This window comes from Nicotiana sylvestris, chromosome 2 (assembly GCF_000393655.2).
Source record: "Nicotiana sylvestris chromosome 2, ASM39365v2, whole genome shotgun sequence".
Taxonomy (NCBI): Eukaryota; Viridiplantae; Streptophyta; class Magnoliopsida; order Solanales; family Solanaceae; genus Nicotiana; species Nicotiana sylvestris.
The window spans coordinates 182,240,384-182,312,472 of record NC_091058.1 but is presented as its reverse complement, the minus strand read 5'-3'; positions in this window follow the sequence as shown (position 1 = coordinate 182,312,472).

Genomic DNA, 72,089 nt, shown 5'->3' with positions numbered 1-72,089 from the left:
AAAAAAAATTACAAAACTTTTCACCTTTTCTTTGAATCAATGTTTGGTCCATAAGATTTTCAATTCACACTTAGAAGATGAATTTTGAAATTTATTGAAAATTTGAAAAACTCCAAAAATTATTCTTTAAAATTTTATTTCAGATCACTTACAAAAATTTAAAAACAACCCAAAAATATATTCATGTGCAAATACAACTCTAATTTTCAAATAGCTTTTTCACTTGAAAAAAATTATTTTTTTCGAAATTTTACAATTCTTATGTCCAAACGTCCACTTAAGAAGTTGGGATCAATATAAGTGGAGAGAGAGAGAAAGAGGTCGTGATGGAACTAATAACTAGGAGTGGCAAACGGGCGGGTCAAAACGGGTAATTTAAAAAAAGAACAAATTATCCGACCCGACGAATAAAAACGGGTTTATCCGGCGGATAATATGGATATCCATATTATCCATGGCTTTTTAAATATGATCACTTGTAAGAGAATTCCTAGTGTTCAAAACTTGAGGAACTCCAATTTGATGTTTTACAAATGTAAAAGTTAAACACATAAGTTATCCATTGGTTATACATTTGATTAACTTTTTTCTAAGTGGTCCATATTCGACCCGTTTTTAAATAGTTCATTATCCAACCCATTTTTTTATGAATAATATGGGTGGATAACTGTTTTCTTTTAACCATTTTGCCACATCTACTGATAACAAATGCACAAGTACATACTTTATGAATGATGAGATTATAAGTTTGGAACATAATTTTAAGACAACACAAATTAGTTGGTGAGTGCACAAGGGTTAGCTTCCGTCTTTAGACAAAATATTTATCTAATAAAAAGAAGAACATAATTTCTAGGACTAAAACATTTTTTAATGCGTATTGAACACATCTTGTATCATAAAAATAGAGAGAAATTTAAAATAGACGTGGAATTTGATGTGGTCAGCATTTCTTTTTCGTTATAAGAGTGATTTGAGATAATTATTAAGTAAAATTAATACTACTTATTAAGTAAAATTAATACTACTTCATTAGTTTATTTTATGCGAAGATGTTACTTTTGACGCATTATAAGCTAAAGATATACATTTCAAAAAGTACCAACATCGGCCTTACTATCAATTATTAAATGAGTTCCGTTGATAGTTTTACATATATTTTTTTCGTTTATTTTGATAAAAGAATGATAATTTTATTTAATTGGTTCAAACAAAGCATGTTATTAAGAGTAAAATTAAAATATTATTTAATCAATTTCTTTCGTAGGAATATAGTTGGATGATCCACATATTTCAACTTATCCCTGCAAGTGTAAGCAATTATTCTTTTCTCTTTATGTTATAAAGTTTGGGAATTTTAGACAAATCATCGGTAGGGTTTGTTGTTTATTTTTGTAATCAATCTATATAGGTTATACGCTGATTATACACGTCTATATTTAAACCTGAAATATACATATATTTTACATTCACTGATTATATTTTTTATTTAAGCGATGAAGTGAACGACTATTAAGTTAATTTTTTTAAAGTTTTGTACAAACTTACACACAATTAAAGTATACAACATAAATCTCAATTTTATTAGATAGTCCTTGTCAATTTGAAGGAAAATCTTAGAGCGACGGTAAGATTTGCCATGGCGTAATCAGGACGTCACAAATTCAAATTCAAATTACCGAAGCAGCGTATGAAAGGTGAGGCAACATACACTAACCTAATGCAGTTTTTCTCTTTCAGTGTGTAACACGAGTTTAATACACTGGACTACTCTTTTTATTCCTTGTCTCTATTTGTTTCATACCTTTTCCTTTTGTTTGTTCGAAATAGATTCTTGACTTCTATATTTCGAAATAGTTAAGTTTTACCTTTTCTCAATTGTTGAGCTAACTTATTTTCGGCTCCTCTCGGTACAAAAGTAAATATTTTTAAATAAACTTCATCCATTTCAAATACTTTTAATTTATGGGTCAAATAAATTAAGAAAAAAAATTGAGGGGGAAATTCGGCCCGGGAAGGGAAAGGAGGAGTATTTTTTGTTGGTGGAGTAAAGTGAATCAATAGAAGAGAAGGATTGCGATTGGAGAAGAGGCAGGAATTATTAGCCAATACTCTCTGTTTTGATTTGGATGACACATTTTACTTATTAGTCCATTTAAAAAAGAATGACATATTTCTACAATTGAAAATAATTTAACTTTAAACTTTTCATTTTATCTATTTATCCTGAATGAGAAGTTTTTATAATCACACAAATATCATGGCCCCACAAAATTTTTACCTCTTAAAATTACAAGACCATAAATTTAAAAAAAAATTCTGAATTTCGTATCCAAGTCAAACTACATAATCTAAATTAAAATGCACGGAGTAACAATTTAGAATTATAAGAGTCGGGGCATAGACAACTCCTGATATCAGTAGATGAACTGACTCTTCTGACTTTTGAGTGACCACTTTTATTTTATTGTTTTTTGCTTATGTTGTTGTGTTTTTGTCCCTTCCGTCCATTCCGCTCTCACGTAGCTGTTTTCAACACTCGTTCAACCATAAAATCTTCGGAAAAAGGGTCATATTTATCCCTGTACTCTTTAAAAATGGTTATAGTTGTCTTTCGTTATACTTTTTTGATATTATCATTATACTTTAGGATCATATTTGTCCCTGTACTCTTCAAAGAGGGTTATATTTGTCTTTCATCATACTTTTTGACATATTTATAATTACACTTATATTTTAGGATCATATTTGCCCCTCATCCATTAAATCCTCATGTCCCACTTTTCTTTTCCTACATGGTGCCTATGTGGATTTCTTTTTCCTCCAATTTAAATATGGTCACCTATTTAAGATAATTTAATCCGCCCACCCAATTTAAATATGGTCACCTATTTTAGCTAATGTTCTTTTTTAGCTCCATATTTTTCGGACAGCAGCGGCAACATATTGGCAAACAAGAACTTTGAACTCAAAATCACTAATCTGATACAGCTTACAATTATTGCAGTAACCAAATTAAATTACGAGAAGTTGCACAACAATGGAATTAATGACAAAGGTCCGTGCTTAAAATAGAGCACTGCCAGAAGCCTAATATTGTCTAGGATGGTTTCCTCAAACATATTTTTTCTCGAAAAGAAAATATTGCTCCCTCCTCTCATTTTATATGAAAGAATTCGATTACAAGGGTCAAAACATCTATTTTTTTTGTGATTTGGGTATATAATTTTCATGTTTTTCAAAAATAAAATAAAACTACATATTTAAAAAAGTATATCTAAATAATTCAACTTTTTGGATGGCAGAGTCATGATTTAAAGTTTATGGGTTCTGATCTTACTCATAGCTCATTTTAGTTATTAAGTTCGTAATTAAATATTTATGCATATTTAATGTATTTCCTAATAGAACACAAATCTAAACAAAAGTTATAGAGTTCATTCAAACCATACCTAATACTCTAGCTCCACCCCTTATCTTCGACCTGGTTTAACATAAATCTACAATGATGAATAATATTAGAGTAATGTGAATTATCAGAATGAAGCCACTATATTTTATATATTGGCTGCCCAAAGACACAAATAAGTGCAGACAACCAAATTATGGTTTATGGTTTATGGTTAAATTGGGTGGACGGATTAAATTATCTTAAATAGTTCACCATATTTAAATTGGAGGAAAAAGAAATCCATATAGGCACCATGTAGGAAAAGAAAGGTGGGACATGGGGATTTAATGGATGAGGGGCAAATATGATCCTAAAGTATAAGTGTAAGGATAAATATGTCAAAAAGTATGACAAAGGACAAATGTAACCCTCTTTGAAGAGTACAGAGACAAGTATGATCCTAAAGTATAATGGTAAGGATAAATATATCAAAAAAGTATAACGAAGGACAAATATAACTATTTTTAAAGAGTACAGGGATAAATATGACCCTTTTCCGTAAAATCTTCGCTCATTTGTTGCCCCATACGCCTCTTCTCCTCTCCCTTTTCCCTTGATATCGATAGAGGAAAACCTTTTTGATAGCCTAAAAGACAATTATAAATAACAATTCATAAAATTTTGATACAAATATAATTAGGAAAAATTATTCATTTCAAAAGTATTTTCATTTCACAAATAGGAATTGTGAGCACGTGATTTTTGCCTCATACGAATTACTCCAAAAGAATTCCCAAAATTAGGTCTTTTTTTTAATTATGTGTTATTTTTAGGAATTATTACGCTATTTTTCTGATTATTTGCGTATGTTTAGGTACATGTTTAATTTTATTAACACATTAAAAAATACAAAAAAATATAGTATCTGCATTTAGGATTTGATTTTTTATTTTTTGGATTAATTAATAATTAGGAGTTTTACAAAAATGAAAAAAAAATAATAACATATTTTTAGTCAAATTGTGTGCTTTTCTTTTAATTTAGTGTCTAATTATTCGTGTTAATTATAATTTAGAGTGAATTAATATTTTTAAAATTAATTTTGGTTTTATAACTTAATTTAGGATTTTAATTTTTGAAAAAATAAAACAAGAAAAGAAAGAATTAATTTGAAAAGTAAAGAAATGAAAAATCAAAGTTTGGGCTGTTCTTTAAACCCAAATCTGCAGGCCCAAAAAATACGCCCATACCCGGTCCAAACTTTCAGGTCTCTGAGACCAATGAAACGACGTAGTATAGGGACAGAACTACGTCATTTCGATTTCAACAGATCTCAACCGTCCATTCATCTACATCTAATGACCAGAACTTCACCCCATCATCCATATTCGACCCTGACCCGCCCCTGAACCGGTCTTGCCCCATGAAACCAAAACGACCCTGTTTCCCATTTACGATTTAATCAGAGCCGTTGGATTCTAATCATCCAACGGCCCTAATTAAATCAAACATTTAATATATCAAACCCCCCAAACCCGACCCTTCCCATTTCATCCCGCCATCTCTTATCAAAGACCAAACATAACGCCACCATGAACCGCCGCCTTCCGGCCACCGGAAATCGCCTCACGGCGGTTCCGGTGGCCCAAATCACCCCATCTTTAAACCATAGAATCCCCTCACTCCCCTCTTCCCGAATCCACAAACTTTATTCCTCAAATATCCCTGGAATCCCTCGAATTTCAGATCAAAGGGATGAACCCTAGCGCTGCCCTAACTTTCTCCTGTGGCGGCGCCACCTCCAATCGACCCCAAACTAACACCCCTTGATCACCACAACTCCCTCTTCCCTAATCCATAACCAGTTTCCTTCGAATGGGGCTCAATCTACTTGAATCTTAAATCCAAGAGCCAAACCTGAACTCAAGGCTGATGATAATTTTAGAGCAGAGTTCGTCACAAAATAGTGTTACTCACTTGTTTTGACGAAGAACAAGTGACTAACACTATTTGGCGATGGAATCGAAAAGTCAGGGTACCAAGCTTTTCCAGTTTAATCGGTAAGTTCTTTCATGTTTCTGTGTTTGTTTGATTAATTTTATTCCAATGGTCATTTCCCTCTTCTCATTTTCCTTGGTCAATTTCAATTGAAATTTGATCAGTACTCTGGTATAAATTATTTTTGTTCACTGTTTGTTTCTTTAGATTGGTTTTGTGGATTTGTTTCGTATAATTGGGATATCAATAAACTTTGAAATCGTATTTCGTTTAATCACTTAGTCAGAATAATTAGGATTAGTTCAATAGTTTGGTTTAACTTCTTGTTTAATTATGTTGATAAGAACTGATTAATATAAGTATAATTCAAGTGTTTACCTACTTAAGAAGCTTCTAATAATGGTAGGGTTGGGATTGCAATAGCTGTTTAAATTAAGAAAGCACTAAGCTAGTGGGTAGTTAAAAATGAAAAGGTGAATTGATAATGGAGGATACACTAAAATGAATGCCTATAAAAAGGCTGAACTTGAGAGGTGTTAAGGGACACGGACACAGAGAGGAGAAGAACATTCTGATATTCTGAAATTATTGAAAAATACAGATTTTTAAAAAATAAGAATCCAATAAATCGGCTGAAAGCTCTCTACTGTACCATTGAGCCTCAGTTTTGATCAAATTGTGTTAAAGACTACTGTTCCATTGGATTGTAAATCAATTTTTTGGTTTCATTTGCTGAATTTGGGCTGTGTTGTTGCTGTTGTCGATTTCTGCTGTTCAAAAATTCCTGATCCTTCTTTACTTCTTTGTCCCCTCAATCTCAGATACCTTCTTAGCCCATGAATAATGAGTGATTGTTGAACATGTAAATCAGGTGGAATATTGATTGAATACAGGCTGCATTTGAACTTAGTTTCCCCTGTTTCTCATACTGCTTTAATATTCTGTAATAGATATGTAGTTTTAGATGTTATCTAAGCTATCATTTACACATTTAATGCTGTGTATGTTCAGTAGTTATATGTATGGGTTATTGGACATGTATGTATGATTCTGCTGTGTATGTTCAATAGTTGTATGTATATGTAATTGGACATGTACGTATGATTCTTATTGGAGATCAGTATGGTTCGAAGTATTTTGCAAGCATGTTCTGCGTCTACATTTGCTTCTGAATGAGTTTAAAATGTCCAAGGATTATATTGAAAGCTTTAGTATGATTTTCTGGAATTCATGGGAGAACCAGATTCTAATGTACTGGTTTGGTGACTATCAGTGTTAGGGGAAATTCAAGTTAGTTTAGTTATGTTGAAAATGATTCACTGGTTGTCTACTGTTGCTTGCATGTCAATCGAGCAGATTTGGTTGTTTTAAGATCATGGTTTTAAATTCTACAAATTTTGTCAACGTGAGGTTTAACAGACCAGAGGGTTAAGGCTCTCACCTTCTTTTCAAATCAAAGAAAGAAGAGCCTTCAATTCAATAATTAAGAAAAAAGGTTAAAAAGGCTGAAGAAGCACCATTGGTGATTAAATCTAAGTATATGCCTTGGAGGCATTACGGGCGAGCAAGAAAACCCTATGGCTAAGAGGACTGCGACCGTGAAGGGAGGGATGAGCCTGAATGCCCACTTTGGGATATCCTCTGGGTCTTAGTCATTAAGGTTTAAATATCAACATTTCAAGTTAATTTAGGGCCTTGAAAATTTAGAATCATATGCTGTATAGTTTCTCAAGAATTGGATCCTTAATTGTTTTCTATTTCAAAAACTTGTCATTGTTTGTATGTTGTAACTAGCTATTTAGGTTCATTCTGAACTTTTGCTGGTCAGCCATCACTTGAGCACGATACAGACTCGATGTCGAGTCTAATTGGTGTTGGTTCTGAGGCTTTAAAGAATTTGGGCCTTCTGCTTGGGCTCAATTTGGGCCCAGAATTTTAAAATTAATAAGAAATGAAAGTAATAGGCCCTGCTGCATGAGTTTTTTTATATTTTCTTCAAAACAAGGTTCTTCACTGTTAGTCGGGTTTGGTATAATTTCGTTTTAAGACTAGCCTAGTTCCCCAATGTTACAAATCAATTGTGTTTAGTTTCTTTAAAATGGATTACTATAACAATTGGGTGAATAATTATGGCCCTTTAATTTGATGGTTGCTAATTAGTAAGATTGCGATTTTGTTTATGTAAGTAGAAGTCTTGCAAACTTTCTTTAGTTAATTAATTGGGTTTTAAGAATAGATTAGAGGCGAACCGTATTAGATAACACAAATAGTTTATGACCCTCCAAATGTAGTTTGAATTCCCTTTTAAAAATTGAAATTGAGTGCGTCGTGCCAAATAAAATCTCAAATGCATGAGCCCTCATTTAATTATTTCTTTTTTTTTTAAAAATCCTTAGAATTCAAGGCGTGCCATTTAACAAATTTCCATGGCCCTCGCAACCTTATAAACGCGTGGTTGCTTTAGGCGCGTTATTTTAATAATATTACCTTCCTAAACTCGGGTGTGCATTTATGTGACCCAAATCTAAATCTCAACGTTAGATAAAATGTGTTGGGACCTTTCAAATAGTGCTTGCGGTAGCTTTGTCTTATTCCTCAAAATCAACTTGTAGTTAATAGTACACATGAATTAACTTTAGTAGGAAGAAAATATATTTTTGACTCTTGCTCATATCTAAAGTACTACATATTGATGCAAAAATCTTGAGCTTTAGTAATCAGGCTAATGATTTCGTGCGCTTAACGATACGGACTTCTCTTGGTCTCAAATCTCAATATGTTGTTAATTTCTCCTAGTCGGTTTCAAAGTAATTTGATCACAAAGAGCTTCTAAATTCAATATCTCTTGATGTGCTTGTTGGAATGATTATTTGGTTTGTTTTGTGAGCTAATCTGGTAGATATTGGAATAAAGAGAGGTCTATTGGGCTAAACTCTAAGAATGAATAGGTTGAGAAAGAACTTGATAGGCGTAAAACCTTTTTAATAATTTTTTCTGTTGCGTGTGGCATGATTACGGGTTCCAGAATTAAGACCAACGTATGCGTTCGCGCAACGTTGGGCGAAACAATCTTAATCTTAATAAAAATACTATTGTGGTTGTATACACGTTCGCGTGACATAAGTACGATTCTAAAAGCAAAATCGGAGTATGCGCAACTTCGGCCCAATTTTCTCAACATTAATAAAGCGTTATTAATTGTGGACACATTCACGTGACATAATTTTTGATGCGCCAAACAAATGGGTATACGTGTGCGTAACCCGTTTCAAGATAATTTTCTTGATTAAAAAGCGGTGAAAGGTAAATGCACATAGGTTCTAAAATCAGTAATTAAACAATTTTAATAAGCCAAGTATGGTCAAAGCGACCATGCTAGAACCACAGAACTCGGGAATGCCTAACACCTTCTCCCGGGTTAACAGAATTCCTTACCCAAATTTTTGTATTCACGGAATGTAATACAGAGTTAATCTTTTCCTCGATTCGGGATTTAAACCGGTGACTTGGGACACCATAAATTATCCCAAGTGGCGACTCTGAATTTAATAAATAAAAACAATCCCATTTCGATTGTCCTTTAATTGGAAAAACTCCCTTATACCCCTCGCGGGGTGTAGGTAAAAGGAGGTGTGACAGTTCTAGCGACTCTGCTGGGGACAAGAACCCAGAATCTCTGGTTCAGGGTTCAAGAATTTGAGCTTAGAATAATTATATTTGGCTTTATTTTTTATATAGTTTTATTCACATGTTTGTGCTCAATGTGCGAAATGTTGCTTTTTACCGCTTTGATATTATCTGAACTGTATATATAAACTGTTACGAAACCCTTCTTCTTTCCGAGTCTTCTAAATTTATGGTGCACACGTGCACGTGGCCCACCTTTCTGTTAGAAGTCATACCAAATAGAACGAAGTTGGGCCAAGTAATTAGGCCGGGTAGACTTTCGTGCTCCCGGTACGTTGCCCCCACTTCGGCTCAAGCTGTCCGCTTGGGTAAGCCAGGTCTAGAACAGTATACCCCAGGTTTTACACTTAGAATAACTCAGCTTCATGCCGGATCCCTAGTAGGAACGCTTGTTTGCATCATGTGCATTTGACTTCGGCGACTCAACATAGGGGTTGGGTTTGTCTAGGACAGGTGTACCCGAAATGAAAAGATCATCCTGATGTATCTTACTTGATACTTGTGCATTCATTTGTTTCGGATTTGCCTGTTGTCCAGCTTATAGGAAAAAGTTAGAAAAGGAAAATCAATGTGAGAACCGAGAAAGAAAATTGGCTGTTTTTCGAAAAAAAAAATTCCAAAATATTTTGAAATTTTGTCGAAATTATGAAAAAAGAGAGAAGGAAATGTTGTGTTTCTTTTAAAAATAGTTTTATTATTGCGAACTACGTAAGTTTGATTCTCGCCGGATGTGAGATACGTAGGCAACCCACATCGGGCCCAACTATTTAAAAAAAATAGATAATAAATAAATAAAAATGTGGGTACATAAATGTCATTGTGTTGTCATATGTAAGGCGATTCCATTCTTGTCCAAAATATGCCGAATGTCCCAAAAGGGCGCCGGAAGGCTGTTTTTGCAAGAACAGCCGCCTTTGGTCGCTTTTTTTTTTCAAAAAAAAAAAAAAATTTGCTGGTTAGCAAACACAGCCTTTAAATCTTCTTCATTGAAGTGTTTTTTTTATATGAATTGTTTTTTAGAAATATTGATGATTTTTTCAAAATGAGTCTTGATTTTGGTTTTTAAAATTAAAATCACTCACAGGTACAAAATGAGCACCATCCAAAACTCACCGTTCACAGACGTAGATGAGTTTCTATTTCGGCTTCAGATGTGGTGGTATGAATTAGGAGGAGATGGTCAGAAATGGGTCATTAAGTATTTGGGAGCTCTCACAGATATTATGAAAGTTAAACCACGCGATGATTTGATCACGGCACTAGTGACTTTTTGGGACCCTGTTCACAATGTCTTTCGCTTCTCTGATTTCGAGCTTACTCCCATATTAGTAGAAATAGCTGGATATTCTGGTTTTGACGAAGATTTGAGAAACCAGAATCTTATATTCCTAAAGGCTCCCTCTGTACACCGATTATTTCGTCTTCTGAATATCAGTAATCAAATCAGAAAAAGCAACGTTGTCAAAGGGTGTTGTTCTTTCAACTTCCTATATTCAAGGTTCGGAAAGACGGATGGATTTGATATTCATGAAAAGGGCCTTACTAACAAACAAAATAAGGACACTTGGCAGATTCATCGTCGCTTCGCTTTCATGGTGGCTATTCTGGGAGTCATGGTCTTCCCAAACAAAGAGCGGACGATTGATATTCGCATAGACAGAGTCGTACAAGTCCTCACTACCAAAGAACATCACACTCTTGCCCCAATAATTCTCTCAGACATTTATCGAGCGTTGACTTTGTGTAAGTCCGGGGCAAAATTCTTCGAAGGGTGCAATATTTTATTGCAAATGTGGTTGACTGAACATCTCTGACATCACCTCAAGTTCATGCAGTATGGTCCGAGCAAGGACAATTTCATTGAGAGTTATGAAGAAAGAATAAAAGATTACAAATCTCCAGAAGGGGTGGAAGCCTGGATATCCCATTTAAGATCTTTAAATGGCAAGTCAAATTCAGTGGACTTTGGGATGGCTCCCGGTAAGAGAGGTGATACACATGTCAACCTTAAAGAGTTATTTGCTGTTGTTGGGTTTAAGAAGTGTCTAGCCGTATGCTCCACAGAGAGTTCTAAGACAGCTAGTGAGATACCAAGTGGTGCCTGATGATGAAGATTTGAGTATGCAAGTGATTGAGCTACACCCCGAAGCCACACTCCCTAAGGCTTTAATCCAATGGATTTGGAATGGTTGTCGATACTTGAAAGATGACACCCAAATTCTAGATCCTACAAAAGGTGAGATAAATCTGGGTTATGCTAGGTGGTTTGAGAAAAGATCCCGTATGGATGATGCACCAAAACCCGATCCCAGAAGGCCCATAAAAAGACCGCATGTTCAAGCCTTTGATGACAAAATCCAAGAACGGTTGGCTTGGGGTGAAAAGGAAATGGGGTATAAAGCAACTATTCATGCCTTAGAAGAAAGCCTGAGGAACCTCAATTTGGAGAAAAACATACAAGCACAAGAAGCAGAAGGTGAAAAGAAGAGTCTGATTTGCGAGAATAAAGCTCTCCGCACTCAGTTTCAACAGATGAAGAAAGCCTCTGAAGCGCCAGTAAGAAGTTGGAAAGATCAGAAAATCATTTCCAATCTGATGGAAAGGATGCAAGATTATGACTCCATTTTGGCAAGAACCAAAAAGGCCTTAGATAAAGCTAAGGAAAAAATCATACAGTTGAATAAGGAGGCCAAATCTAGTAAAAAACACCAAGTAATGAGATTTGAAGAAGAAATGGCTCAATTCGAGAAAGAGAAGGATCATTGGATACGTTCAAAGGCTCAGCTCCATGCACAATTGGAAGAAATGAGAAGGTACAACAGAGAACATCAGCATGCAGATATTGATAGGGAGATAGCACATGCAAGACTCGAGCAGGCCAGACTTCGGGCTAATTGGAGTCGGCTTTAGATCGCGAGGGCCACATAAGAGATATAGCCACCACTCGCCAACAGTAATTACAAAACCAAGACCAAAATCTCCAAGATTTCAGAGCACAAATCCATGATTTGGCCGTTTATACTTCTCAAAGTCATGTGAACTGCCAGGGGATGGATTATGAAAGGTTCTTGAAGCATGCGCCTACTTTTGCCCGTCATCTTGCAGTATAGTTAGAGAGGATGTACCGTACATTAGGGGGTCAGCTAGGTCAAGCTCCGCCGTGAGCAGATGTTCCAGTGATTGAAAGCAAAAGATTGTGGAGTGAAACATAGTCATAGTTGTTGAAGCTTTTCATATAATAGTCATGTTTTAGTTTGAGTACATGTCGAGTCTTTTAAACCATTTTCTTAAATTGTTGTCCAAATGTAATGTCATTTCTGTCTTTGTACTGTTTCGTTTGTTAAAATAAATAAAAATAATAATAATTGTTTCTACCAGAACTACGCTCGGTCTGATTCATGCAGGGTCATGATACGTAGGCAATCTTCATAAGATTCAACCACAACCAAAAGAAAAGAATAAAATGAAAAAAAGGGAGGGGAATAAAAGATAGGCGTGAGGGAAAGGTCAGGAAAAACTGGGATGACACAAGCAACCGAGCAAATACATGGTAGAAATGACTAATTGCCTAGGTGCATTGCATCCCTATGTGTGGTTGTTTATTTGTTAAAACTCTAATCACTAACAAGTTTGGTTGTTGTTTCAGAATTCAAGAAGTTAGTACACCTAAGCATACTGGCAACCCACCCATACCAAACCAGATCCAAAGGAGAAATAATCATGTCTATCCCAGATGTAGACACCAGTGTCATTGAAGGAGAAGAGTTGGACGTTAACGCCATAAAAGAAGAGATGTACAAATTAAAACAACAAATGGCTGAAATGTATCAGGACTAGGCTAAAGGACAACCTCCATCCACCTACCCAGCTAACCCTACCTTCACTCCACCACCGGCTCAAACTCAAGATCATCCTGCCACCGATCTATCCCCGAGATTTCCCATTTACCAACACTACCGGGGCACCACTTCTCATACACCACAATCTCCACCCCCTAAACCAATTCCATACCCTCCTCCACCAGTAACTCCTGTCTTCATAGCACCTCCACTAGCTACACTCCACAAATCTCCTAGCGAGCCTATGTTCCAGGCTTAGGAAAACCAATACTACCCCTCAGATCCCTCTTTCAAAGCTCCAAAAACCCATTCCTATACTCCTCGCTTTGACCTCCCGATAGAAGCTGATAAACCAATCAAAAATACCAAACATGAGGAGATGTTCAGGAAAGTTAAAAGCTTAGAACAATCATTCAGAGACATGCGGGGGTTGGGAGAGCAAGTCAGCGTGGCCTATAAGGACCTATGTATGTTCCCGAATGTGCAATTACCGGCAGGTTTCAAGATGCCCAAGTTCGATCTATACAACGGGCACGGTGATCCAGTAGCCCACTTGAGGGGTTTTTGCAGCAAGATGAGGGGAGCTGGAGGAAAAGATGAATTGTTAATGGCTTGCTTCAGTCAGAGTTTGAGTGGATCAGCATTGGAATGGTATACCCGCCAAGACCATGGACGACGGTACATATGGGATAATCTGGCGTAAACATTTGCTTGTCACTTCCAATACAATCTTGAGATCATTCCAGATCGACTGTCCTTGACTAAACTGGAGAAGAATCACAATGAAAGCTTTAGATAATATGGTTTCTGATGGAGGGAGCAAGTAGCAAGAGTAGATCCCCCAATGAAGAAAAGTGAGATGGTAGATTACTTCCTACAGGCTTTGGAACCTACTAACTATGGCCATTTGGTCTCAGCTGTGGGAAAGTCATTCAACGAAGTGGTAAAGATGGGGGGCATGGTAGAAGAGGGCCTCAAGTCAAATAATATCATGAGTTATTCGGCTATCAAAGTGACTACTCAGGCTATTCATGGCGGCATAGGAGGGATTGGGAAAAAGAAGAGAGAGGAAGCAGCAATGTTTGATTCAGGAACTTGGTCCGGATCCAGAGGTTCACCTTACCACTACAATCAACCTCGACCCCACCAACAAACTTATCACTACAATCCACCCCAACACTACTATCCCCCACCAGAACCTCATTTTTCTGTCCACCATGCACAAGCATACAACCAACCTCCTGCCCACACTCAATGGCGTGCTCCCGTCCTACAAAATACTTATCCACATCCACGAGCCTACAAAAACACTCCCGGACCAAGTTTTCGGCCTAGTCAAGCATTCAAGGGTGAAAGGTTGCAGAAAAAGAAAACCTTTACTCCGTCAGGAGAATCCTACACTAGTTTGTTCCACAGGCTAAAACAGCTAGATATGCTAAGGCCGATACAGTCCAAACTGCCAAATCCTCCTCCAAAAAATCTTGACTATACTGTCAGCTATGAGTATTGTTCTGGTACTCCGGGTCATGATACAGAAAAGTGCTGGCACTTGAAAAGTGCGATACAGAAGCTTATTGATACCAATAGAATTGAAGTTCAAGCTCCCGAGGCGCCCAATATTAACAGGAATCCAATGCCAGCCCACCAGGAGGCAAATATGATCGAAATAGTGCATGCGGAGGGAGAGCCCAAGAAGCCATCACAGACCGTCATGATGATTCGGTCTAGTAGAGTCAAGACAGATGAACAATTAGCAGGTGAGAAGTCGGTGCTTAAGTCGAGCAAAAAGAGTGTTGGGCCATCTGTGGCAGTTGAGAAGGGGTCTTTAAGTAAAGTTGCAACGAAACAGGAAGTTGAGAAGGTGATTGTACCAGGAGCAGCCAGCAAACCCGTCATAATTGTGGAAGGTGTCCGCGTAGATCGGGTTATTATCAAGCCGGTAACCCAGTTACTAATAATCAACAGCAAGGCTATTCCATGGAATTACGAACGGGTAATAGTGATGTACAAAGGGAAGGAAGTCAAAGAAGAAATCTGTGAAATACAGGGTTTGACTCGCTCGGGAAGGTGTTTTACTCCCGAGGAGTTAAGAATAGCTAAAGATAATACATTGCTAGTAAATAAAGCCGTAACTGAAGAAGAAGAAGAAGAAGAATTCTTGAGGAAGATGAAGCTAGAGGACTACTATATCGTGGAACAATTAAGAAAGACGCCTACTCAAATTTCCCTGTTGTCATTATTGATCCATTCGGATGAGCACCGCCAAGCTTTAATGAAGATCTTGAATGAGGTGCACGTTCCCGATAAGATCTCCGTGAATCACTTGGAAAAAATAGCCAGCAAAAACTTCGAAGCAAACAGAGTCACATTTTTCGATGATGAATTGCCTGTAGAAGGTACTGAGCACAACAGAGCTCTTTACCTCACAGTAAAATGTGAGAACTCTGTGGTGACCCGGGTATTGTTTGACAACGGGTCAAGCGCAAACATCTGTCCTCTCTCCACTCTAAGCAAGTTGAAAATAGAAGATGAGAGGATCTATAAGAATAGTATTTGAATGCGGGGATTTGACGGCGGAGGTAAAGATTCAGTTGGAGACATAGTGCTGGAGCTGACGATAGGGCCAGTTGAGTTCACAATGGAGTTTCAGGTGCTGGATATAGCTATTTTCTATAATTTGCTGTTGGGTCGACCATGGATCCACGCCGCTAAAGCAGTCCCATCAACACTACACCAGGTAGTCAAATTTGAATGGGATAGACAAGAAATAGTTGTGCATGGGGAAGACAGTTTATGTGCTCGCAGCAATGCCATTGTACCGGTCATTGAAATGGAAGATGACCAGGGACCATGGGTCTACCAGGTTTCTGACACGATATTGGTAGAGAAAGTTCCAGAGGGGAATACATTCCAAATCCAAAGATAACTGCCGCATCAGTCATGGTAGCCTATGAGATGTTGAAGAATGGTTTTGTACTTAGTAAAGGTTTGGGCTCATCTTTGCAAGGCATCATACAGTCGGTGTCCCTTCTTGAAAACTTGGGAATATTTGGTTTGGGATTCAATCCCACTGCCACAGACATAAGAAAGGCCAGAAAGCTAAAACAGAAGGCATGGGTCCTTTCAAAGCCAGTCCCACGTCTTTCCAAATCATTTGTCAAGTCCGGTACCAGAAGTCGCCCAGTAACAACAATTCCCAGTTCTGTGATTGATCCTGACAAGGAGTTAATTGAAATATTTGAGAAGTTGTTCGACAGTGTGAACATGGTGGAAATTGGAGAGGGTTCTAGAAACGCGGAAGTGCAATTTGTCGGGCCAAAAACAAAGCTTAACAATTGGAAGGCTACTCCTCTCCCCACTCGAAAGGAGTCTTGGTAGTTTATTTTGAGTTTCCTTCAGTTTTTTTGGGTTATTCCAGGGTTGTAATCTAGATTTTTTATCTTTCAATCTGTTTGAAGTGTGCAAACCTTGTTATCTTTCATCATTCAATGAAATGCAGTTTCCCTTTCTTTATCATTCCTGATAGTTTTTCTTTTGTTTTTCTTTTCTTTTTTGTACAGTTCTTTTTACGCTGGTTCTAATGACATGGCATGCATGAGGAATCCTCAACCCAGTCTTAAAAATCAATCTGATTCTGAAATAATAGTTCAAGAAGTAGATTGTGACTACGAATCAGAATACGATGAAGATGAATCCTTCGAAGAGGTTAGTAAGGAGTTAATTCACTTCGAAGAAAAACCCAAACCCAACCTGAATGAAACAAAAACCGTCAATTTAGGGGACACAGATAATATCAGAGAGACTAAAATAAGTGTCCATCTCGAGCCAAAGATCCGGGAAGAGTTAATCAAAGCACTCATCAAATACAAATATGTTTTTGCATGGTCATACGACGACATGCTGGGTTTGAGCACTGATTTAGTGGTCCACAAATTGCCCACTGATCCAGCGTTTCCTCCCGTCAAACAAAAGTTGAGGAAATTCAAAGCTGATATGAGTGTGAAGATTAAAGAAGAAATCACCAAGCAATTGGATGCAAAGGTTATTCAGGTCAATCGATATCCTATTTGGTTGGCTAATGTCGTGCCTGTGTCGAAGAAGGATGGCTAGATCAGAGTATGCGTCGATTACCGCAATCTCAACAAAGCAAGTCCGAAGGATAACTTCCCACTGCCCAATATCCACATTTTGATCGATAATTGTGCCAAGCTTGAGATTGGATCTTTTGTGGATTGCTATGCAGGGTATTATCAGATTCTAATGGATGAAGAAGATGCAGAAAAGACGGCATTCATCACACCATGGGGGACTTACTGCTACCGGGTAATGCCATTTGGTTTGAAGAACGCCGGGGCAACTTACATGAGAGCAATGACTATTGTGTTTCATGATATGATACACAAGGAGATTGAGGTATACGTGGATGATGTGATCATAAAATCAAAACATCAGGTCGACCACGTTGTGGATTTGAGGAAATTCTTCTTGAGACTTCGCAGGTACAACCTCAAGCTTAACCCTGCCAAGTGCGCATTTGGTGTTCCATCCGGAAATCTGTTGGGATTCATAGTCAGCCGGCGAGGCATCGAGTTGGACCCATCAAAGATCAAAGCCATCCAATAATTGCCACCTCCGAGGAACAAGACTGAAGTGATGAGTCTGTTAGGGAGGTTGAACTACATCAACAGGTTTATTGCTCAGCTCACAACAACTTGTGAGCCTATTTTCAAATTGCTGAAGAAGGATACTGCGGTCAAATGGAATGATGAGTGTCAAGAAGCATTTGATAAGATAAAAGGATACTTGTCAAACCCACTTGTGCTGGTTCCGCCAGAACCAGTGAGACCTTTGATTCTTTACTTAGCAGTCTTGGAAAATTCATTTGGTTGTGTACTGGGGCAGCATGACATCACCGTTAGAAAGGAACAGGCCATCTACTATCTTAGTAAGAAGTTCACGGCTTATGAGGTTAAGTACACTCATCTGGAAAGGACATGTTGCGCCCTAACTTGGGTGGCTCAGAAATTGAAACATTATTTGTCATCCTACACTACTTACCTCATTTCGCGCTTGGATCCGTTGAAGTATATCTTTCAAAAGCCTATGTCGACAGGGAGACTTGCGAAGTGGTAGATCTTGCTCACAGAGTTTGACATCATCTATGTGACTCGGACTGTGATGAAAGCCCTAGTATTGGCCGATCATTTGGCCGAAAACCTGGTCGATGAAGATTATGAGTCATTGAGAACTTATTTTCCTGATGAAGAAGTGATGCATATCGATGAACTGGAGCAAATTGAAAAACCAGGCTAGAAACTTTTCTTTGATGGGGCTGCCAACATGAAAGGAGTCGGAATAGGAGCTGTGCTTATTTCTGAAATAGGGCATTACTATCGTGCTACAGCTCAGCTTCGATTTTATTGTACCAACAATATGGTTGAGTATAAAGCCTGTATTTTGGGTCTAATGCTAGCTGCAGACATGGATATCCAGGAAGTCTTGGTCTTGGGAGACTCAGATCTTCTGGTACATCAAATTCAAGGAAAATGGGAAACACGAGATTTGAAGCTCATACCGTACCGACAATGTTTGCATGATCTTTGTAAACGGTTTCGATCGGTGGAGTTCAGGCATATTCCCAGGGTCCATAATGAGGTCGCCGATGCTTTGGATACCTTGGCGTCAATGTTGCACCATCCGGACAAAGCTTATGCCGATCCTCTGCATATTCAAGTCCGAGATCAACATGCTTATTATAACATGATTGAAGAAGAACTTGATGGCGAACCATGGTTCCATGATATCAAGGAATACATCAGAATGGGGATATATCCAATGCAAGCCATGGGGGATCAAAAGAGAACAATTCGACAGTTGGCAAGTGGATTCTTCTTGAGTAGAGGAGTTTTGTATAAAAGAACACCAGACCTTGGATTATTAAGATGCATAGATGCTAGACAAGCTACGATTGTCATGTCCGAAGTACATTCGGGAGTTTGCGGACCACATATGAGCGGATATGTGCTGGCAAAGAAAATTCTCCGAGCAAGTTATTATTGGCTTACCATGGAGCGAGATTGTATCAATTTTGCGCGCAAATGTCATCAGTGTCAGATACATGGAGATTTGATTCATTCTCCACCATCGGAATTACACATAATGTCGGCACCATGGCCCTTCGTTGTTTGGGGCATGGATGTCATTGGACCAATTGAGCTAGCAGCATCCAACTGGCACAGGTTCATTCTGGTAGCCATTGATTATTTCACCAAGTGGGTTGAGGCCAAAACATTCAAATTGGTGACCAAGAAAGCAGTGGTCGATTTTGTTCACTTAAATATCATCTGTCGGTTCGGAATCCCAAAGGTAATCATCACAAATAATAGTGCTAATCTTAACAGTAACCTGATGGAAGAGGTATGTCAATAGTTTAAGATTACACATCACAATTCTACCCCATATCGTCCCAAGGCGAATGGAGTAGTCGAGGCAGCCAACAAAAACATAAAGAAGATACTTCGGAAAATAGTAGAAGGTTCGAGGCAATGGCACGAAAAATTACCATTTGCGTTGTTGGGATATCCCGCTACTGTCCGTACTTCGGTAGGTGCAACTCCTTATTTGTTGGCATATGGCACTGAAGTAGTAATACCTGCAGAAATTGAAATCCCTTCCCTTTGGATTGTCGCTGAGGCTGAGATTGATGATGATGAGTGGGTCAAAACCCGTTTGGAGCAGTTGAACTTGATTGATGAAAAATGATTGGCAGCAGTATGTCATGGCCAGTTATATCAAAAGATAATGGCAAGAGCATACAACAAAACGGTACGTCCCCGAAAGTTTGAAGTGGGTCAGCAAGTGCTGAAACGTATCCTTCCACATCAGGTTGAAGCAAAAGGCAAGTTCGCCCCGAATTGGCAAGGGCCATTTATTGTAACCAGAGTATTGTCCAATGGTGCTCTATGTTAAATAGATATCAAAGGAAAATGCATAGACATGGCCATCAATTCCGATGCAGTCAAGAGATATTATGTATGATTTCTTTGTTATAATTGTTGATTGTTTGTACTTGGCATTGTTTCAAAGATTGAAATGACGAAGGCAATTTGTTTTGCTATCTAAACACTTTACCCTTTGTTCCCCCTTTTGATCTTTATTTATTTCTTTCATACTCCTCTTTTGGAATCAATAACGAAAAAGAGAGATAAGAAAGAAAAAAGAGAAAAGAGAAAAGAAAAGAAGTGAAAAGAGAAAGTATAACAACAAGGAAATTCAGGTGTGAACTACGTTTGACCTGATTCCTGTTAAGGATACGTAGGCAGTCTCACAGCTCGGTCATAGTAAAATAAAAGTCAAAAGATCCCCAAGCAAGAAATTGGGGCAGAAGTTGTGATTGTAATAAGAAATGTGATTCCAAAGGTTGTAATTCTTGTCACACCTCCTTTTTCCGCCCCCGCGAGGGGCACAAGGAGTTTTTCCAATTAAAGGACAATCGAAACGGGATTTGTTTATTTATTTCAGAGTCGCCACTTGGGAGATTTTAGGGTGTCCCAAGTCACCAATTTAATCCCGAATCGAGGAAAAGAATGACTCCGTATTACAGTCCGCGAACCAGAAATCCGGATAAGGAATTCTGTTAACCCGGGAGAAGGTGTTAGGTATTCCCGAGTTCCGTGGTTCTAGCACGGTCGCTCAACTGTCATATTTGGCTTAAATATCTGATTTTTATACAATTATGAGCTCATGTGCAAATTTAGCATTAAACCGCTTTTATCATTATTCTTATTATTATTTTATACAAGAATTGCAACGTCGTGAAAAAGCATCTCGGACCACGTCAAAACCAGTGTACATGTGATTTGTTGATGCATTTTGACTTCGTCAAGATCGAAATTTGGGTTACATAAATGCACACCCGTATTTAAGAAAATAACTATATTAAATACGCGCCCAAAATACTACAAATTATTAAATTGTTAGGTAGGACTGTGAAATTTACTAAATGGCTCATCCCGTAATCTAATGTTTTTTAAAAAAAAAAAAATAAATAAGATTGGAGGACCCTGCAAATTTTTGTATTGTTTTTATTTATTTATTTTTGGCGAAATCCTCCCTTATTTTATGAATATCTTTTAATGACTGCTTTTATTATTACTAATATAAAATCAATCTCTACATACTTACAAATAACATATTAAATACTAGTTTAAAACAAATATTAACGGAAAGTAATATTACTAAAAATATTAATTATAAATACAACATGGAATTGTCAAAATATATTATTTTATTTTATTTTTTTTAAAAAAAATAAAAAAACTAATTATCCCGTAGTCAATTAAATCACATTGCTAGATGATTTGAGCTATTGAAATTAATTATTTACAAATACTGAAAATTAGAAATAATCTTGATTACTAAACCGTATTTCTAAAAATTAAATAATTTAACCTTAACTAACCTTGTTTTAATTCACATCATGTCCTAATACTTGATTCACAAACTAATTCATGTTTTAACTGAAATTAACTACATGATTCCGATTAACTTAACGTTGACAATAAACCTTATGAATAAGGAACTTAGTCAATTTATTTCCAAACTGATTCAATAACGCCATTTTTTACGTTATTTCTTCTATTTTGATTATTAAATAGTTTTAATTAGTAATCAGGCTTAAATATACTTCCTAATAATCCGGTTAAGGCGTTATTTAATAAATCGCTATAACATGCCTAGTTATGCCAAATGACAGTGATTTACAGAATAATAATACATGAATAATCTAAATGCAATTAATAAAAAAAAACTAAATTAAAAATTTAAACTTCCATTCTTCACTTTCAGCTTACAAAATGCCAAAATTACAGTTGTGTACCTGGTATTGCCAATATAAGAAGAAAGTCAGCCACGCAGTACGTAACACAGCAACAACAATAATAACCAGCAATCCAGTCAACAGAAATCCCAGTGACAGATTTGAAAATCAAAATAAAATCCAGAAACACTGTCAACAAACAACGGACAGAAACCATGGGAATTTTCAGATTTGAAAAGCCTAATTAATGTTTAACCCTTAGTTTCTAAACCCGTATATCAGAATATTTATCAGGTGTGTACTACTCTCTCTTCCAATTTCCAGAATGTTTTTCTTTTTATTTTCTGAAGTCTTAGTATTTTTCGGAATTTCCTCTCTATTAAAATTTTCTTATGTATTCTCTTCTTCTCTCCTCTTAAGATTCGTTTTTCTCTGTATTTTTTCTGTGTGTATCCTTGTTTTGTGTTCAAGACTTCCTATATATAATCCCAACCCTTTAATCAATTAAAATCAATCCTTTTCCCCTACCAAACCCATTATCTTCCCACTCATCCCCATTACATTAAATAAATATATCATCACCACCCCATTATATTTTGTCCCCCATGCTTCACTAAACAAATACAAGATTCTTCCCCACTAAATTTTGTCTTGTCCCCCCTTTATATTAAACAACTATATCACAACCCACCCCATTACATTTTGTCCCCCATGCTTCATATAAAAAATTACAAACATGTACAATTCCTAAACTACCCCTCCGACCTTATTACAATTACTATCTTACCCCCGAACGTACTACAAATTACCAAACTACCCCATCAGCTATAACAATCAATTAATCAAACTTAACCAAAATATAGACAATATGATCAATTTCTAACAATGTTTAAACAACAAATCACATGAACATGATTTCTTCAATATTTCAACAACAAATCACATGAACATGATTTCTTCAACATTTCAACAACAAATCACATGAACACAAATTGAACAACAAAGAACAACTAAAATTTGATTGAACAATATTTTAGCAACAAACAAACCTATTTTCAGATTCAACAACAACAACAACAAACAAGTATATTCAGATTTCTAAATTCAATAATATTGAACTTAAAATCAACTCTAACAACATTACAACCAAAACTTCTTATATTAAACTTTAAACAAGATTATGAGACAAATTCAAGAAATAATCATAAATGATAAACAAGAAATCAAGTTATACAAATTTCGGATTCAAGATCAACCAAACAAAGTATGAACATGAATGAGTCTATTTTAAAAACGACGGATTCAAATGATTAAACCAACATACTTCCCTATTACAAATAAATTATTTTAGGCAAATAACAAAACAAACTTAAGAAGAAATAATTATGAATTTAAACTTCAACTTAACAATATTAACAATTTCTGAAAAAAATACATAGAACACATGAAACAAATTAATTAAACTTCAATTTGTATCTAACCAACATTAAACTAACAACTTTTAACTAAACAATAAACAAGAACGATAAAACAAACATGAAACAAATTGAAAAATTAATTAATCAAAGTTCCATTTGAATCTGAAAATTTAATCAACAAAACATATGAACAAACTAGAAAATTATTTCAACGATGAACAATGAACAAAACAAGAATAAAATATTTAACGATTTTGGATCCGAAAATAACGAACAAGATATGGACGAAATTTGAAACATAAACCAACTAACCGATTCAAAACAACGACGAAGAAACGAAGAAGACGAAGCTTGCATTGAAGATGAACTTTGAAGCAGTAGCAGCGGCGTTATCACGACGGAGAAACTGCAGTGAAACAGCAGCGCCGGGGAGCTGGACGCGGCGAGAAGCAGCTGAAGCAGCTGGCCATGGCGAGCTGTAGCATCGCGGCACAGCGGCAGCAGCAGCGGCATCGATGGAGCAGCAGCGAAGCTGGTCGAGGGTTTTCCGGCGTGACTGAAGTGAGCTAGGACAAAGAAGAAACTGGCAGCAACCATGGCGACGTGAAGCTGACAGCAGCGACGCAACCATGGTAGTAACAACAGTGGACAAGAAGACTAAGAAGCGGGCGACGTAGTAGGGGAAGCCATGGATGAGCATTGAGCTCGCCATGGATGACGAAGCTCGATGGAGGAGGGCATCTATGGAGTTGTTGGTGCGTGTGTGTGTGAGTGTGATGGGGTGGTTGTGGTGGAGGGTGGTCGACGTTGGTGATGGCAGCCATTGATGGCTTGGGAGGGGAGCTTGAGGAAGAAGAAGATGAAGATAGGAGGGGGGGGGGAAGGGGCGGATGGCTTAAGTCTAGGGTTTTTTTTGTTTTTTTTGTTTTGTTTTTGTTTTTGTAAAAATGAAAAATGAAAATGAAGAGGGGGAGTTGGGTTGTTGGTATTGGACTGGGTCGTTTAGGAAGATTGGGTCATTTTTTGGGCCTGTGGCTTGAAATCGAAGAAGAGGCCCAATTCCGACTTTCTTTATATTTTGCTCTCTTTTCTTCTTTTATTTTTCTAGAACTAAATTATAAAAATACTTAAACTATTATTAAGAACTAAATTAAGTTATAAAAGCGCAAATTAACTCTCAATAACAATTAACGCACAATTAAGTAATAATTAAGCATAAAATTGTATATTTGGACATTAAATGCTAAAAATGCAAACGATGCCTATTTTTGTAAAACAAATTTAATTACTAACAATTGTATAATTAAATCCTACATGCAAAATGCGACATATTTTTGTATTTTTTATTAATTTAACAAATAAACAAACACAGACAAATACAAATAATTATCCAAAAATATCACAAAATCTCACAAAATTGCACACCAAGGAAAATCATTTTATTTGAATGTTTTGGGAGTGATTCTCATATAGGGCAAAAATCACGTGCTTACAGCTGCTCTTCTTTGCCCGAAGACACGAAGGGTTTTCGTGCAAAGATAAAGCGAGCGATTTTTGCCCATCTGAGTACTCCGTGTGAAGCATTTTTTGAAAAAGATTTGACCGAACCTTTGCTTCAAAGGTTTCCTACATATCCTGGGCTAAACAGGAATCAGGTCAATGTAGTTTGGGAAGTTTTGGTAGCTGGGACTACCGTGGGACTGCAATGTTACTGTTGTTGCATGCTATTACCACTGCTTACCGATCTCCTTGTTACACCGTGCTTAAAAGAAAACAAGAAGCTAGGCTAGACTGCAATTTGTTCTTGTTGCCTTGCTTTCTTGTCTGCTTGCATTTTTTCCGGTGCTTTTCTTCTTTTTGACACATGCACTTGACCTCTTGTTGCAACCTTCTGCTTCCCGGTACTGGGAATTTTTATTGTTTTCTGCTGGGGATTCTTATTGTAATCCTCTGTTTTATTGTCCTCTGACTTGATCTTGAAATGTATGCCTCTGTTCTATGGGCGGGCTCCCAACTTCAATACTTGAAAATTAAAGACTGAAATGTATGCCTCTGTTATCTGGGCGGGCTCCCAACTTCAATGCTTGAAATGTAAAGACTGAAATGTATGCCTCTGTTATCTGGGCGGGCTCCCAACTTCAAATAAATAACTTTTGAAATAAACGCCATTCCTCTCTTCAGGCGGGCTCATGACTTCAACAACAACTTCTAAAATAAAATGCCTTTCCTCTCTTCAGGCGGGCTCCTGATTTCAACCACAACTTTGAAAATAATCGCCATTCCTCTCTTCAGGCGGGCTCTTGACTTCAACAACAACTTCTAAAATAAAATGCATTTCCTCTCTTCAGGCGGGCTCCTGACTTCCATCAATAAATCGCCATTCTATTCTTCAGGGGGGCTCCTGATTTCAACCAATAAATCACCATTCTATTCTTCAGGGGGGCTCCTGACTTCAACCAATCAATCGCCATTCTGTTCTTCGGGGGGCTCCTGACTTCTGATATTTCAACTGTTCTTCCTTGTCTCCAGGTGGATGCCTGATTGCTGATACTTCAACTGTTCTTCCTTGTTCTCCAGGTGGACGCCTGACTGCTAATACTTCCCTTGTTCTTCCTTGTTCTCCAGGTGGATGCCTGATTACTAATACTTCCATTGCTCTTCCTTGTTCTCCAGGTGGACGCCTGACTTCTAATACTTCCGTTGCTCTTCCTTGTTCTCCAGGTGGACGCCTGATTGCTGGGGATAATACCACTGGGGGAGTCTCCTTTCTTCCCCTCCTTCAAATTCAATTTTTTTTTGTTTTTTTTTTGGGTTTTTTTTAATTTTCTCTCAACACTGCTGAGATAAAAGTGTTATCTTCTTGGGATAACGTTGTTGAGGATAACGCCGTTGGGGAATTTTATCCCTATAGATCGATGCTTTATTCTTCTGGAAGCCGCTGGGGATGATAATGGCTCTTTGCTTTTCTGAGCACAAATGTCATCCCTTTGTTCTGTCTGCTGGGGATCAACTTCCTCCATTGGAAACTTATTATGTTGGGGGCAACCCTGGTTCAAAGACCAATTCCTTTGTGCTATCTTTATTCTTCCCCAAATGGGTACCTGATTTCCAGAAAATTTTCTAACCTGAGAAGAAAATTTTCTGCCCCAGTTTGACAATCTTTCTTGTGGCATGCATTTCCGTTATAAATGCCATTTTTTTTACCTATTTCAAATCAAGCATTTGTTAGCTTAAAGCGTGGTGGTTGGCTGTGATACTCCACTGGGATGGTTTTCCCTTTCTCCTTCCTTGCTCTGCGTCCCACAACTTGTTGGGGATGATATTATTTGCTGGGGATAATCCTTTTCTGCTGGGGATATCCCTCTTCTTTCGTGGCATGGCTCAGAAACTTGCATTTTCCCGACCTTTTAGTCTCGCATGAATTTCCCAAATCATGCTTATTGCTCTCCTTGTTTTGTCCACGGGCTTTGGCCTTGAGGTTTTAATAACCTTTGATTTCGGCAATGATATCCCTCTTGACACTCGTCAATCCTTTTGTTGGGGATATCTTTCTTGATATTGGCCTCGCGCTTGTCCCTTGCTGACTATACCACTCGGATGTACTAGTCAGATCTCGTCTTGCATAATTGGAAAGCCGATGGCCTATTTTGAAGTCATTTCCCACTTGTTCTGACCAGACAGACTCTACTGGGGAATTTTCTATGAAAGGAAAAGATAAAAGGGAACAGAATAAAAGACAAAGGAAAAAGGTGACTCTTTAACAAAAGAAACTATGAAAAAAAAACCTATCAAACGCAGATACCGACTCTAATGGTCATGACATGCACATGTGGCCCATCCTCTACCGTCAATCGTCTTTCAAGACCTTCAATTGGCAGTTCCCCCATCTGATTGTAGATCTTATTCGACTTGTAGTGCCCGAAGGGTTTTCACTATCAAGCCTCTCTCATTTTGGTTTTTCTCTCAACTTTCATCGCCTTATGGTGTCCGTGAAGATTTTCACCGATAAGACTCTCTCATTTATATCACTTTCTAGCTGGGGATTTGGAGTGTTGCCGGTATGACTTTCTCTGCTGGAGATTAGAGTCCTTTCTGCTGTGGAACAGAATGTTATGTTTACCGGTAAGACTCTTATTTGTCTGACTTGGCAACTTTTGCAGACTGGTCAGAAGGTCTTTCTTTGGATCGTAATGTGGGTTTTTGGACAGGCTAGAAAGAAAGGGTATTAAAGGTTCAAAAACAAAAATAAATTTGGGGTTTAAAATTACTTCCTTCGGAACCAATTTTGCTTACCACAAGCGCAACCCTTGCCCTAGTTTTTTTTTACTTGGGGATTATTTATTATTATTTTTTTTATTTTATTACACCATGACCGAGCCGTGAGGCGCCTACGTATCCTCTTTGAGGAATCAGGTCAAATGTAGTTCCCAATTCCTCTGTTTCCTTCTGACTTTCTTTTGTTTTTTTGTTATCACTTTTCTCTTCTTGTTTGTTTTGGTTTTTTTTTTTGATTTTTTTTCTTTACCTTCCAGACTCGTATTTCCTAGTCGTTGCTATTGATTCCGAACGAGGGGTATGAAAGAAAATAAATAAGGCTCAAAAGGGGTAACGAAGGATAAAGTGTTTAGGTAGCAGAACAAAATGCCTTCGTCATTCCAGTCTTCAAAACATGCCAAGTGCAAACAACACAATTGAACATAGATTTATAGTCTCTTCCGATGGTGCTGGACTTGACAATTATGTTAAACACTTGCTTTTTCATTTGTCATTTCTAAAGCACTGCTGGGCGACACTCTCACTCTCATGAACGACCCTCATGCCAATTTGGCGAATCTTGCATTTAACGGTTTTCTTTATGTTTTACTTGCCCCAGTTCCACATGACTCGGGCTTCAAATAATCTCAAACCGTTCTTATTTCCTTTAAATGCTTTGATCACCTTCCGAGGGTTTTATGATTAACTTTTAAGATTAGGCCCAAACTGTGTGCGCATGTCATGTCACGAGAATCGGCGCTGAACAAAAATGATAAGGACTAAACAAAAAGAGGACTGGAAACAATAAAAGACCGGCTTTTGTATTAGACTACCGGCGAAATGGTTTGAATAATAAAACAAACAAAACAACCAGAATAAAATCCTAACACAGCCTTGACAAAACTTAAACAAACTGATATGACAAACTGGAAAGATAAGAAGGTTTGACACAAGACAATATTCGGATTACAACCCTAAGAATAATCCGGACAACAGAAATGACAACAAAATAAGCCACCACAAGCTTCTCTCTTGCTAACCAAGGAACGGAGCGTCCTCCCACTTTATCAAAATTGGCATATTTAGCCACTGAGCTTTGCATCAGTGTTGTCCAGACCATTTCCAACTTCGATATCATCAACCTTAGTCAACAAGTCCCAATAGGATTCGAGTGCTTCTGTTATCATGCCTGATCCCCGCAAAGTGTGCTTCTAGGTCTTGTATTTCCGGCTTACCACAAACCAACCACCTTCTTTCTTTGCGATTCAAAACAAAACAGGTTAGAATGGACTCAGTTGGTCCCCATTATTAACAACATCTCTTTTTTCATTTTTTCGATTTTTTTTCATTTATTTTTCATCATTTTTTTCGTGTTTTTTTTGTTGTGGTCGAATCTTATGGAGATTGCCTACGTATCATGACCCCGCATGAATCAGACCTTGCGTAGTTCGGACCAAATGAAAGGTAACAACAATGAGACATTTTTTTTATCAATTTTCATAATAAAACAAACTGGGTTTCAAAGGTTGAAAGATGACCAACAAACTCAAAAATTAAACAACCCATATATTCTAATCAAAAGATTTATAACCTCAAAACAAAAAGGCCAGCTTCCTTTCCCTATTTGACAAATCCAACCAAACGGCTATTTTTGCAAATGTGGCCCCTTCCGAATTTCACATGAATTTTGAGGCCGGGGAGGATTATTTTATGACACTTTACAAACTTGTCCATTCTTTTACGAAAATAGCCTTTTGACAACTGAAAGATACTCTAAGGCTATTTCGGCAAGAACGGTTTAAGACGCGGCCGAAGCTGGCTTGGCTTATTTTTGACTAAAAATCGAAACGGTATTCACCTGGCCGCTGACTCTTTGTTTTTTTTTTCAAATTACAATAAAAACCTGGTGATGCAAGCACGGCCCTTCAGCACCTCGAGGACGAAGATTTTTTAAAGGCTGTGTGGGTCAACTGGACCAAAATCCTAAACATGACCCAAAAAGGTGGCTGTTTATGCAAAGTCAGCCTTCCGGCGTCCCTTTCGGGAACATTCAGCTATGTCTTGATAAAACAGCGTCACCCGACTTCTTTATGACAAAATTAAAATTTGACATAATATATTTTTTGGCTATTATTTTTTAGCAAAAGGGGAGGTTGGACACCGCCCGACTTATTTATGACAAAATTAAAATTTTAACACGTTTTTTTTATTTTTTATTGGTTTTTGGCTATTTTAGCAAAAACAAAAGGGGGGTTGGACCCGATGAGGGTTGCCTACGTATCTCACATCCGGTGAGAATCAAACCCGCATAGTTCGGGCCAATTAACCGAACTATTTTAAAACAGGATTTTTTTTCTTTTTCAGCAACAAATAACAAAACCACTTTCAAAGCACGACTCTTTTCATTTTCATTTTGGCATTTTCAGAAACAAATAAAAAATAAAAAATAAAAAATAAAAACCATTTTAAAGGTAAGACTCTTTTTCATTGTCATTTTCAGGGGAAAACAAACTATTTTCCCTTTTATATTTTTTTATTTTTATTTTTCTTAAAAAAAATAAGATAGAACAACGACTTTTTTTTTCTTCTATTTTTCCTTTGCTTTTTAGTAAAACAAACTAATAAAACATTTTTTTTTCATTTTCTCAAAATTTCGGCAGAGTTTTGACAGTATTTGGGCATTGGGTTTTTTTTCAAAAATAAACAATCAATTCTCTAACCGCTATTTCTTTTTTTTTTTTCAATTTCAATATTCCTAATATTCAAACACCGGTCAGCATGCGGGCGCGAGACAAATAAATGCACGGAAAACAAATAGGATGCATCAGGATGGTCCTTTCATATCAGGTTGCTAGTCCTAGATGGACCCAACCCCTGTGTTGAGTCCCCTAAGTCAAATGCAACGTGATGCAAATAAGCGTTCCTACTAGGGATCCGGCATGAAGCTGAGTTATTCTAAGTGAAAAACCTGAGGTATATTGTTCTAGCCCTTGCTTACCCAAGTGGACAGCTTGAGCCGAAGTGGGGGCAACGTACCGGGAGCACGAAAGTCTACCCGGCCTAGTTACTTGTCCCAACTTCGTCTTATTTGGTATGACTTCTAACAGAAAGGTGGGCCACGCGCACGTGTACACCATAAATTCAGAAGACTCAGAAAGAAGAAGGGTTTCGTAGCAGTTTTATATACACAATTCAGATAATATTAAAGCGGTAAAAGCATCATTTAGCACATTAGGCATATATCATGTAAAAATCAGATAATAAATAAAGCCAACTATAACAGTTATTTTAAGCTCGAATTCTTGAACCCTGAACCAGCGGTTCTGGGTCTTTTAGTCCCCAGCAGAGTCGCCAGAGCTGTCACACCTCCTTTTTCCGCCCCAGCGAGGGGCGCAAGGAGTTTTTCCAATTAAAGGACAATCGAAACGGGTTTTGTTTATTTATTTCAGAGTCGCCACTTGGGAGATTTTAGGGTGTCCCAAGTCACCAATTTAATCCCGAATCGAGGAAAAGAATGACTCTGTATTACAGTCCGCGAACCAGAAATCCAGATAAGGAATTCTGTTAACCCGGGAGAAGGTGTTAGGCATTCCCGAGTTCCGTGGTTCTAGCACGGTCGCTCAACTGTCATATTTGGCTTAAATATCTGATTTTTATACAATTATGAGCTCATGTGCAAATTTAGCATTAAACCGCTTTTATCATTATTCTTATTATTATTTTATACAAGAATTGCAACGTCGTGAAAAAGCATCTCGGACCACGTCACAACCAGTGTACACATGATTTGTTGATGCATTTTAACTTCGTCAAGATCGGGATTTGGGTTACATAAATGCACACCCGTATTTAAGAAAATAACTATATTAAATACGCGCCCAAAATACTACACGTTATTAAATTGTTAGGTAGGACTATGAAATTTACTAAATGGCTCATCCCGTAATCTAAATATTTTTTTTTAAAAAAAATAAATAAATAAGATTGGAGGACGCTGCAAATTTTTGTATTGTTTTTATTTATTTATTTTTGGCGAAATCCTCCCTTATTTTATGAATATCTTTTAATGACTACTTTTATTATTACTAATATAAAATCAATCTCTACATACTTACAAATAACATATTAAATACTAGTTTAAAATAAATATTAACGGAAAGTAATATTACTAAAAATATTAATTATAAATACAGCATGGAATTGTCAAAATATTTTATTTTATTTTATTTTATTTTAAAAAAATAAAAAAACTAATTATCCCATAGTCAATTAAATCACATTGTTAGATGATTTGAGCTATTGAAATTAATTATTTACAAATACTGAAAATTAGAAATAATCTTGATTAATAAACCGTATTTCTAAAAATTAAATAATTTAACCTTAACTAACCTTGTTTTAATTCACATCATGTCCTAATACTTGATTCACAAACTAATTCATGTTTTAACTGAAATTAACTACATGATTCCGATTAACTTAACGTTGACAATAAACCTTATGAATAAGGAACTTAGTCAATTTTTTCCAAACTGATTCAATAACGCCGTTTTTACGTTATTTCTTCTATTTTGATTATTAAACAGTTTTAATTAGTAATCAGGCTTAAATATACTTCCTAATAATCCGGTTAAGGCGTTATTTAATAAATCGCTATAACATGCCTAGTTATGCCAAATGACAGTGATTTACAGAATAATAATACATGAATAATCTAAATGCAATTAATAAAAAAAAACTAAATTAAAAATTTAAACTTCCATTCTTCACTTTCAGCTTACAAAAGGCCAAAATTACAGTTGTGTACCTGGTATTGCCAATATAAGAAGAAAGTCAGCCACGCAGTACGTAACACAGCAACAACAATAATAACCAGCAATCCAGTCAACAGAAATCCCAGTGACAGATTTGAAAATCAAAATAAAATCCAGAAACACTGTCAACAAACAACGAACAGAAACCAAGGGAATTTTCAGATTTGAAAAGGCTAATTAATGTTTAACCCTTAGTTTCTAAACCCGTATATCAGAATATTTATCAGGTGTGTACTACTCTCTCTTCTAATTTCCAGAATGTTTTTCTTTTTATTTTCTGAAGTCTTAGTATTTTTCGGAATTTCCTCTCTATTAAAATTTTCTTCTGTATTCTCTTCTTCTCTCCTCTTAAGATTCGTTTTTCTCTGTATTTTTTCTGTGTGTATCCTTGTTTTGTGTTCAAGACTTCCTATATATAATCCCAACCCTTTAATCAATTAAAATCAATCCTTTTCCCCTACCAAACCCATTATCTTCCCACTCATCCCCATTACATTAAATAAATATATCATCACCACCCCATTATATTTTGTCCCCCATGCTTCACTAAACAAATACAAGATTCTTCCCCACTAAATTTTGTCTTGTCCCCCTTTATATTAAACAACTATATCACAACCCACCCCATTACATTTTGTCCCCCATGCTTCATATAAAAAATTACAAACATGTACAATTCCTAAACTACCCCTCCGCCCTTATTACAATTACTATCTTACCCCCAAACGTACTGCGATTTACCAAATTACCCCCATCAGCTATAACAAATCAATTAATCACACTTAACCAAAATATAGACAATATTATCAATTTCTAACAATGTTCAAACAACGAATAACATGAACATGATTTCTTCAATATTTCAACAACAAATCACATGAACATGATTTCTTCAACATTTCAACAACAAATCACATGAACACAAATTGAACAACAAAGAACAACTAAAATTTGATTGAACAATATTTTAGCAACAAACAAACCTATTTTCAGATTCAACAACAACAACAACAAACAAGTATATTCAGATTTCTAAATTCAATAATATTGAACTTAAAATCAACTCTAATAACATTACAACCAACACTTTCTATATTAAACTTTAAACAAGATTATGAGACAAATTCAAGAAATAATCATAAATGATAAACAAGAAATCAAGTTATACAAATTTCGGATTCAAGATCAACCAAACAAAGTATGAACATGAATGAGTCTATTTTAAAAACGACGGATTCAAATGATTAAACCAACATACTTCCCTATTACAAATACATTATTTTAGGCAAATAACAAAACAAACTTAAGAAGAAACAATTACGAATTTAAACTTCAACTTAACAATATTAAAAATTTCTGAAAAAAAATACATAGAACACATGAAACAAATTAATTAAACTTCAATTTGTATCTAACCAACATTAAACTAACAACTTTTAACTAAACAATAAACAAGAACGATAAAACAAACATGAAACAAATTGAAAAATTAATTAATCAAAGTTCCATTTGAATCTGAAAATTTAATCAACAAAACATATGAACAAACTAGAAAATTATTTCAACGATGAACAATGAACAAAACAAGAATCAAATATTTAACGATTTTGGATCCGAAAACAACGAACAAGATATGGACGAAATTTGAAACATAAACCAACTAACCGATTCAAAACAACGACGAAGAAACGAAGAAGACGAAGCTTGCATTGAAGATGAACTTTGAAGCAGTAGCAGCGGCGTTATCACGACGGAGAAACTGCAGTGAAACAGCAACGCCGGGGAGCTGGACGCGGCGAGAAGAAGCTGAAGCAGCTAGCCATGTCGAGCTGTAGCATCGCGGCAGCAGCGGCATCGATGGAGCAGCAGCGAAGCTGGTCGAGTGTTTTCCGGCGTGACTGAAGTGAGCTAGGACGAAGAAGAAACTGGCAGCAACCATGGCGACATGAAGCTGACAGCAGCGACGCAACCATGGTAGTAACAACAGTGGAGAAGAAGACTAAGAAGCGGGTAACGTAGTAGGGGAAGCCATGGATGAGCTTTGAGCTCGCCATGGATGACGAAGCTCGATGGAGGAGGGAAGCTATGGAGTTGTTGGTGCGTGTGTGTGTGAGTGTGATGGGGTGGTCGTGGTGGAGGGTGGTCGACGTTAGTGATGGCAGCCATTGATGGCTTGGGAGGGGAGCTTGAGGAAGAAGAAGATGAAGATAGGAGGGGGGGGTGGATGGCTTAAGTCTAGGGTTTTCTTCTTTTTTTTTTTTTGTTTTGTTTTTGTTTTTGTAAAAATGTAAAATGAAATGCAAGATAGGGGTATTGGGTCTTTTGGGTTATGGACTGGGTCGACCCAGTTCGAAATGGACTGGGTCGTAGGGAAGATTGGGCCATTTTTTGGGCCTATGGCTTGAAATCGAAGAAGAGGCCCAATTCCGACTTTCTTTATATTTTCGCTCTCTTTTCTTCTTTTATTTTTCTAAAACTAAATTATAAAAATACTTAAACTATTATTAAGAACTAAATTAAGTTATAAAAGCGCAAATTAACTCCCAATAACAATTAACGCACAATTAAGTAATAATTAAGCATAAAATTGTATATTTGGACATTAAATGCTAAAAATGCAAACGATGCCTATTTTTGTAATTTTTAATTTTTGTAAAACAAATTTAATTACTAACAATTGTATAATTAAATCCTACATGCAAAATGCGACATATTTTTGTATTTTTTATTAATTTACCAAATAAACAAGCACAGAAAAATACAAATAATTATCCAAAAATATCACAAAATCTCACAAAATTGCACACCAAGGAAAATCATTTTATTTGAATTTTTTGGGAGTGATTCTCATATAGGGCAAAAATCACGTGCTTACAATTCTAACCCATTTTGAAGTTGTTTTGAGCCTGTTTTATACCCTTTTCTTTCCAAACACATTCCAAGAACCCACATTGTTGTCCAAAGAAAGACCTCCCGATCAGTCTTCGAGAGATGCCAAGTCAAGCAATGTAAAGAGAATTCATATCAGGGGCAACACTTCGGTTTAAGCAAGAGAAATCAAAAAATGAGAGAGTCTTATTGGTGAAAACCCTCACGGGCACTATGAGGCGACGAAAGCCGAGAAAAAATAAAAATGAGAGAGTCTTATTAGTGAAAACCTTCGCGGGCACAATAAAGCGACAAGGAATTGAGGAACAAACAAATGAGAGAGGTTTGTCAGTGAAAACCCTTCAGGGCACTGCAAGTCGAACAAGGTCCGTAAGTTGGTGGAAAGTAAAATTGGGTTGTGGAAATCTTGGAGAACAAAGTAAAACAATTGGAAAGGAGATTGGTTAAATAGACTGGGTTGATTAATCCAAAATGCATACCATGATCATTGGTGTCAGTGAATCCACTCAGATAAGTTTCTTTTCTTATCTCCAATAGTCATCCAAATTTGGATTTTCCTCTTTATTCTTAATTCTCAAAATCGTTGCATTTCATTACTGTTAATTTTACTCCTCTAAAGCTCTTCCAAGGTTAGCCTTGTTTCAACAAATAAGAAGGAATGTTAGAGTGTACTACCATATTCAAAATTGCCCAAAGCAAAATGCGGCTAGAACATGCCGGAGATAATATGATGAAAAGTGGGACATAGGGTGTAAGCAAAGGTTATATAGGTGGAATGGTTCAGTAATATCGTGGGAGATGTATGGGTTCAGGAAGAAAGGTCAGGAGGGGAGAATAACAGTTGGGGGATCCTGCAGTCAAGGATCAGTCAGAAGGTCAAAACAGTCTTTTCGACCAGTTCAAGGCAGTCGGACGAAGCAACGCATGGCAAAGGGAAAACCACCCCCAGCAAGAATGCCACAACTAACTGCCACGTTTTAAACTAACAAGATTTTCTTTGATTTGAAACAGGGGCAAAGATGGCATTTCTTTCGGGAAGCACCCTGTAAGGAAAACAAGTACCATGCAGGTTTGATCGCAGAATTCTCAGGACCCTCCTGGAAAATGGGACCTAGGTTAAAATTCAAAACAAACATAAGTAGTGAATACCGGACAAATGTGCACCAAAACGAATAAGTTGGCTTCAAAGTTTGCATAAGAGTTTTCAGGACCCACCTGAATAATGGGACATAACTTTAAGAATTCCATTAGATACGTAAATGTTGGTATAAGAGAGTACAGTTTAGCGTTGAAATTGTCATTCGTAAGATAAGCTTTAATTTGAAATTTCAGGACCCTCTTGGATAATGGGATGTAGTTTTAAGGTTGTCTTAGATAACAAGATTCAACTGAAGTCATACCTTTAGAAAATATAATGTAGCTTTGAAACTTGCATTTTACTAGAAATTTTCAGGACCCTCCTGGATAACGGGATCTAGCTTGCATATTGTTAGAAATATTTGATAAAAATATTCAAATAGCACTCACAGATGTGCTCGCTACCAAACTGGAGCAGAAAATTTTCTTTTGTTTTATCTATTTTGTTGAAAGTCAGATACCCGTCTGAAGAACAGGGAAGAGAAACACGGATGTTAAGGACAAAAAACAACCCATGATTAAGTAATCAGGAGCCCACCTGGAGAACAAGGGAAAACAAATCAAGTTTCAAGGAAGATTGGCACAAGTATTGGTAATCAGGCACCCACCTGGAGGAACAAGGGAGAACAAGTCAAAGAAAGGCAGTTGCAAGAAAAAGATGGACCAAGTTTCAAAATCAGGCATCCACCTGGAGAACAAGGAACAACGGTTAAAGTATCAGCAATCAGGCGTCCACTTGAAGAACAAGGAATAACGGTTGACATATCAGCAATCAGGCGTCCACCTGGAGAACAAAGAAGAACAGTTGAAGCATCAGCAATCAGGCGTCCAGCTGGAGAACAAGGAACAACAGTTGAAGTATCAGTAATCAGGCGTCCACCTGGAGAACAAGGAACAACAGTTCAAGTTTCAGCAATCAGGCGCCCACCTGGAGAGCAAGGGAGTACAGTTCAAGTTTCAGCTTTCAAGTGCTTACTGATATTTGGTAACATGATTTAGTTTACACTCACATATGTGCCCATCCACCAAACTGGGGCAGAATTATTTTTTTTTGTCTATTTTTGTTGAAATTAGGATCCCACCTGGAGAACAAGGGAATACATTTTAAGTTTCGGCAATCAGGCGCCCACCTGGAGAGCAAGGGAATACAATTCAAATTTCAAGTAATTAGGCGCCCACCTAGAGAACAAAGGAAAGGAAACAATAGTCAAAGGAAGACATTTAAAGGGTTCAACAATGAGGTACCTCCTAGAGGAGAGGGAAAGCATCTCAAAAATACAATTCAAGTCAGCAACAAAGGAACTTCTAAAGAAAATACAAGTCAAAAAGGCAACAACAGTCACAAGACCAAGTTTGAAAATAGATCTTTGTAAATGATAGATTATAGTGTAGTCTAGCTTCTTCATTATTGTCATGGTGTAATAAGGAAGTCAGTAAGCAGTATCAGCAGCAGCAGCAGCAGCAGTAACAGTGAAACCACAACTTCATGGTAGTCCCAGCTACCGAAACTTCCCGAACTATATTGACCTGATTCCTTTATAGCCAAGAATATGAAGAAAACCTTTGAAGAAGAGGTTCGGTCAAATCTTTCAAAAAATGCTTCCCACGGAGTATTCAAACGGGCAAAAATCACTCGTATCCGCTCACTTTATCTTTGCACGCAAACTCTTCGTGTTTTAGGGCAAAGAGGGGCAGCTGTGAGCACATGATTTTTGCCTCACACGAATTACTCCAAAAGAATTCCCAAAATTAGGTCTTTTCATTAATTATGTGTTATTTTTAGGAATTATTACGCTATTTTCCTGATTATTTTGCATATGTTTATGTACATGTTTAATTTTATTAACACATTAAAAAATACAAAAAAATATAGTATCTGCATTTAGGATTTGATTTTACATTTTTTGGATTAATTAATAATTAGGAGTTTTACAAAAATGAAAAAAATAAATAATAATAACATATTTTTAGTCAAATTGTGTGCTTTTCTTTTAATTTAGTGTCTAATTATTTATGTTAATTATAATTTAGAGTGAATTAGTATTTTTAAGATTAATTTTGGTTTTATAACTTAATTTAGGATTTTAATTTTTGAAAAAATAAAACAAGAAAAGAAGGAATTAATTTGAAAAGTAAAGAAATGAAAAATCAAAGTTTGGGCTGTTCTTTAAACCCAAATCTGCAGGCCCAAAAAAATACGCCCATACCCGGTCCAAACTTTCAGGTCTCTGAGACCAGTGAAACGATGTAGTATAGGGACAGAACTACGTCGTTTCTATTCCAACAGATCTCAACCGTCCATTCATCTACATCCAACGACCAGAACTTCGCCCCATCACCCGTATCTGACCCTGACCTACCCCTGAACCGGTCTTGCCCCATGAAACCAAAACGCCCCCGTTTCCCATTTACGATTTAATCAGAGCCGTTGGATTCCAATCATCCAACGACTCTAATTATATCAAACATTTAATATATCAAACCCCCCAAACCCGACCCTTCCTATTTCATCCCCCCCATCTATCATCAGAGACCAAACATAACGCCACCATGAACCGCCGCCTTCTGCCCACCGGAAATCGCCTCACGGCGGTTCCGGTGGCCCAAATCACCCCATCTTTACACCATAGAATCCTCTCACTCCCCTCTTCCTGAATCCACAAACCTTATCCCTCAAATATTCCTGGAATCCCTCGAATTTCAGATCAAAGGGATGAACCCTAGCGCCGCCCTAACTTTCTCCGGTGGCGGCGCTACCTCCAATCGACCCCAAACTAACACCCCTTGATCACCACAACTCCCTCTTCCCTAATCCATAACCAGTTTCCTTCGAATGTGGCTCAATCTGCTCGAATCTTAAATCCAAGAGCCAAACCTGAACTCAAGACTGATGATAATTTTAGAGCCGAGTTCGTCACAAAATAGTGTTACTCACTTGTTTTGACGAAGAACAAGTGACTAACATTATTTGGCGATGGAATCGGAAAGTCAGGGTACCAAGCTTTTCCAGTTTAATCGGTAAGTTCTTTCATGTTTCTGTGTTTGTTTGATTAATTTTATTCCAATGGTCATTTCCCTCTTCTCATTTTCTTTGGTCAATTTCAATTGAAATTCGATCAGTACTCTGGTATAAATTATTTCTGTTCACTGTTTGTTTCTTTAGATTGGTTTTGTGGATTTGTATCATATAATTGGGATATTAGTAGACTTTGAAATCGTATTTCGTTTAATCACTTAGTCAGAATAATTAGGATTAGTTCAATATTTTGGTTTAACTTCTTGTTTAATTATGTTGATAAGAACTGATTAATATAAGTATAATTCAAGTGTTTACCTACTTAAGAAGCTTCTAATAGTGGTAGGGTTGGGATTGCAATAGCTGTTTAAATTAAGAAAGCACTAAGCTAGTGGGTAGTTAAAAATGAAAAGGTGAATTGATAATGGAGGATACACTAAAATGAATGCCTATAAAAAGGCTGAACTTGAGAGGTATTAAGGGACATAGACGCAAAGAGGAGAAGAACATTCTGATATTCTGAAAGTATTGAAAAATACAGATTTTTAAGAAATAAGAATCCAATAAATCGGCTGAAAACTCTCTACTGTACCATTGAGCTTCAGTTTTGATCAAATTGTGTTAAAGACTACTGTTCCATTGGATTGTAAATCAATTTTCTAGTTTCATATGCTGAATTTGGGCTGTGTTGTTGCTGATGTCGATTTTTGCTGTTCAAAAATTCCTGATCCTTCTTTATTTCTTTGTCCCCTCAGTCTCAGGTACCTTCTTAGCCCATGAATAATGAGTGATTATTGACCATGTAAATCAGGTGGAATACTGATTGAATACAGGCTGCATTTGAACTTAGTTTCCCCTGTTTCTCACACTGCTTTAATATTCTGTAATAGATATGTAGTTTTAGATGTTATCTAAGCTATCATGTGCACATTTAATGTTGTGTATGTTCAGTAGTTATATGTATGGGTAATTGGACATGTATGTATGATTCTGATGTGTATGTTCAGTAGTTGTATGTATAGGTAAATGGACATGTACGTATGATTCTGATGTGTATGTTCAGTAGTTGTATGTATAGGTAATTGGACATGTACGTATGATTCTTATTTGAGATCAGTATGGTTCGAAGTATTTGCAAGCATGTTCTGTGTTTACATTTGCTCCTGAATGAGTTTAAAATATCCAAGAATTATATTGAAAGATTTAGTATGATTTTCTGGAATTCATGGGAGAACCAAATTCTAATGTACTGGTTTGGTGACTATTAGTGTTAGGGAAAATTCAAGTTAGTTTATTTATGTTGAAAATGATTCACTGGTTGTCTATTGTTGCTTACATGTCAATCGAGCAGATTTGGTTGTTTTAAGATCATGGTTTTAAATTCTACAAATTTTGTCAACGTGAGGTTTAATTAAGGTTTAAAAATCAGAATTTCAAGTTAATTTAGGGCCTTGAAATTTTAGAATCATATGATGTATAGTTTCTCAAGAATTGGATCCTTAATTGTTTTCTATTTCAAAATCTTGGCATTGTTTGTATGTTGTGGCTAGCTATTTAGGTTCATTCTGAACTTTTGCTGCTCAGCCATCACTTGAGCACGATACAGACTCGATGTCGAGTCTAATTGGTATTGGTTCCGAGGCTTTAAAGAATTTGGGCCTTCTGCTTGGGCTCAATTTGGGCCCAGAATTTTAAAATAAATAAGAAATGAAAGTGATAGGCCCTGCTGCATGATTTTTTTTTATATTTGCTTCAAAACAGGGTTCTTCACTGTTAGTCGGGGTCGGTATAATTTCGTTTTAAGACTGACCCAGTTCCCCAATGTTACAAATCAATTGTGTTTAGTTTCTTTAAAATGGATTACCATACCAATTGGGCGAATAATTATGGCCCTTTAATTTGATGGTTGCTAATTAGTAGGATTGCGATTTTTTTTATGTAAGTAGAAGTCTTTGCAAACTTTCTTTAGTTAATTAATTAAGTTTTAAGAATAGATTAGAGGCGAGTTGTATTAGATAACACAAATAGTTTATGACCCTCCAAATGTAGTTTGAATTCCCTTTTAAAAATTGGAATTGAGTGCGCCGTGCCAAATAAAATCTCTAATGCATGAGCCCTCATTTAATTATTTCTTTTTTTTTTAAATCCTTAGAATTCAAGGCGTGCCATTTAACAAATTTCCATGGCCCTCGCAACCTTATAAACGCGTAGTTGTTTTAGGCGCGTTATTTTAATTATATTACCTTCCTAAACTCGGGTGCGCATTTATGTGACCCAATCCAAATCTCAACGTTAGATAAAATGTGTTGGGACCTTTCAAATAGTGCTTGCGGTAGCTTTATCTTATTCCTCAAAATCAACTTGTAGTTAATAGTACACATGGATTAACTTTAGTAGGAAGAAAATATATTTTTGACTCTTGCTCATATCTAAAGTACTACATATTGATGCAAAAATCTTGAGCTTTAGTAATCAGGCTAATGATTTCGAGCGCTTAACGATACAGACTTCTCTTGGTCTCAAATCTCAATATGCTGTTAATTTCTCCTAGTCGGTTTCAAAGTAATTTGATCATAAAGAGCTTCTAAATTCAATATCTCATGATGTGCTTGTTGGAATGATTATTTGGTTTGTTTTGTGAGCTAATCTGGTAGATATTGGAATAAAGAGAGGTCTATTGGGCTAAACTCTAAGAATGAATAGGTTGAGAAAGAACTTGATAGGCGTAAAACCTTTTTAATAATTTTTTCTGTTGCATGTGGCATGATTACGGGTTCCAGAATTAAGACCAACATATACATTCGCGCAACATTGGGCGAAACAATCTTAATCTTAATAAAAATACTATTGTGGTTGTGTACACGTTCGCGTGACATAATTACGATTCTAAAAGCAAAATCTGAGTATGCGCAACTTCGGCCCAATTTTCTCAACATTAATAAAATGTTATTAATTGTGGACACGTTCGCGTGACATGATTTTTGACGCGCCAAACAAATGGGTATACGTGCGCGTAACCCGTTTCAAGATAATTTTCTTGATTAAAAAGCGGTGAAAGGTAAATGCACATAGGTTCTAAAATCAGTAATTAAACAATTTTAATAAGCCAAGTATGATCAAAGCGACCGTGCTAGAACCACGGAACTCGAGAATGCCTAACACCTTCTCCCAGGTTAACAGAATTCCTTACCCGGATTTCTGTATTCGCGGGCTGTAATACAGAGTCAATCTTTTCCTCGATTCGGGATTTAAACCGGTGACTTGGGACACCATAAATTATCCCAAGTGGCGACTCTGAATTTAATAAATAAAAACAATCCCCTTTCGATTGTCCTTTAATTGGAATACTCCCTTATACCCCTCACGGGGTGTAGGTAAAAAGGAGGTGTGACAGGAATGATTAAAAAAAACTCATTTACTGTGGTCACTCCAAATTTCAAGGCCTTGTAACTCACGAAACAATGCTTCATGTCGAGCGAACCACACTTAATTAATATTAGGCAGAATAGCCTAAATGACACTTATACTTATGCCACTTTGTCATGCAAGTCCCCAGACTTATCATTTTGTCAATTGAACACTTACACTCATTCAAATCGTATATAATAAACGATTATGACAGGAGCTACCTGTGCGTGTAATACAATCTCCTACATGTAGGACGCCACATCATTACTAGTACCACATAGGAAAATAAACTATTTAAAAATAGGACTACCACCCTACACAAATACCGAACCAGTAGAAAAGAGATACAGTAGGTTCTTTCTTGTAAACTTGAATGTACCCAGAAGCTTCAAGCGAGCTTTAATGGCGTCTCTTCTTGTCCTTTTGGTTTTGATCCTCAAACACAAATGTTTATCACTTTTTCAAGTCTAAATTTCAATACCCAACTGAGTTTTAGTACTATGTAAGCAACAACTTGATGTTTCAACCACTAGATTCGTTCTTCGCATGACCAACAATGGAATTTCGAAAATCCTCAACAAATAAGCCTTTGAGTCTCCTCTCCAAAATTCGATTAAAGATCCAAATAGCGAAACACAACAACAATAACCAAAACAGGTCCATTAGTCAACCTAAAGAGTCGTCGGAAACAGACTACCCTTCATTTATAAAGCTTCTTCACAACCAACACTCCACCATTGTATCACCAATCAACCACCAAAAAAAGAACCGGCCATAAAAAATGACTACCCAAAAGACCAATATCACCCAAAACAATCTGAAATTTTGCTGCATAAAAACAACCCGGAAATAGATTTCACCGCCAATCTTCTTCCACTATTTCTATTTCTTTTCTTTGCCAAGGCTATCTTCCAAAGTAAGGGAATGGGGATGTGAGAAAAAAATTCCTCAAAAATTGTTGCTAATATGGTAGAGATTTTGGATCTGTGGTGGATGCAGATGTGAAGGGAAGGGCTGTGTTGTTGGGGTGTTGGGTTAAAATGGGGGGGGGAGGGAGGGGTTCTAGGGCGGCAGAACTAAGAGAAAGAGAACGAACACCTTCATTCTTTCTTTTTCTAATTTAATTTTTTGTATTTTTCTTTTCTTTTTATTTTTTCCTTATTTTAATCATTAAATTTTTATGTTCACGTTCCTTATACGCGTGAAATACACGTATTTTATCCACTTTAGCAATTAAATTGCCACGTAGACTTGGTCAATGGTCAGAGGGGTTTAAAATATTGACTTTGAACAACTATAAGTGTTTGGAAAAAACTTTGTCAAGTATAGGGACCAGGATGACAAATGAGAACAAGTACAAGTGTCTACCAGACTATTCTACCTTAATATTAAACAACATGGCAAGACCAAGTATGATGGTAGGCTATAATCTAATGTTTTAATTATTTATCCCACTCTAATTTACTGCACTTTAATTGAGTTGGAGCTTTAATCGCTAGTGGTTTGCACTAACTGTGTGTTTTATGCATCGTATGAGTAATTCAGAGCTATGTAGATGCTATGGAATGAAATTAAAGTAATTTGGAGCTTTGAAGTCTAAATAAAATGCCAAGTAGTTAAGTCGGGATCGTTTTCGGGGATCAACGGATGATAGTGCACTTTAAGAACGAAACGAAGAATCGAGCAGGTATATTGCGCAGTGTCCAGTAAAATCGGCATAATATTTTCCTCGGAGATCCGTTTGGGCTCCACAATATATCATTGGAAATCTATTTAAAAGGGCGACAACTTTCATGTTTTGCGTTTTCCCAAATTCCCAGCAGAACAGGGTGAAAAGTGCTCAGCCCCGCATTGGCCCCGCATTGGGCGCACATATAGGGTAGAACAATGTGAAAAGTGCACGGCCAAGTGCGCGGGAACACTTCCAGGTGTGCGGCTGCACACGCACAACTCCGGAAAAGTGTCCTATTTCGTGTAGGAGAAGGTGTTTTCATTTGGGCCCGACCTTACTTGGTATATATACATGAAAAAATGGTATTTTTGGGACTTTTGACTTATGTAAGACCTAAGGAGGCTAAGAAGAAGTTGGAGAAGCAAGGGCACAAGGAATCCATCATTCAATCCCAACTCAAGACAAGGGTTTGGATTGTTGTATGTTTTTCTTTACTTTAAACTTAATTTTGATGAATTACTCCATGTCTATGGAGTAGTTCTCTTTAGGGTTTGATGGATTTGGTGTCTTGATACTTGTTTGAGGATAATTAACTCTAGTTTTTATGTATTGAATAGTTTTGTATGTTTTAATTGTTGCATCTATATTGACTAGTTTTTGTAATTGAGAGAGGCATAACTTGTGATATTCTTGCATTATATTTTATTGGTTGAACTTATCAATTCTTTTTAGTAATTGAAAAAGGCTAGCTGAATCGTTGATTAAACTAAGTTAGGAGGATAATCGAAAGAGGTTCTCCTAAAGACCAATCCCATACGGATTCGTGCATACCTTTACATGCTTAAAATTAGTTCATCTTGTGATGTTGAGACTTAATCAAGAGAGGAGTTTCTACTAATCAATTGAACTAGTAACCAAGTGAATTCGAGAGACTCACTTGAATATTAGAAGTGAATTATCTAGAGTTAAATCTCAAATATTTGTCTTGAACCTATCATATCAACCCTATCTTCTCCCAATTAATAACTTCCTTTGCTTAATACTTGTGTTGATTGTCATTAGCCACTAGTTTAGACTCTTAGTTAATTTTTGTTTAATCATATAAACCGCAATTGTTGATCATATTTAATAGTAATCTGGGTAGAAAGTATGATAACACTGTTTAACTTCAATCCATGTGGATACAATATTTTAATTTACTATATTCGACTAGCGAGCATATTTTAGAGTGTGTTCAGAGCTTGTCAAATTTTAGCGCAGTTGTCGGGGATTGGCAATTAATAGTGTTTGAAATAGTTTGTAGTGCTAATTTAGGAATTTTTCTTTGTATTTTTCTTTTATTTTTTCCTCTTTTTATGTTTGGGTGTTCTTTGACTTTGCGTATGTTACAGGTTAGATTAGTACATGACTCGATCTTTTAGTAAGGAATTACAACTAGACGAATCCGAAATCGAGAAACAACTACGATAGTTGAGGAATGGAAGAAATCTCCCCGAGAAAATTGAGAAGGTTGGGCAATCCTCAACCAAAGAAATTATGGCGGGAGATGATGAAAATGTTGATTTGGTTGCAAGAGAGGCAGCCCATATTAGAGATATAGCTGCACGGGATGTTGAAGAAGCAGCACAGATAGATGCACAAATTGCTTATGAAGAAGAGAGGGCTCGAAGAATGGCTCATAATTAGCCCTTGGTTCCAGACCAATTTGGAAACATAACTCTCGACCAAGGAGACCACTTGATGATTATGCTAGACCGATATACAACCCAGGTTTATCAAGTGTGAGACCACCTCCAGTTGCAGTCAACAATTTTGAGTTAAAGCAAGGGTTGCTCCAAGCCCTCCAAAACAATTGTGTCTTCAGAGGAAAGATGAACGAAGATCCAAACAATCATCTGATGGACTTCGAGGAGATGATGAACACCTTCCAGTATAATGGTATGTCACAAGATGAAGTTTATCTAAGGGAATTTCCCTTTACACTTAAAGATGATGCAAAGCACTAGCTTCGAAGCTTGCCCCAAGGATCCATTAGAACATGGGAGGAGATGACAAGAAAATTTCTAACTAAATATTTCTCCTCAACTAAAACGGGAAAGTTTGGAAGAGAAATTCATAACTTCTACCAAAATGTGACTGAGACTGTGTTTGAAGCATGGGAAAGGTTCAAAGAGATTATGCGAAAGTGTCAATACAACAAAATTGAACTCTGGATGCAACTCCAGGACTTTTGGGATGGTTTGACACCGACCTCACGCAGAACATTAAGCAATGCAACTGGAGGTCCGTTAATGAAGAAGACTCTAGAGGAGACACTATTCTAGATGAGTTATCTGAAGATGCAAATTAGTGACCCCCTGATATTGCTGAAAGAAGAATATCAACTGGTGTTCACTAGGTGTATACTAGCACATATGTGCAGGAACAACTTGATTCCATGGAAAAAGAAATAAGGATGTTGATCTTAGCTTCTATACATATTGTGCCTCATACAACTTGTGATATATATAGAAGAGGATACCCTACTCATAAATGTCAAGCTACCATAGAGAAAGTGAATGATGTGGGTAAATTTAACTTCAATGCAAAGGGTCAAAAACACCCAATTTTTTCATAGAGTTCACCTGGGGGTACTGCAAATTCATGGCAACAAAACAACCCCATATTTTAGGGATATGGAGCTCCAGGATTCCAAAATCAGCAGAGGCCACAATTTCAGTCTCAACAACCAATTCAGTCTAGGTTAGAATATCTGATAAAGTCATTCATTGTCAAGACAAATGAGACGTTAGATACTCATGGTGTAGCTATGAAAGAACTTGGGATAAGTTTGCGTAACTTGGAGAGACAAGTGGGACGAATTGCAAATATATTGTCTAAGAGAATCCCAGGTACTCTGCCAGTTGATACTGAGAAGAATCTGAAAGAAACGGTAAATGTTGTGACCTTGAGAAGCGGGAAAGTATTGAAAGAACCCATTTCAATCCAAAAAGAGGTAGTGCCTGAAAAGGAAAGTGGGAAGGAGCTGAAAATTAAAGATGATAAAAAGGCTGAGAAAAAGAAAGGCAAGAAGGGAGCTCAGAAAAAGAAGAAGGAGGAAACTTCAAGAAGTGAGGACACCAATGAAGGGAGCAAGCACATGCCCACTCTACCTTTAAACATGTCATTCACTAACGTTCTCTCACAAATGCCAACTTATGCAAAGTTCTTGAAGGAGATCCTTCCAAATAAGAGGAAGATAGAAGAGACCAAGGTGGTCAAGCTCATAGAGCATTGCAGTGCAATCTTGCAAAACAAACTCCTACAAAAGTGTGGAGATCCAGGGAGTTTTATCATACCTTGCTCTTTAGGCACAGTCAATTTTAATAAATCTATATGTGATTTTTGTGCTTCAATTAATCTAATGCCATTGTCTATTTAAAGAAAACTGTAGAAAGAGATTAGAGAGATAATGTCAGCGCCAATATCTTTGTAGCTGGCAGACCAAACAACTATAACACCCAAGGAGATAGTAGAAGATGTTTTGGTGTGGGTGGATCAATTCGTATTTCCTGTATATTTCATAGTGGTGAATATGGAGGAGAACAACGAGGTCCCCCTTATCTTAGGAAGACCGTTTTTAGCTACGGGTATAGCTATACTAGATATACATGATAGAAAACTCATGCTTAGAGTGGGTGATGAGACTGTGACGTTTGAGATGAATGTAGCAAATGGAGTGAAAAGGGAGAAGCCAGCTGCAAGTGTTGAGTGGAAGGTGAAGGGCGTGAAAGAGAAGACCCCAGTGATAGAAAAAGACATGTGTGGGGTGTACCCCAAGAAGGCTGAAAAGAAGTTATCTTCATGGATGTGTGCACTAGTTTGGGCGCGTGGAATGGAGCCCGACTTTAACTGAGACCCCGATTAAAGATTCAGGGAAGTTTCTTCTACCTTATGCTTTTTAATTGTGTGTCATGGGGACATGCCACAACTTAAAGTGTGGGGTAGGGGATAATTATATGTTGTATGTATATTAGTCTTAGTTTTTGATTTAGTTAGCTTGATTGTTTTTTCTTTTGTTAGTTTGAGTAGTAGAAAAAATTGAAAAAAAAACATAAAAAATTTTAAAATTTTTAATTTTTCCCGATGATGGATATCATTTGACGGGTTTCTTGAGGAGTAAAGTCGAAAGAAAAATACAAAAGTATTTTCTTTTGGTAGGTAATGTGATAATTGTCCCCTAGTTTTTCTTTGTACCACGGTTCTTTTCCAAGGGTTTTGTTTGAACCAGGTCTCATTAGTTTTTTTGGAGGAAACCTTATGCTATTGTTTGAATGGGAAGATATATCTCTTAACTTTGTTATGCCTTGAGAATAGTATGTGCTTTAAGTGTAACGCTAGACTCAGTTTTTGACTCTTCTATAGGTACCTTAAATTGTATTATCTTAACTTTGCTTAACTACTTTGACTAGAGTGTATTGATAAATCCAATTTTGAGTGAGTTATGTGCCATGTGTGTGTAAGATTTTGTGTTATTCTGTGCAATGCATTTAATGTCTAGAATTTTCCCCGTGTGATTGCAAAGCGAAATAATACTTTTATTTAGTCTTAGAAGTGATATAGGTATTTCTTTGTTGAGTCAGTTATATACTTTTACCCATCTAATTGATATGTGTCTTAGTTAACCCCTTTAAGCCTGTAATCATGTTTCTTTGGCAATCATATTACACACCTTACTATTTGTTTGAATTGACCATCTATTTCAACCTTGTACCTCTCATGAGCACTTGAATTTGTTATGAACTTTGTAAAAGCTGAAGTGTGGGGTGTTGGTTAGCTTTTGAGTGGAACTATTGAAATAAGGAGAAAGGTACGATATTGTTAAAAAGTAAGAATCACTTGAATTGAATAAGAAAAGAAAAAAAGAAAAAATAGTTGTATTATTGTGCAAAATATTCTTTGATAGTGGTAACTCTTGATGCAATTGTGTTTAAATAATTTGGAAGTTAATATATATTGATGTGAATGTGGAGTATGGTTTGATATAAGTGTTGGGTTTTGAGCGTTAAAGTGTAAGTATTAAAAGTGCTTAGCGAGGTGTAGTCACTCTTATATCTAAATGTATCCTACCCATCTTGTAGCCTACATTATTACCAGTTTAAAGTCCTACTTGATCCTTGACTGAATGAGCTCAATTGGTAGAGTAATACACTATGGGCAAGCCTATGGTTCATCTTTTGTGGCATATGAATGTTGTTTCTGAGAGTGAGTGAATTCTTTCTATCTCGAATTCTTGATTGCTCTTAAATTTTATTATGTGTGGAACTACTCTCAAAATTTTTGTGTGAGGGCACTGATGACGTCCAAATCTACTACTAAAAAGTAAATAGACACGGTCGCATACAATATAATTTACTCAACTATGTGCTAGGGTCGAATCCCATAGAGAAAAATATATAAGCGATTAGGAGTGTAAGAGAATTATCACTTATTACGCAATGCCAAACACTAAGGATAGTTTTTGAGAGAATATTTATAACTAAATGTGAAAATATAAACTAACCTAGAAAGCAAGTAAAATGATCAATAGCTATAAGTATGTATACATGAGGAATTACACTCAAGTAACGATCCAATGTATTTCATGATTTTATTAATATGAGCGAGTTTATGTTAATTAGCTTGGGTCATAATTCTATATTAGCTTCTTCCAAAGGCTAACAAAACTTCTTAATTGAATTATCCCTAAAAAAATTAAAAGATTAAGCACACCCGATTATGGGTACAAGTAGTTCAATCCTATCCCTAGGTAGAATCTATAAAATGAGGGATAAAGCCTCAAGTTCTTGTTAATTAATCTTTCCCAACCCCAAATAATCTTTTTCAAAATTAATTCGAAGTTAATGAGCGAGTCCTAGGGTTAGCTAATCCCTTTGGAAACATTAAAGAACAAGAATAATTAAAGAAACAATAACTCAATTCATAAAAGATAAAAATCGTTCAATACATAAGCATAACAAGATATTTAATCCACACTTTAAATATGAATATTTTCATAAACAAGATTCAAGTGTTGAAATAAATACTACACACTTAGATATACAATACAAAGCAAAGAAATGAAGAAATGAGCATAAATGAGTAAGAAATTCTCAACTAAAAGCTTCAAATCTTCAAGACCCAAGTATGTGTGCAAGAACCCTAGCTTCCATAACTTGTTCTCTCTAGTCTAAGGACTAAAAATAAGCCAAGGATATTTTACAAATGAGCTAGGTCGTGTATTAAAGGATTTGGGGCCAAAAAATGTGAAATGACATAAATGCGCAGAACTGAAGCACGATTTTCGCAATTGCAAATATTAGTCCACAATTGCGAACCCAGATATTACTGTTGCATATCACATTTGCGATCTTATGTTCACAATTGTGACCTTGACACTGTGCACTGATTTTTCACATTTGCGAAGGTTGACTGCCTGGTTTGGCCTCACATTTGCGATCTCCGTTTTCGCATTTACAAACTCTGCTTGACTGGGTCTACTTCACAATTGGGATTAGTTACTCACAATTGCCAAGTCTGCTATCTTCGCATTTCCCACAAATGTGTCGCAATTGTGACACCTGAGGTCATTTTCTATATTTCTTTTCAACGTCTTTTTGACTCGTTTTCACTTGGTTTCTTCATGATAACTTCTAAATAACAGAGATCCTATAAAATTGAAGTAAATGACATTAAACACATGATTTTATCATTCAAACATAATAAAAATATAGGATAGATAAGTTGGTAAAATACCAACTTATCAGGCACATGATTCATGAAGGAAAGGTAATGTCGTTAATATCTATATTATAGTAAGTTAGTAAGTTGTGAATAATGCGTAATACTTCTGAGTAAAATCTTGAGGCGAGGATGTTACACTATTCTGCTTAATCGATTTTAAATATTCTTGTTGTGATGAGTCTTGAGAGTTGTTTAATAAGGTCGGGTCTATATGGAGTGTAGTTTGATTGCTCGAGGACTAGCAATCATTTAAGTATGGAGTGTTGATGGTAGGCTATAATATCATGTTTTAGTCTCTTATCGCACTCTAATTTACTGCACTTTATTGAGTTGGAGCTTTAATCGCTAGTGCACTAACTGAATATTTTATGCCTGATAGGAGTGATCCTGAGCTATGTAGTGTTGACATCCAATTTTGTCCCTCTTTTCTTCCAAATTGTTTACTTGAGCTTCTAATATTAATAATAAAAAATATTTATTTTACTATTTTTTCTAATTAGTATCGTTATTTTATTATTATTTTTATTGTTGTTATCATCATTAGATAATACTATTGTCATTGCTGCTATTATTATTATTACTACTACTTCTATGATTTTATATCACAAATTATTCCATTCAATGTTAATCAACCAATAATATTTTCCTTTACAAATATTTTTCACTGCATTGTATTAATCCTACTCCTATTTGTAATATATTTATTCAAGTGATTTACATATTGGTTGCATACTCATTTTAAATTAATTGTTATCTACTAAATAGATATTTACAACATAAAAATATAAATATTTATTAATAGTCATATAGAAATTTAATTACTTATTTCATATTAATAGCTTTGTTATTTTATAATATGGATAAGATTTAAGAAGCCCAAATACAAGACAAAGAAGAAAGAGATTCGGCCTTTTCCATAGCCCAAATCGGAGGCCCATACCCACCAGCCCACCTACTCTACTTCTTTCCATGTCAGCTCCACATAAGCCTCATGTCAGCGCCACATAGGCGCCAACGGTATAAAACACACGCCAAGCACACCCCTAGCACACCCTTCATACTCTGACCCCACATCTTCTAGAAAATTCTATGTAGTTTTCTTTATTTTTATCTTGTTTTATCCTAAGCCTAATCTGAGCCATCTGTTATTTTAATCCAATGGTCAATATTTATCCCATCAATTAAATTCAATTTGCTAACCCTGTTCTCTCTCTCCTAACCCAACACAGACGCTTCTTCTCCTCCCTTTCCTCTTCTTCACAAAATTCCATCCTTGCTCAACCATAGCAGAACTTGCCATTACCATTTTTGAACAAGAAGCTCTGCACCTCATTTAATTTTCTTCAACATCAACGTTCAAATTTCAAACGTTTAATAGCTTTTCACTCAATTTCGAAAGCCCACCCAAATCAAAAACTCTAGAAATCAGCCTATAAATACCCGCCTTTGAAGAGATTTTCGAAAAAGCTTCAGCCCTCTCCTTTAACCTGAGGCTCTCGGACACCCACTTTCACCCCCAAAGTTGGAAGATCTGAGCCTCCCCATTTGACCCGCTAAACACCGTATGGTTCAGCGGCCACCTCTCAGAAGATCACTATATTTGTGCTTTCGCTACTCAAAACTTTCTTTAATAATTTAGTGTTATCCTTTTGCTACCTTTTCAAATTCTGTTTGATTTTCTCTTAGACATAAAAGAGCCATTAATTTGCTCGCTTCAAAGTTTTCTTAGTCATTTGTATTAGCGGGTTCGAGGTCGGAGTTTGATAGTGCACCTAAGACCCTCGCCTCAGTTTGCTGCCATGCAAAAGGTCTGTATATTCTTCTCTTTGCTCTCGTTTTCCTCTTTTCTTATTAGACCATGTTCATACTTGATGTGTGCTTGTTTTAAGTGTCGTTAGTTTCTTTATTGAGACCACAAACGTAGGTGTTCAACCTTATGCCTGTTTAATATAATGGAATGATTCTATACATAAACAGTTATTAAAACTAATGTTTTTAAGGAGATTATATTCTTGCGCTTATTCTTTGCAACATACTTGACTGATATTTGATAAAATACTAACATGAATTTACTTTGTTTTTCTTTGTATACTTCTTTGTTAGATGTCATAATATAGGAAAGAGTTTTTTTCATGAATTAGGTATGTAAGAAAAAATTCGTTACTAATTGTGATTTAGAAACCTTTCACTTAGACATTATGCTTAAGATTTAATAGAAAAAATGAGATTCTTTTCTTTATCACTACTGTAAGTGTTGGTGAATGAATATAGACAATTTGTTCATTACTTTAAGAAGATAACACTTGGACAATAGTTTACTACTTATGCATTGAAGAAATCATAACACTATTAGAGTGGGAATACATTTACCATTCTTATTTTTCAAGAGATACAGGGACCACAAGTTTAGATTCTCTTTTATTGGAGGTTTAGATATCATGCCTATAGGGATTAAGTGGCTTTTCCTAAAAATTAATTTAGTAGAATACATTTAGGACTTCTCTGGTTATATTTTATGTTAGCCATGTTAGATTTCGCTAAGATGAACCTTTTAACTGCTTTTCTGTATCCCCGACCGAGTTTAAAATGAAGTAGTAACTTTTCTCGATTTGTCTAGCTTTGTCATGGTAGATTTAGATGATTGCTGTAACAATATGATACACAATGATTTAGGATTCCCCTTGTAAGTGTTAAAATTTGGCTGAATGTTGCATATAAAGATTAAAATGTTTCTAGCAGCAAGTATTGGCAGTTTGGTCTCAGATTTTATTATCATGAAAGGATGCCTTTGACATTTTGAAGTCAACTTGTATCTCTTGATTTGTAAAGTTAGAATGAATTGAAAGGGTGCATCTTAAGTATTAAGCTCTCCTTAGAAAATCTTTCCACAACTTAGGATTATAAAATCGGCTAGTATAGTTTAGATCTTTGAAACATTATTTGTTTTCATCACAAGCTAATCGTTTGATTGACATTCTGGTTCTTGTCCAAATTATTGTGCGTTAGTTTGAGAATTCTCTATTCTAATTCTTGTTTATTTTTTCTCTTGTTTTGCATATGCACTCGGAGTAAACTATGAGTTTTATGCGAGACTCCCCCATACCCGAGCATGAAGTCATCACATGGCATCTTCCTTAGAGTGCACCCGATAGCAAGAAAACAAACGAAATACTTGGTGGCGCCTATGGCGTCTTTCTTATATTCACTTTATTTTACGATTATTTTATTTAATTTCTTGATATCTCCTGGTTTATTTGGTATTTGTGTTTATCTCACGCTTAATATGGGTTTGAAGATTGAGTCCATTTTATTATATCTCTTCTTTAGCTAGCAAACAGGGTACCTATTTTATCATATAGTGTTTACCTAGACATCTAAACTTCAAAAACAGTAATTCGATACTTTCACAAGTCATTAAAATGATGATTTTCAAAAGATCTCGTTAATATCCTTTCTAATATCATCAAGTTGAGATTTTATATAATTAATTTGCTTAAATTCAGTCCGAGTGTTTTCTAAAAGTTCAAATGAAAATTACTTTTCTTTAACAAGTAGGAAGACTTGTCTCCAAGCGTTCTTCCTTTAAGAATTATTTTGAATTATTGCTTTCATCATGTTAAAACTGATCTATTAAATATTTTCCTCAAATCGTCAGATTTCGTAAGGGACTTAAATATTTTCCTTAAGATATAAGTAGTTAAGTTCCACAGAAGTTAGCCAATGCTGAAATCGAATACTCTCTTCTTTCCTATCGAGTTATATAGTTAGCTATACATTAATACTTTAGCATAATATTTTTTTATTAATTAACCTATGTTTGGCCGGTTAACCGTTGTTAACGGATCATATAGGGTGACTTAATAACCTTCTCTATATGATTAATTAGAACCCTTACCCATAATCTTTAAGGTTTAGCAGACCATAAAACAGAGTTAACTTTAAGCACTATTTAGCTAAAATTGGTGTCCTAATTTACCGTTAAAATAATTAGGTGGCGAACTCACTTTAATTAATTAAACATTCAGAATTACCAATTTGTTATACTCTAGTTTTACCCGTGTTAAAATGGGGTATAACATGTAGATGTTATGGAATGAATTCAAGTGATTTGGAGCTTTGAAGTCTGAGTAAAATCCCAAGAAATTAAGTCAGGATCGTATTCGGAGATCAACGGATGATAGTGCACTTTAAGAACGAAATGAAGAATCAAGCAGATTGGGCGCGTATATGGGGCAGAACAGTGTGAAATGTGCGATGCCAAGTGCACGTAAACACTTCTAGGTGCACGGCCGCGCACGTCCAACTCCGAAAAAATGTACTATTTCGCATAGAAGAAGGTGTTTTCGTTTGGGTCCGACCTTACTTGGTATATATACATGGAAAAATGATATTTTGGACTTTTAACATATCTAAGACATAAGGAAGCTAAGGAGAAGTTGGAGAAGCAAGAGCACAAGGAATCTATCATTCAATCCCAACTCAAGACAAGGGTTTGGATTGTTGTATGTTTTTCTTTACTTTAAACTTAATTGTGATGAATTACTCCATGTCTACGGAGTAGTTCTCTTTAGGATTTGATAGATTTGGTGTCTTGATACTCGCTTATGGATAATTAACTCTAGTTTTTATGTATTGAATAATTTTGGATATTTTAATCATTGCATCTATATTCACTAGTTTGTGTAATCGAGAGAGGCATAACTTGTGATATTCTTGCATTATATTTTGTTGGTTAAATCATCAAATCTTCTTAGTAATCGAAAGAGGCTGGCTGAATCGTTGATTAAACTAAGTTAGGAGGATAATCGAAAGAGGTTCTCCTAAAGATCAATCCCTTATGAATTCGTGCATAGCTTAACATGCTTTAAATTGGTTCATCTTGTGATGTTGAGACTTAATCGAGACAGGAGTTTCTACTAATGAATTGAACTAGTAACCAAGTGAATTCGAGAGACTCACTAAAATATTAGAAGTGAATTATCTAGAGTTAAATCTCAAACATTTGTCTTGAACCTATCCTATCAACCCTATCTTATCCCAATTGATAACTTCATTTGCTTAATACCTACATTAATTGTCATTATCCAATAGTTTACACTCTTAGTTAATTTTAGTTTTAATCATAGAAACCTCAATTGTTGATCATCTTGAATAGAAATTTAGCTACAAACTACGATAATAATATTTAACTCCAATCCCTGTGATTACGGTATTTTAGTTTACTATATTCGACTAGCGAGCATATTTTAGTGTGTGTTCAGAGCTCATCAAAGTACAATTCCAAATAAGATAGTAGCCTAGACAATCCAAAATTATAAATCCAATACAACACCGAAATACCAAAATAACACTAGATCGTGAAAATAACATGGGCTAGCCAATTTTCGTAATTGAAAAATAGCCATTATTTTGTTGGAAGACAGAAAGTTTCAACATATTATACTTGAGAATGATGCACCTGTGTATGAACTTCCAGCATATAGTGGTGGAACTTCAACACACAAAAAGTTAGAGCATGATATACTGGAGATTGGAGCACATGTTTATGAAGTTCTAGCATATCATGCTAGACCAGTATATTATGATGGACCAATATATTGTACTTGAACTCCAGTATATTATGCTGGAAGTTCACATATAAAAAAATTGTACACTAATATATTATGCTGGAATATATTTTGAATTTTGAACAATGTTTTCGTTCAGATTTATCTTTACATAAAAAGTGGCAAAATTTCGATTACTTTTGAAACTGTGATTATTTTTCAATTACCACTTATAAATTTGGCTATTTTTCAATTTCACCCTTTCGGGTATATATTAGTCGTGAAACTTCAAGTCACTACTGAACCAGCTAAACAATTGCCTCACCACTAGAACCACATTAATGCTCGAGTTAGTATAAATATATAGTATGTATGGAAAGATAGAGTGAGTATGGGGAATACTCAGTAAGTATCATTGACAGTCGCAATAAGATAGTGGCGAGTCATGATCCGAAAGTACTCTTTAAGTCAAAACATTACAGGTATTATAATCAACCAAACACTACACAACATTGTACATATCACAGGGATTCACATGTTACAACTTATGAGGAGCCAATAACAACAACAACAATAATGTATACGGGTAAAATCGGGGCTAATGGGCACCTCTATTTCCCGGTAGGAAAAAAAAGAAAGGATGTAAGTACAAGGAATCAAAATCGAAGCTAGGAACCTCTCGTATCAAGGCCCGAACAAAACACCCGCCCTCGGGCCATCGAAACCACGCCCCCCTCCCCCGAATCCGATTCGAGTCTCCTTGACCTCGGAATGCATTACCCAACGACCGCACAGGACTAACGAATCGGCAGCGGATCAGTGATTAACGAAAAAAGAGATGTTTACCTTTTTTAGAATTGTACTAGGGATGAAACTCTCCTACTATATAAAGGAGATAATTTTTATACAAGAAGGACACGTTAACACACATACCAAAGCAATATATATTTGTTTTCTCTACTTCCAAAAGTTATTCAAAGTTCTTATCTTTGTTCATAGTTCTTCATAAGTATTTGGATCTGAACCGAAGGCGGGCTAATTGTTAAGCTCAAAACCGAGCCTGGACTTAATACTACTACTGGTTTGGCTGTTAATTCTTTCTTTAATTTGCTCATCTAACGTTATTAATCACTTGTATTGAATTAGTCCACATATCCTTAAAATCGCGTATAAATTCAATTGTTATCTATTTTGAAGGGTAAACAGTTTGGCGCCTACCGTGGGGCTAAGGATAATATTGGTAGTTTGATATAAATTTCCACATCACACTCTCTTTTACACTTGTTCTTTAAGATTTTAATTTAAGATCTACCTAAGAATGTCAAACTCTCAGTCTTCTCACTTGAACGTTGATGCTGAGTCTGGCCATTATGGCGAAATCAACAATATAGTACCTAGCAATGAGGTGCCCCCTGCAGATCCCAACGGAGTCCCAGTTGCAGACCCAAACGATGCCGACTCACATTTGTCCATCAATGCCAAACTGTCGACCGACCTTAGAACAGCTTTCGCGGAGGAGCCCGACAAACGATTCCAGGAACACCCGAAGGCGAAGGCAATAGGATCAATCGGCGGGTGATCTTCGAAATGTTACAAGCCCAAATTACGCGATAGCACAACTGCAGTATCAAAGCCACTCCCCCAGTAGAGTTTAGCCCGATCCATTATGAGAAAACACCCGAAGAAATGAGCAATTCACAAAAAAGCCAGGTGAAGCTGAGCCCCGGACCAACCCCGAAATAATAAAAATGCTTGAGGAACAAATAAAGTCAGTGGAATCGGGGGAGAAGAAAATTGAGACCAATGATAAATAAGTGGAGACCTATAACTCCAGAGTTGATCAAATCCGAGGAACTCCCCCGATATTGAAAGGCTTGGACTACAAGAAATTTGTCCAAAATCCTTTTCCTTCGAGCGCGACATAGAAGCCAATCTAGAAGAAGTTCCATGCCCGATATTCCGAAGTACAATGGAACCACGGATCCAAATGACCACGTGACCTCGTACATGTGTGCCATCAAGGAAAACAACTTAGAAGATGATGACATTGAGTTAGTTTTCTTTAAAAAGTTTGGAGAAACCCTGTCAAAAGGAGCAATGATATGGTATCACAACTTACCCCCAAATTCTATTGATTCATTTGTTATGCTTGCAGATGCCTTTGTAAAAGTTCACACTGGGGCCATCATGGTCGAGACCAGAAAATCTGACCTATTCAATGTAAAACAAAAAGACAACAAAATGCTCAGGGAATTCGCATCGAGGTTTCAAATGGAACGGATGGACCTGCCTCTAATTGCGGATGATTGGTCCGTTCATGCGTTTACTCAAGGACTCAACCCCGAAGCTCCTTAGCTTTACAACAGTTAAAAAAATTTGATAGATTACCTAACGGTAACTTGGGTAGACGTCCATAACTAGTACCAGTCAAAAATCAGAGTCAAGGACGATCAGCTCGGGACCCCCTCCGGGTTCGTTTATCCCATCAGAACTAATAATAGTTCTAAGAGAGACGTTGGTCATGAACCAAGACTCAAACAGAGACCGACATCAACCATATAGCGGAGATTGTAGGGGTAATAGATCTGGGCATAACCCTACAAGGAACGAGAAGAGGAACGATCAATGCCATAGTAGCCGGGGACGCATAAGCAAAAATGGTTTCGACAGGCCACTCGGGGCCAGGGAAGCACCAAGGTTATAAGAATATAAATTCAATGTCAATGCTGCCAGCATCGTATCCGCCATTGGGCACATTAAAGTTACCAAGTGGCCTCGACCATTATAGTCCGACCCTACCTAGAGAGAACCTAACTTGATGTGCAATTTTCATGGCACTCATGGCCATAGAACCGAGGACTGCTGATATATAAGAGAAGAAGTGGCCCGGTTATTCAATAACGGACATCTCCGGGAATTTTTGAGTGATCGAGCCAAAAATAACTTTAGGAACAGGGACTTCAACAAACAGATCGAATAAGAAAACCTCAGCACGTCTTCAACATGATCATTTGAGGATTCGATATCCCCCGGGGACCAATGCTAAATCATATTGAGGTGTCCATCACAAGGGAAAAACGAACCCGAGATTATATCCCGGAGGGAACCATTTTGTTCAATGATGAGGACGTTGAAGGCATCGTATAACCGCATAATGATGCACTGGTAATATCTGTACTTATAAATAAATCTCTAGTTAAACGTGTTTTTATTGATCTAGGTAGCTCGGCCAACATCATTAGATCGAGGGTCGTAGAGCAGTTGGATTTACAAGACCAAATAGTGCTAGCAGTCCTAGTGCTGAACGAATTTAACATGGCATTCAAGAAATAAAATGCTATGTGATCGAAGGTGAATTGAGAGATAATGCTCTATTTGGAAGGCCATAACATGAGGGCGGTACCTTCGACCTTGCACTAGGCATTAAAGTTCCCTACATCGGGAGGGTTTAAGAAAGGTATACGAAGAGTAGCTGGCCGCAAAGGAAATGTTCGCAGTCGATAAAGTACTCTCAGTACCCGCAGTTTTGACATTAAAATGTAGGGAGCCGACCAGAAAGGCCGAAGTTAAATAGCAATCACCGATGTCGGTCTTGGTCGGATCGGAGGGATGAGAAGCCGACGAGGAAGATGATTACAGAGTTCCTAGATCGTTCATAGCTCTTGATGATATCGACGACACCAAATCTACGATCGAATAACTGGAGCAAGTTATATTGGCCGAACACCTGCCGAATTGAAAAGTATACCTGGGCACTGGGTTGGCCCTCGAGCTTAAGAAAGAACTTATTAGTTTCCTTAAAACTAACATATCTTGTTTTTCCTGGTCTCATCTTTATATGATAGGGATCCTGCTGGAGATAACCAATCACAAGTTGAGTTTGGATCTGAAGTTCCACCTGGTTAAATAGAAGAGGAGGCCTCAGTCCGAAGTCAAGCATGCCTTCATCAAAGACGGGGTATCCAAACTCCTTAAAATAGGTTCCATTCGGGAAGTTAAATACCTGAACTGGTTAGCTGACATAATGGTAGTGCCTAAAAGGGAAATAAATTAATAATGTGTATAGATTATAAAGACTTGAACAAGGTATGCCTTAAAGACTCTTTCTTTGCCTAACATCGATCGCATGATCGATACGGTGTCTCGGCACGAGAAACTCAGGTTTCTCGACGCCTATTTCGGGTACAACCAAATTTGGATGGACCTAGGTGATCAAGAAAAAACTTCCTTTATCACTAAGTTCGGTACCTATTGTTATAATGTAATGTTGTTTGGACTAAATAATGACGGTGCCACTTATCAATGCCTAGTAAACCGTATGTTCGAAGACAAATAGGAAAATAAATAGAAATTTATATTGACATATGTTAGTTAAGTCCCTGCAAGTAGACGATCATTTGAAGCATTTGCAGGAAACCTTTGACATATTGAAGAGATATAATATGAAGCTAAACCCCGAAGAATGCGCATTCGGGGTTGGATCCGAAAAATTCCTTGGGTTTATGGTGTACAACCGAGGGATCGATATCAATCGTCATAAAATCAAAGCTATAGAAGATATCACCATGGTGGACAACGTCAAGGCCGTTCAGAAAATAACCAGGCACATCGCTGCCCGAGGCCGATTCATATCTAGGTCCTCAGACAAAAGCCATCATTTCTTCTCGCTATTGAAGAAGAAGTATAACTTTTCTTTGACTCCGGAGTGCTAATAATCTTTGGAAGAACTCCAATGGTACCTTCGAGTCCTCCCCTGATCCATACTCTAAAGGCGGATGAGAAGCTGTACCTTTACTTAGCGGTATCCGAAGTGGAGATAAGTGGAGTCTTAGTTCGAGAAAAGGAAGGTACGCAATTTCCTATTTACTCTGTTGGTACAACTCTGGGCAACACCGAAACAAGGTATCCTCACCTGGAAAATTAGCGCTCGCTTTGCTAAACGCCTCTAGAAAGTTGAAACCATACTTTCAATGCCACCCCATATATGTCGTTACCTCTTACCCACTAAGGAACATTATGCCCAAACCCAAGTTCTCGGGTCGGTTGGCCAAATGAGTCATAGAAATTTGCAGATACGATATCGAATATGGACCCGAACCGCCATCAAATCACAAATCTTGGCAGATCTCATGGTCGACTTTACGCCAGCCTTAATACCCGAAGTCAAAAAGAAATTGTCGTTAAGCTCGAGGTCTTTCTCGGGAATCTAGACCCTCTTTACGGATGATGCTTCGAACGCAAAGGGGTCCGAACTCGGCATCTTGTTGAAGCCACCTATGTCCTATGCGTAACATAGTCTAGCAGTCTATTAGAATTGTGAAATTAACTAACATTGAGGTCGAGTACGAGGCAATGATTGTAGGTCTTGAATTGGCTAAAAGCCTTGGGGCCGAGGTGGTCGAAGCTACGTGTGATTCCGTCCTTATGGAAAATCAATTCAATGGGATGTTCGAAGTAAAATAGTAATATGAATGCGAATGTATTTATACAAATTGTAGGTAACATTGCTTCAATTCAAGGAATGGACCCTACAGCACGTGCCCCGAGATCAACTCATGAAATCGGTAGCAAAAGAAGGCCATGCCAAAATAAACTCAATAAGTTTAACTTGGGATTGGAGGAACAAATACATAGATTATTTGAAGACTAGGAAGTTGCCCTCGGATCCTAAAGAATCAAGAGCACTCCGCACGAAGGCGTCCAAATTTAGCATGTCAGAAGGGACTCTGTTTAGAAGAACACTCGACGGCCTGCTCGGCATATGCTTAGGGCCGAGAGATACCAAATATGTATTGAGAGAAGTTCACGAAGGGACCTGCGAAAACCATTCAGGGGCGGAATATTTGGTTTAGAAGATACGCAAGGCCGACTATTACTTGATCAACATGGATAAAGATGTGAAATATTTCGTACGAAGATGCGACGGCTGTCAAAGACACACACCGATGATCCATCAACCCCGAGAGATACTAAATTTTGTCTTGCCCCCATGGCCGTTCATGAAGTGGGAATGGACATTATCGGTCTCTTGCCGCGGGCACCTAGTAAGGCCAATTCATACTGTTTATGACCGATTTTTTTTGTAAATTGGTCGAAGCTCAAGCATTCGAAAAGTCTGGGAAAAAATCATTGACTTAATTTGGGACCATATAGTATGTTGGTTCGGGATATCGACCGAGATCGTGTGTGATAATGGGAAGCAATTCATCGGCAACAAGGTAAACAAGTTTTTCGAAGACTATAAGATTCAAAAGATACTATCGACACCCTATCACCTTAATGGGAATGGACAAGAGGAATCAACAAACAAGACCATACTTCAAAACCTAAAAAGAGGTTGACTCATGCCAAAGGGAAATGGAAAGAAATATTGCCCTAAGCCTTATGGGCATACCGTACAACTTTGAAGTCTAGTACCGGGTCCACCCCGTTTTCATTAGTCTACGATGCTGAAGCATTAATACTAGTCGAAGTGGGAGAACTGAGCCTTAGGTTCATATATGCGACCAAAGAATCAAACGGTGAGGCCATGAGCACGAACCTGGAACTATTGTATGGAAGGCGTGAGGCTGCCCTAGTCCGGTTGGCCGCCCAGAAACAGCAGATAGAAAGATATACAACCGAAGAGCCAACCTTCGACAATTCAATATTGGGGACTTGGTGTTAAGGAAAGTAACACTGTACACCTGGAACTCAAACCGAAGAAAGCTGGGGCCGAATTGGGAAGGACCATATCTAGTCGTCAGAATTACCGGCAAAGGCTCGTACAAACTCGAAGTAGTAAATGGTGCGCAACTCTCAAACAATTGGAACGTGAAGCACTTAATATGGTACTATTGCTAAGGTACAATCTCATTTACTCTTTTATAACATTATGAATCAGACTAACATATGCAGGCAATGACCAAGGGAGAATATGACTATTTAGGTATGAAAGCACGCATTGCACTCTTTTTCCCTTGAACTGATTTTGTCCCAAATAGGTTTTTCGGCAAGGTTTTTGACGAGGAAACAGTAAATCGTGCTAACTTAGATTTGAAGTTCGGTCTTAAATCGGAATCAATGGGCACCTCAACAGTATTTGAGTCTGCTCAAGATCGACCTTGAATACTGGGGGCTATCACCCTCGGGTTAAGGTTCTTAGCAGGTAAAGAAGGAAACTTAGTACTTAAATAGCTTAGGCTCGGCGGTTACGATATATTGTAATGGCCATACGATCAAGTAAATCGTGCCAATATCGGCTACCATAGCCGTGGTACAAGCTTTTGCTTGCTTTTGATCATGTACTTTACACACAAAATGAAAGAAGGTTTCCACCTTGCTATCATAGATTTTTCCTCTTAAACCATAGATCCTACTCCTATCCGGAGACTATTGAGCCCAAGAGCTACCCCTACTAGGGGACTGTGGCCTGAGAAAAGTTTGGGCAACTCGGGCTACCGAATCCTAGAGGCACAAAACCTATTAGGTATTGCCAAAACACAAAAGACTACGACCACCCTAAAAAATGCTTCAGAGACGTATGAAGCTCGTAATCAAAACATAATGCAGTCATAAAAATTCAAAACCTAATAAAATGTTACCTTTGGCAAAAGCATCATGTAAAATCACTACAGCATCTTGGGAAAACTTCCGATAACTCCGAGTTTTCAAAGCCTCGAGCAAATAAAGTTGCATCAAAGTTAGGCTTTATTTGGACCTTCGAAAAACAAATAACTTATTACTACAATTGATTCTATTCTAAGGCATTAGAAGTATTTGCAAGAATAGAAATTATAAAAATACACTAAAAAGTAGAGATTCGAAATTGCCAGAAAGGGAAATTTTTATATATTCCGGAATGTATTTACAACTGCCTAACAAAAAGGGCCTCAAAATCAATAAAAAATATACACAAAAAAACTAAAAATGTTCTGAGGCATTCATGCCTGATCTTCATCAGGGCCCGATTCATCGCTAGAACCGTCGGAGCCTTCAGATCCTTTAGAATCCTCAAAGAATTCGGCACCTTCAGGCTCGGAAAGTTTCTTCTCCTCGGCCTCAGCATTTTGGCTTCCTCGATCTCAGCCGCCACGTCGAAGCCTTGGGCACGAATCTCTTCGAGTGTCTCCCTTCGAGACAACTGTCTTATATATTAAGCATTGGTCTTCAGGCGGACCTCGACTGCTTCGACATCGGCCTTGTACTAGGCTACCATCTCTTCGACATCGACAGAGGTTTTGTCCAACTTGAACTTTACTGCTTTGTATTCTCTACAGAGGGCGTCCCGCTCTGTTAGAGCCGAGCTCAGTTACGCTCGGAGATCATCATTCAGTTGGGACAGCTTATCGGCTTTCTCATTTGCCAACCAAAGTTGAACCTCTACCGATGCCAGCTTTGCCTGCGCGATTTCATTCTCCGAAGCCACCAGGTCCATTTTTCTCTTCCACCTGTTGGCCATGGCTTGGACCTAGTTCATCTCAATTTAGAGTTGGTTGATCTAGGCGATCTTCTGTTGGACCTGCGAGGTTTTGTCATTAGCCACTATGAGTAGTTCCTCATCACTAACCTCAAAGACCTTTACCTTTTTGACCAGGTCGTCATGTTCCCACCTTAGGGTCAAAGCTTCCTTCTGAGCCCTATCCAGCTCGGCTTAAAAGTCCTTGACGACCCTATATTGTTGCTCGCTGAGGAACTTGTATGTATTCTTCTTTTGAACCTTATCCTTGAGCTCGAGCTCGAGCTGATTGACCTCGAAACGGTATCGGAGGAAGCTCTCATGGTAAAGTACCGAGACCTATAAAACAACGAAAGTAGTGAGAGATATCAAAATTTAAGTAAAATTCATGAGGACGTAATGATGCCTTACCTGGTTCAACACTTGATGCACCTTATTGATAAGACACGACATGTCCACCTCATTCATTTTTCCCTAGTCCTCTTTGCTTACCAGACATTGGAGGTAGCTCACTACACCCGCTGGGAAAGATAGAACCCGGGCATCCTACAGGAACGTAAGAATAACCGCTCTCTTGCGACTACGGTCCACAATCGAAGTGGGAAACTGATTAACCAACCCTATGCTCGAACTCGACGCACCATATTCCAAAGATGCATCCTTCTTCGGGACTTCCGGGTCGCCCAACCTAGAAAAATCTTTCAAAGTGGACGAATCTACACCATCGAAGAAGGAATAGAGGGGTTCGTCCGCACCGCAGACTCCTTCACTTGATTTCTCTTTACCTATTTGGGCCTCTTCGAGCATTGACTCAGTGTAAGAGGGTGTCCCCATGATTTCTATTAAACCGGTCGCTTTTGTGCAAAACCAGCTTCTCAAGGGGTCTCAGCCCCCGTCTCCATCTCGACCTCTTGAGTTGGAGAGAGGTTGGTCTCTCGGCCCGCCCCCTCGGTTGTGGCCTACTCCTTGGGAGGGGTCGATCCATGGGGAATGAAAATATTATCTTCTTCCGACTCATCCCTGAGCCGGAGTAGTGAGTCGGAATCTGGTAGCTGGTACTCTTCTTGGGCTTACGAGCCACCCTCTTCCCTGGCTTCACCTAGGGACATAGAGGCTTTCTTTTCCTCTTCTACTTTTCCCCTGCGGCAGCCCCGGGCTATCCCGTAATGGAGGGATCAGCCTCATCCCCTTCCAAGTGCCTAAGTTCGGCAGTCTTAGGCAAATCTATAAAAGAAAAAAGAAAGGTCAGTATAATATGAGTTAAGAGCACGATAATAGCTATTCAAGGGGGAACCTTACCATGAGAACGGGCCTCCCATCGGCCCTTTGGAAGCTTGTTCCATGAGTGCTCGAAGTAAGACATCTGCTTGGAGATGCCCTCGATCCACTCCTTGAGCCAGAGGACCATATTTGGAACCCAGGCAACAGCTGTGCAACCACAAATATGAATGATAAGAAAGAAAATAAAGAAAAATTGACACTCAATGAAAGACTGCACTTATGAGATGCATTCCAATTCTAGGAGAATGGCATAAAGTCAAGAGCGATCAGATCTTTGGTCTTTACCCGAACGAAATATCCCTGCCAGCCTCGGTCCCAATCCTTGTCATTGCTCTAAAAGGGGGCCTTGCTAGCCCGAAGATTAAGCATGATCAGTTCCCCTCGGAAAATTCGGGGATTGTATAGATGGAGCAGGTGGTCGATGGTGAACCGATGAGAATCGGTGTTATTCACAAAATAATGGAGGAGGATAACGATCCTCCACAGAGATGGGTGGATTTGCCTAAGTCACGCCTCGTATCTCTTGCAAAATTCAAAATAACTAGGTCTATCGGGCCTAGTGTGGAGGGATAAGTATAAACACTTAAATACCCCTCCACATGGGTAGTGATATCATCTTCAGGCCCGGTACTACCACGTCTTTATCTCCTCATTTACAGTCCTCTCGGACAGTGGGGAAAGTATCTTCGGTGACAGAGCATATATATCTCGATGCCTATTCACCTTGGTCTTATTTGGGCGAAGCCTTCTCAATCTTGAAGTCGTACGCAATTGAACAACCCCATGGAATAAACATTTTCAAGGGGGTCGGTGGCCGGCTCGGTGGCTGCCACTTCGGGAGCATTCGTCTCGAGGAGAAGCATTTGGGGAGCGGCCGCTTCAGTATCGACGACCAGTTGTGAAAATGAAGAGGCGACCCGCTGAGGAACTGATTTAGACGTTTTAGCCATTGTTGTCTGAGAATGTTTGAAAATTTAAATAAAAAGTATGAAGATTTGAAGGAGCAAGTTTAAGGTTGAATAAAAGAGCATGAGGACTTGAAGGTAAGATGAAGATCTGGAAAAAACTTAAGAACAATTGCAAAAATTTGAAGATCATGAATGGAGATATAAAGATTTGAAAGAGTTGGTAATAACTAGTATATTTGAAGGTGGGAGCTTGATCGGAAAGTGGAAAAAGATCAGAGGATAGAAGCTTTTATAGGGGAAGTACACGACACTTCGCATTAGGAGGCAACCAGCCGATGGTTGACACGTGTTCGAAATCAGAATACACGACTGATAGGACGTTTTGACTTCTTCATCGTTTCGGTTATAACATACGAAGGAAGGGACCAGAGAAAATCTACCGTTTCTCATTGTTTCATCAAATATACTCTTTGATAAACGAAGTGACTATCTGTATACGGGTAAAACAGGGGCTAAAGGGCATCCCAATTTCCCGGTGGGGCAAATGAAGAAGGGAAGTAACTACAAGGAATCGAAATCGAAGCTGAAAGCCTCTCGTATCAAGGCCCGAACAAAACACCTGCCCTCAGAGACATTGAGACCATGCCCCCCGGATCCGATTCGAGCTCCATGACCTTGGAAAGCATTATCCAACGTCCGCGCACGACTAACAAAGGGACGTGATATCCATACCCAACCGGATATCACGGTGTGGATTTCGGTCCATATCGGCAGCGGATCAGAGTTTAACGAAAAGGAGATTTTTACCTTTCTTAGAACTGTACTACGGATGAAACTCTCATACTATATAGTAGAGATAATTTTTATTCAATAAAGACACGGCAACATGCATACCAATGTAATATACATTTGTTTTCTCTGCTTCTAAAAGGTATTCTAAGTTCTTATTTTTATTCATAGTTCTTCATAAGTATTTGGCTCCGAACCCAAGGCAGGCTAATTGTTAAGCTCATAACCGAGCCCGGACTCAATACTACTACTGGTTTTGCTGTTTATTCTATCTTTAATTTGCTCATTTAACGTTATTAATTACTTGTATTGAATTAGTCCACATATCCTTAACACCGCAAATAAATTCAATTATTAATCATTTTTAAGGGTAAACAACCAACAACAACAATAATATACCTATCATATTTTCACAATGTCAAAACTTACAAGGAGCATAAATTGGTTAAAAGACAGTGTTGAGTCGTTGACTAGCAGAATAAGATATTGGCTACAACGTTCGACTGTAAAGAGAGAGCCTTGTCAAACGAGTCAATATTTCATTATCTTACGATTATTCCTCAAAAATATCTGTTTTGAAAAATACGTGAAGTAGGGCTAAATCAGATTGAGATTCTTTTCCCCTTGGAAATTCGATTGACATTGAAATAGGCCGGAATTCTTTTTTGCTTAACAAAAATCAGTCTATACAATTAAATTTGTATCTTGGTAGGCTTTAAATCGACGGTCCTCAAACGGTCCAACCATATCTACATCTTTCTTTCGTTTGGGTCAGCCTCTGTGAGACGGAAAAGAAAAAAGTCTGCCTCTGCGTAATAAAGACTCTCCAAAATTGAATGATGTTTTGTATTATCGGAAATAGTCGATCTTTTTATTTCATGTTCCATGTATCATATAACATTAATTTATTATTATAGTGAAGTGGTAGATTGAGGTTATAATATTATTGTTCAATCATGGTAAGTAATAAAAGTGCTTATGAAAAATATGTCACATGTTTGTTAGCTTGATTTAAGTACTAGATGTGAATAAGTTTTCTCCAAACAATAATCCTACTTACTATTCACTCAGTCCATTTTGCTTTTTATTCGATCCTAAGAAGAATAACATATTTTTATATTTACTAAAAGTTTAACTATAAAATATTTATTTTACGCTTAATGAGATGATTTATATCTATATAAAATATTTAATACTTAATTTAGACCTCAAGTTTTAAAAGTTTTTGTTTTTCTTTTCCTTAAACTCCGTGCACAATTAGACACCATCACATAAATTGGACGAACGACTAACACTTTTTCCTAGTTATTACGATAATTTTCAAAATTTATCGCTTCCTTCGCCAGACTATTTATTAATGTTCAAATATGCCAACACATGAATATCCAGAAGCTAAAAAAATACATGAAAATGAATGGTCCAGTCTTATAAGTTATACAGATGCATATAGACATATATGCTTATCGTTATCGTATTGAATGCAAGTCCATTTTACAACAAATACGTTTAAGTCTGAAAATAACATTAAAATTTGTTGTAACCATATACTGGATTTTTTGTTTTTTGTTTTATGGAGGCCAGGTCCCATTCTATTAACCATGTTGAGTACCATTAATTCAATCGGGACATTCTAGCAGGATTATAGATAAAATAAAATAAAATAAACTTTATAGCACACCTGCCTTCCTTATGGCTAAGGTAGAATAGCTACTGACCTACAAGCTGGTCCCATGCATAACAACGTGAAAACCTTTCAAGGGCCCTTTCAGAAAAAGAAGGGTGAAAATGATGGCTAATAGTATTGTTTACAGTACTTTTCAGATGAAAGAATTAGAGCCTCATTTCTTGATATGCCCATAAAGTTGAAATTGATATGTTACCCTAATAGCGATTGCTATATACCATCGTAGTTATAAGTTTAATTATAATTCACAAAATTCCCTCTTATGTTGTTCTGATTAGCCTAGTGATAATCATTGAAAGAAATAGAGTATGATATAGCTAGATTTCTTTGATGTAAAAGTTAAAGTTGAGCTCGCACATTATACATGTGACTGATGGAATAAACCACCAAAGGATGTGGCGCAGTGGATGTGACTGCTCTTCCCTTAATCAGAGGTCTTTAGTTCGAGCCCTGAGTATAGAAAAATCCTTGGTAGAGAGCGCTTCCCCCGAATGGGGTCTTATGCGGCGCAAATTCGGAGATAGTCGAGCTCCAATGCGGATACCGAACACCGGATGGGAAACCAAAAAAGAAAAGACTGTTAGGAATACGTTGTAGAATCCTCTAAATGTTATTGTCCTATATACAATAGTCAATCGTATATAATAGGCAAGTATCCCGGATAACAAAAACGAGACAACCGTATTTTTTTTTTTTTTTTTGGCTAATGAAAGAAGTTTTTATTGAATAACAAGAACGTATAGTCCCAGTTCCATAAATATCTCCCTTTAGTTCAGTAAAGATAAAAAATGGTGGGTATACAAAAATCAAATTTGTTGTTCCCCATGGCTGGATCTTTGCCTTTTCCATTACAAGCCAGCTTATCTGCTGCAGCATTTGCTTCCCTAAAGATGTGGTTTGTTGATAGTGTTGGTTACTCCATTTTGAAATGAAAGAAGAGCTTCATTTGTTGATATGTCCTTAAAATTGTAGTCGATGCCTTCAATTCATGATCAACGATCATTTTGTTCGTAAGAGTAAGTGTAATTAGGAAATTTACTTCTTATGTTCTATTCTGATTAGCCTACAGACAATCATAGAAAGAAATTAAGTATTGCATAACTTGATTTTAAACGTGTAGACAAAATTAAGTCTGTTTTGTTAATCACCAAGAGAATTAATAGAATAATCCATCCCTAGCTAAAATAAAATTTGTGACAAATATTAGAAAGTAGTAAATAGGGAAAACTGTATGTCTACATGCAGGTAAAGAGTCAATAACCAAAGAGACTTTCATATATTTAGTAGCTCGAATCCCATCCATGGAAAAAGAGTCAAGTACGTTTTTTAGGGCATTTCATTATATATATATATATATATATATATATATATATATATATATATATATATATATATATATAAAACTAAAAAACCCTTTTATTTTAAATTCGAACCGAGAAAATTCACTAAGGGCTAAAATCCTTCCTCCCTAGAGGTTTTCTATTTTAGAAACTACTGAATATGCCGCGCTTTGTACGGTTGTGGAAGCCCTAACTTAAAAATAATTTTTAATAATAAAAACATGCAATTGTTTTATACCAAACTAAACTCATTTATCATGATTAAGTGATACAATTAATATGAGAATGTATATTAATTAACTATGTATGATATACTCATACTCATATTTATGAAAACATGTATCATGTATTTATTGGATTTGAATAATGTTTCAGATTATTTTAAATCACTTTGAGGTTGTTGGTTTTTTGGTGTTCAGGTATGCATCGCGTTCGCGTGGTTACAGGCGCGATCTCGAAGAGCTATAGAGCAGGGGAAATTTATTCATCGCAGTGGCTATGTGTTGTATGCGATCACAGAGTAGGATCTTGGAGCGGTTGATTTTTTGTGATAGCGTTCGCGGCTTGATGTTTCTATCACGAGTTATGGAGGAGATGGTCTACGCGTTCACGTGTACTTGTCCGCATTCGCATAGAGGAAGAGGTAGGCTGGGGGTTATTGAACGCGTTCACGATTGGGATATAGCGCTCATGATGAAGGTGGAGCTGGAGAACTTCGCGATGGGCAGGGCGCGATTGACGAGCATAAAATACACACTAAAATATGCTCGCTAGTCGAATATAGTAATTATAATATCATATCCATAGGGATTGGAGTTAAACAGTATTATCGCCGTTTGTAGCTAGATTGCTATCCAAGATGATCAACAAGTGAGGTTTATATGACTCAAACTAAAATTAACTAAGAGTCTAAACTATTGGCTAATGAGAATCAATGCAAGTATTAAGCAAAGGAAGTTATAAATTGGGAGAAGATAAGGTTGATAGGATAGGTGCAAGAC